Genomic DNA, 72,089 nt, shown 5'->3' on the forward strand with positions numbered 1-72,089 from the left:
GGGTATCCTCCCTTACGTGGCAGACCCATTGTTTCAGGCATTAACAATTTAACTCAAAATGTGAGTACTTATGTTGATCAGGTGTTGCGCCCCTTTGTCTTAAGTCTTACATCATATGTACGTGACACCATGGATGTCTTGAAACAGATTGATGGTATTTCTCTGGAGAAAGATACAATCCTGGCTAGTTTGGATGTTGAGGCCTTGTATTCATCCATACCTCACAAATGTGGCTATAAAGCGATTGAGTACTATTTGGGATCAAGAGGTACACAGTTTGCTGCTCATAACCAATTTGTTTTGCAGTTATTACAGTTTGTTCTTGAAAAAAATATATTTATATTTGAAGATAAGATCTTTCATCAGCAATGTGGAACTGCAATGGGGAGTCCCGCTGCTCCCACCTATGCAAATCTATTTCTTGGCTGGTGGGAGGAGACAATTGTTTTTGGTGACAAATTTGTAAATTGGACTTCATCCGTTGGACTGTGGATTAGATATATTGATGACGTGCTTATTCTCTGGAACTCTTCAGTAGACGAGTTCCATAAGTTCGTAGCAGCCCTCAATAAAAATGATGTAGGACTTAGGTTTACATGTGAGATCAGTGAGAATGAACTGTCCTTTCTAGACTTGAAAATCATAAAAACGGAAGGAGGTACAATTCGCACAAAGGTACATCGGAAAGAGACAGCAACAAATAGTTTTTTGCAATGGAATAGCTGTCATCCTTATTCCCTCAAACGTGGCATTCCGAAGGGCCAATTTATGAGAGTACGTAGGAACTGTAGCTCTATGGGTGATTTTGAGTGCCAGGCCCAGGAACTCAAAACAAGATTGAAGGATAGAGGTTTCCCCAAGAGTGTTATTAGAAAGGCCTATGAGGGAGCTAGGGATGCAGATAGGCAATGTCTTCTGGTCCCTAAAAAACGGAAAGAGGAACAAGTTACCAGACTCATAGGCACCTATGACTCAAAACAGAATGACATTATGCAGATACTGAATAGGTATTGGCGTATTCTCAGTTCTGATATAGATCTAGCAGATCAGATCACACAGAGGCCTTCTGTCACGTATCGGAGAGGGAAAAATATAAGGGACAGAGTCATGCACAGCTGTTTTGACCCCATTTCACCTAGGGGTACATGGCTGGATAGACAAACACCAGGCACTTTTAGATGCGGTGGTTGTAAAGCCTGTGATTTCATTCTTAAAGGAAATAGCTTTACCAGTGTTGTCACCCAAAAACAATACAATATTCGGGACTATGTCAATTGCAAGACAGCTGGAGTAGTCTACCTTATTACATGCCCATGCCCCCTAAATTATGTGGGTAAAACAGCACGACAACTTCGTCGTCGTATTAGGGAGCATGTTGGAGACATTATTCATGGTAGGGACACTCCAATATCCAAGCACGTGCATGCAAAACACCAAGGCCAGGCAGCAGTGTTAAAATTTCAAGCAATTGAACTTGTCAGACCCCCCAAGAGAGGAGGGGACTGGGATAACCTGATTCTACGGAAGGAAGCGCAGTGGATCCATAGACTGGAATGCATACAACCACTAGGTCTAAATGAGCAGACTAACTATACATGTTTTATTTAAAATGTGTGATACCATCCCCCTATAGGTGTTTTACCTTGGGGTGGGTGAGTGTTTATCTGCATTTGTGCATTACTTATTTGAGATGGCTATACTTGTTAGCCAACATACAAAGAGATCGTTTTGTCAGTTTTTCTAAGGAATAGGGACCTCAGCAATTTCTTCCACCTCATATGTGTCTTTTTCTCTTGAGTTGCTTTGTGAGGTTGCCCACTTGCGGTGGTACACTGTGCCGCAAGATATACTTACAATATATTATCTTTTATCGCTTACCTCCTCGTGTTTGGCAGTCCGGGCGACACGTCCTTGGCTTCCACTGCGCCTGCGCGTTCGGCTTGATGCGGCCGATGATGACCCCTGGCTGTCAGCTGACGGCGGGGGGTCACATGGGCAGGTGTCACGAATCGAGAGGGTGTTGTGATTGGTCAATTCATGTTTTGCCGCCGTACACGATGGGTGGAGTTTAGCGTTTATAGTAACCTAGCGCCTGCTATGGAGTATGCCGTTGACATCGATACGTGCATCTTCCCGTGACGCACAGCGGAATTTCCGCTGTTGAAATACTAATATCGCTGGTGATGAGGCCAGAGTTACCAAGATACGGACCCCTGAGGATGAGTATCTGAAACGCGTAGGGTCGTTTAATGTTTAAGGAATGTGTGCATTGGGGACAATATATTGTGTGAAACCCAGCGTTAGGAGATCCGTAATTGTCGGACACCTATGCTATAATTAGGGCTTGTACTACTGTTGTGCCCTGGGTATATGCTGATTCCTACAAATATCGTTTATACACAGAGATATAGGTATCATAATAACTCAGTGTTTCCTTGTTTAATACATTTTTTAAATTTTCACGGTGGGGCTTATGTCACAGTGGTGTGTTACCCCTGTTTTTAAACTAGTTACTATTAAAGATATCTTTTTACTCAGTTGTCAATTCAGTGAACCTTACAATTAAAATTCTTTACATTGTGGGAGCACAATTAGATTCTATCTAACTATACAGTGAAACTATATTTAATCTATACAGTCAATAATTTTGTTATATCTGGGTATGGCAGCCTTTGCACTCTCAGACTTAAACACAGAAGGGTGGATGAGTGAGGCTAAAAGTGTTTTCTCTGAATGTGAACTGGTGTATACAGTTCAGGGTGCGTCTCTTAAATCTACCTTTAAAAACCTTAATAGATTGCATAAAGATTATACGAGAAGTTGGTGGGAGATCCAGAGTCTGGAAAATTATTTAAAGAACAAGATAGTTCCCAGAGGCCTCAGGGTCCCCATTGTCCCAGCATTAAGATTAAAAACTGCTAATATAAAAGAAAGGTGGGAACAGGAGATTACAGGGAGTTCACTTAGGCTTATGCAGATTTTGGTAGAGGAGGAAAAAATTCAGTTCGACTTTATTAGTGCTGAGCTTAAAAAAGAGATTGAGGCAGTTAAATCCCTGGTAGATACCCCTGGTTTTGATAAACGGGATAAAATCCTTCAACAAACTTTAGAGAGATTTACCAATCATCTTAAGGAACGCAAACACTTCCAATTCCAGAGAGATCTACAGGAATTTAGGGAGAAAAAAGCGTATGATTTTGTCCATACACAACAACAACAATATCAACAGACCAATAGGGGGCCGAGGGAATCTGACCCTTCCACATCAGAGAGTGAAACCACAGACTCTGAAAGAGTGGGCCCATTTTTCGGTGGTAGCGGTGGGAAACAAAAGTTTAGGGGAGGAGCTAGAGGTAGAAATAGAGGCCGTGGTAGAGCCTCTTCTAATAGTGGCAATAATTTTTTAGCCAACAATCCTCCCATTTCCCGCTATATGCTGAGGGGACAAAAGGATTAATGAAGGGAAAAAATATGGATAGACTACAAATCATTAACCTATCTGAATACAATTTGAGCGCATCAGAGAACACATTATTAGAGAAGGGACTTTCCTTTGTCCCCACAGTTAAATTTGACTCTTTCTCGTGGATAAAAGATCTTAATTTATTTGCTCGCAAACTCAAATGGATTAAATTTTTCAAACATCATAATAGAAAAAAATGTATGGAACTAGGGTTGGAAGAGTCTGATATGGAAGGCCTTGTAGCCTTGGAGGGGTTATTAGAGGAATCTGGAAGAGCTCCAGGTCTAGGTCCCTTTACCAACCTAAAAATGAAGAGTAGAAAGCTGCCACCTATAGGAGATTTTACCAATGTGGATTTATTTGTGGATATGGTGGGAGATGAGATCAAAAATCTTAGTCAGGATAGTAGGGGCATGGATAACAATTTGTCCTGGTCCGAACGATTAGCTCTGACCACTCTAGAGAAAAAACAGAACATCGTGTTAAAAGCATCTGATAAGGGTGGTAACATTGTGGTCATGAGTAGGGATGATTATAAAAAAATGTGTGAGGACATATTGTTTAACCATAATTGTTACACCATTTTAAAGGATAACCCCACAGCACTATTCAAGAAGGAGTTGCTGAGCATTCTGAGTGATGCAAAGAGCAGATCCTTGATTAGTGCAGGAGAGTTTGGGTTCCTGTACCCACAATTTCCTGTTATGGCGTGTTTCTATAGCCTGCCCAAAATCCACAAAGGGTATCCTCCCTTACGTGGCAGACCCATTGTTTCAGGCATTAACAATTTAACTCAAAATGTGAGTACTTATGTTGATCAGGTGTTGCGCCCCTTTGTCTTAAGTCTTACATCATATGTACGTGACACCATGGATGTCTTGAAACAGATTGATGGTATTTCTCTGGAGAAAGATACAATCCTGGCTAGTTTGGATGTTGAGGCCTTGTATTCATCCATACCTCACAAATGTGGCTATAAAGCGATTGAGTACTATTTGGGATCAAGAGGTACACAGTTTGCTGCTCATAACCAATTTGTTTTGCAGTTATTACAGTTTGTTCTTGAAAAAAATATATTTATATTTGAAGATAAGATCTTTCATCAGCAATGTGGAACTGCAATGGGGAGTCCCGCTGCTCCCACCTATGCAAATCTATTTCTTGGCTGGTGGGAGGAGACAATTGTTTTTGGTGACAAATTTGTAAATTGGACTTCATCCGTTGGACTGTGGATTAGATATATTGATGACGTGCTTATTCTCTGGAACTCTTCAGTAGACGAGTTCCATAAGTTCGTAGCAGCCCTCAATAAAAATGATGTAGGACTTAGGTTTACATGTGAGATCAGTGAGAATGAACTGTCCTTTCTAGACTTGAAAATCATAAAAACGGAAGGAGGTACAATTCGCACAAAGGTACATCGGAAAGAGACAGCAACAAATAGTTTTTTGCAATGGAATAGCTGTCATCCTTATTCCCTCAAACGTGGCATTCCGAAGGGCCAATTTATGAGAGTACGTAGGAACTGTAGCTCTATGGGTGATTTTGAGTGCCAGGCCCAGGAACTCAAAACAAGATTGAAGGATAGAGGTTTCCCCAAGAGTGTTATTAGAAAGGCCTATGAGGGAGCTAGGGATGCAGATAGGCAATGTCTTCTGGTCCCTAAAAAACGGAAAGAGGAACAAGTTACCAGACTCATAGGCACCTATGACTCAAAACAGAATGACATTATGCAGATACTGAATAGGTATTGGCGTATTCTCAGTTCTGATATAGATCTAGCAGATCAGATCACACAGAGGCCTTCTGTCACGTATCGGAGAGGGAAAAATATAAGGGACAGAGTCATGCACAGCTGTTTTGACCCCATTTCACCTAGGGGTACATGGCTGGATAGACAAACACCAGGCACTTTTAGATGCGGTGGTTGTAAAGCCTGTGATTTCATTCTTAAAGGAAATAGCTTTACCAGTGTTGTCACCCAAAAACAATACAATATTCGGGACTATGTCAATTGCAAGACAGCTGGAGTAGTCTACCTTATTACATGCCCATGCCCCCTAAATTATGTGGGTAAAACAGCACGACAACTTCGTCGTCGTATTAGGGAGCATGTTGGAGACATTATTCATGGTAGGGACACTCCAATATCCAAGCACGTGCATGCAAAACACCAAGGCCAGGCAGCAGTGTTAAAATTTCAAGCAATTGAACTTGTCAGACCCCCCAAGAGAGGAGGGGACTGGGATAACCTGATTCTACGGAAGGAAGCGCAGTGGATCCATAGACTGGAATGCATACAACCACTAGGTCTAAATGAGCAGACTAACTATACATGTTTTATTTAAAATGTGTGATACCATCCCCCTATAGGTGTTTTACCTTGGGGTGGGTGAGTGTTTATCTGCATTTGTGCATTACTTATTTGAGATGGCTATACTTGTTAGCCAACATACAAAGAGATCGTTTTGTCAGTTTTTCTAAGGAATAGGGACCTCAGCAATTTCTTCCACCTCATATGTGTCTTTTTCTCTTGAGTTGCTTTGTGAGGTTGCCCACTTGCGGTGGTACACTGTGCCGCAAGATATACTTACAATATATTATCTTTTAGCGCTTACCTCCTCGTGTTTGGCAGTCCGGGCGACACGTCCTTGGCTTCCACTGCGCCTGCGCGTTCGGCTTGATGCGGCCGATGATGACCCCTGGCTGTCAGCTGACGGCGGGGGGTCACATGGGCAGGTGTCACGAATCGAGAGGGTGTTGTGATTGGTCAATTCATGTTTTGCCGCCGTACACGATGGGTGGAGTTTAGCGTTTATAGTAACCTAGCGCCTGCTATGGAGTATGCCGTTGACATCGATACGTGCATCTTCCCGTGACGCACAGCGGAATTTCCGCTGTTGAAATACTAATATCGCTGGTGATGAGGCCAGAGTTACCAAGATACGGACCCCTGAGGATGAGTATCTGAAACGCGTAGGGTCGTTTAATGTTTAAGGAATGTGTGCATTGGGGACAATATATTGTGTGAAACCCAGCGTTAGGAGATCCGTAATTGTCGGACACCTATGCTATAATTAGGGCTTGTACTACTGTTGTGCCCTGGGTATATGCTGATTCCTACAAATATCGTTTATACACAGAGATATAGGTATCATAATAACTCAGTGTTTCCTTGTTTAATACATTTTTTAAATTTTCACGGTGGGGCTTATGTCACAGTGGTGTGTTACCCCTGTTTTTAAACTAGTTACTATTAAAGATATCTTTTTACTCAGTTGTCAATTCAGTGAAGCTTCCCTAGGAGCAGAATCCCCAGTCAGAGCGTTGCTAACGTCAGGGCCTTTCCGAGCCTAGTGCTTAAAGTAACGCTGTGCCCGGGGAGTTCAGGTGATATATCCCACTCTATGCCTATACAGCCTTCCGTTGGAGGTATACGTAGAGACTTCTCCCGACGCATACCTCTGACAAAAAGAAAAAATTGAATGTGAACATACTCCAAGAAGCCCACAGCTCTGAATAAATATGGCGCAACTTGGGTTGTCAGTGCTCCACAAACTGACATCTACACCAGTTAGCATAGATGTCAGCTATAATATCCGCAGGTGTAAATTAAATATGTCATGCAGGAGATCTGCTCTCCCGCTGGTCCCGACTTACTATTTGAAAAGACGCAAAAACAGCATAAAGTCTCAAAAAGCTAACATTTTACTCAAAACGGGCATGCGACAAAATTTCCCATTACATTACTTTACAATATCATGTATTATAAAGACATTTACTTTTGAGCTACTTTGACTAAATCGTTAGCAAATGGAAAAAAAAAACACCAAGGAAAAAAATTTCATTAAAAAACTACGGCCTCCTCCATTTCCCCTCTAGCCGTCCTTTCCATCTCCAAAATGGTGTGTTTTCTGCCATTTTAGGTAGAAAAAAATTCTATTTGCTCACCATTTAGGCAAAGTAGCAGGAGGGTATATTATGCAACTTCTCAAACTCTACCTTGAAGAGCTGTGTGGTTTGTATTTTAATAGCAACTTTTTAATCTAAATTTACTTTTTACTCTGCCTGACTTGGTATTTATTTGTTCAGAGTTTCAAGCTCACATTGACTTGGTCCTCCCCTATAGGACCTCTCTATCTGTTGAACTAAGTATCATTACTAAAACTTATCTGAATCTGATTCTTAAACATCTAGTTACTACTTCTGATCATACAGTACAGTCAGCCAAGCATACCAAGTTACCAAGTTCTATCACACATTATTAAAATGAGTAAGGAGCATGGATACATATCAGCATTAGATACACATGGGTAGAACTTATCATTGTCAAACCTTGTTCTTAAAGCTTAAAAAAATGGTTTCAATTTATTAAAGATCATATCCGACTACTACCATAACAATTGACAGACATCAGGGGCTCCTTCCAGGAGAGTAATCACTAACCAGAGCATTGCCGACGCTCTGGCCATGGATTCCTGGGTTTTTAAACTCCTAACATCACTGTCCATATAGTGAAAGTGACATCAAGGGCTTTCCCAAGTCAGGAGTTCAAGGCCAGTGAGTGCTTGCGATGCTCTGGCCGGGGACTCCAGAGTTTAAAGCCAAATATGGATATTTAAAGCCATATACTGTATGCACAGTAAAGTGAGAGGCTTTCTCTACAAGCGTAATTCCCGGCCACAGCGCTGCCAACGCTCCGACTTGGAATTCTCACATTACAAAGCCCCTAATGTCACTGTCTATGTACAGACAGTAACATCAAGGGATCCTCCAGGAGCAGAATCCATATATGGACAGTGATGTCAGGGGCTCCCTCCAGGTGTGGAATCCCCAGCCAGTGCAATGCCAGTGTTCTGGCCTAGGATTTTGGCATCTTAAAGCTCCTAAAGTCAATGTCCATTTATGGACAGTGTTGTCAGGGGCTTCCCTAGGAGCAGAATCCCCAGTCAGAGCGTTGCTAACGTCAGGGCCTTTCCGAGCCTAGTGCTTAAAGTAACGCTGTGCCCGGGGAGTTCAGGTGATATATCCCACTCTATGCCTATACAGCCTTCCGTTGGAGGTATACGTAGAGACTTCTCCCGACGCATACCTCTGACGAAAACAAAAAATTTAATGTGAACATACACCAAGAAGCCCACAGCTCTGAATAAATATGGCGCAACTTGGGTTGTCAGTGCTCCACAAACTGACATCTACACCAGTTAGCATAGATGTCAGCTATAATATCCGCAGGTGTAAATTAAATATGTCATGCAGGAGATCTGCTCTCCCGCTGGTCCCGACTTACTATTTGAAAAGACGCGAAAACAGCATAAAGTCTCAAAAAGCTAACATTTTACTCAAAACGGGCATGCGACAAAATTTCCCATTACATTACTTTACAATATCATGTATTATAAAGACATTTACTTTTGAGCTACTTTGACTAAATCGTTAGCAAATGGAAAAAAAAAACACCAAGGAAAAAAATTTCATTAAAAAACTACGGCCTCCTCCATTTCCCCTCTAGCCGTCCTTTCCATCTCCAAAATGATGTGTTTTCTGCCATTTTAGGTAGAAAAAATTCTATTTGCTCACCATTTAGGCAAAGTAGCAGGAGGGTATATTATGCAACTACTCAAACTCTACCTTCAAGAGCTGTGTGGTTTGTATTTTAATAGTAACTTTTTAATCTAAATTTACTTTTTACTCTGCCTGACTTGGTATTTATTTGTTCAGAGTTTCAAGCTTACATTGACTTGGTCCTCCCCTATAGGACCTCTCTATCTGTTGAACTAAGTATCATTACTAAAACTTATCTGAATCTGATTCTTAAACATCTAGTTACTACTTCTGATCATACAGTACAGTCAGCCAAGCATACCAAGTTACCAAGTTCTATCACACATTATTAAAATGAGTAAGGAGAATGGATACATATCAGCATTAGATACACATGGGTAGAACTTATCATTGTCAAACCTTGTTCTTAAAGCTTAAAAAAATGGTTTCAATTTATTAAAGATCATATCCGACTACTACCATAACAATTGACAGACATCAGGGGCTCCTTCCAGGAGAGTAATCACTAACCAGAGCATTGCCCACGCTCTGGCCATGGATTCCTGGGTTTTTAAACTCCTAAAAGCACTGTCCATATAGTGAAAGTGACATCAAGGGCTTTCCCAAATCAGGAGTTCCCGGCCAGTGAGTGCTTGCGATGCTCTGGCCGGGGACTCCAGAGTTTAAAGCCAAATATGGATATTTAAAGCCACATACTGTATGCACAGTAAAGTGAGAGGCTTTCTCTACAAGCATAATTCCCGGCCACAGCGCTGCCAACGCTCCGACTTGGAATTCTCACATTACAAAGCCCCTAATGTCACTGTCTATGTACAGACAGTAACATCAAGGGATCCTCCAGGAGCAGAATCCATATATGGACAGTGACGTCAGGGGCTCCCTCCAGGTGTGGAATCCCCAGCCAGTGCAATGCCAGTGTTCTGGCCTAGGATTTTGGCATCTTAAAGCTCCTAACGTCAGTGTCCATTTATGGACAGTGTTGTCAGGGGCTTCCCTAGGAGCAGAATCCCCAGTCAGAGCGTTGCTAACGTCAGGGCCTTTCCGAGCCTAGTGCTTAAAGTATCGCTGTGCCCGGGGAGTTCAGGTGATATATCCCACTCTATGCCTATACAGCCTTCCGTTGGAGGTATACGTAGAGACTTCTCCCGACGCATACCTCTGACAAAAAGAAAAAATTGAATGTGAACATACTCCAAGAAGCCCACAGCTCTGAATAAATATGGCGCAACTTGGGTTGTCAGTGCTCCACAAACTGACATCTACACCAGTTAGCATAGATGTCAGCTATAATATCCGCAGGTGTAAATTAAATATGTCATGCAGGAGATCTGCTCTCCCGCTGGTCCCGACTTACTATTTGAAAAGACGCAAAAACAGCATAAAGTCTCAAAAAGCTAACATTTTACTCAAAATGGGCATGCGACAAAATTTCCCATTACATTACTTTACAATATCATGTATTATAAAGACATTTACTTTTGAGCTACTTTGACTAAATCGTTAGCAAATGGAAAAAAAAAACACCAAGGAAAAAATTTCATTAAAAAACTACGGCCTCCTCCATTTCCCCTCTAGCCGTCCTTTCCATCTCCAAAATGGTGTGTTTTCTGCCATTTTAGGTAGAAAAAATTCTATTTGCTCACCATTTAGGCAAAGTAGCAGGAGGGTATATTATGCAAATTCTCAAACTCTACCTTGAAGAGCTGTGTGGTTTGTATTTTAATAGTAACTTTTTAATCTAAATTTACTTTTTACTCTGCCTGACTTGGTATTTATTTGTTCAGAGTTTCAAGCTCACATTGACTTGGTCCTCCCCTATAGGACCTCTCTATCTGTTGAACTAAGTATCATTACTAAAACTTATCTGAATCTGATTCTTAAACATCTAGTTACTACTTCTGATCATACAGTACAGTCAGCCAAGCATACCAAGTTACCAAGTTCTATCACACATTATTAAAATGAGTAAGGAGCATGGATACATATCAGCATTAGATACACATGGGTAGAACTTATCATTGTCAAACCTTGTTCTTAAAGCTTAAAAAAATGGTTTCAATTTATTAAAGATCATATCCGACTACTACCATAACAATTGACAGACATCAGGGGCTCCTTCCAGGAGCGTAATCACTAACCAGAGCATTGCCGACGCTCTGGCCATGGATTCCTGGGTTTTTAAACTCCTAACATCACTGTCCATATAGTGAAAGTGACATCAAGGGCTTTCCCAAGTCAGGAGTTCCCGGCCAGTGAGTGCTTGCGATGCTCTGGCCGGGGACTCCAGAGTTTAAAGCCAAATATGGATATTTAAAGCCATATACTGTATGCACAGTAAAGTGAGAGGCTTTCTCTACAAGCGTAATTCCCGGCCACAGCGCTGTCAACGCTCCGACTTGGAATTCTCACATTACAAAGCCCCTAATGTCACTGTCTATGTACAGACAGTAACATCAAGGGATCCTCCAGGAGCAGAATCCATATATGGACAGTGACGTCAGGGGCTCCCTCCAGGTGTGGAATCCCCAGCCAGTGCAATGCCAGTGTTCTGGCCTAGGATTTTGGCATCTTAAAGCTCCTAACGTCAGTGTCCATTTATGGACAGTGTTGTCAGGGGCTTCCCTAGGAGCAGAATCCCCAGTCAGAGCGTTGCTAACGTCAGGGCCTTTCCGAGCCTAGTGCTTAAAGTAACGCTGTGCCCGGGGAGTTCAGGTGATATATCCCACTCTATGCCTATACAGCCTTCCGTTGGAGGTATACGTAGAGACTTCTCCCGACGCATACCTCTGACAAAAAGAAAAAATTGAATGTGAACATACTCCAAGAAGCCCACAGCTCTGAATAAATATGGCGCAACTTGGGTTGTCAGTGCTCCACAAACTGACATCTACACCAGTTAGCATAGATGTCAGCTATAATATCCGCAGGTGTAAATTAAATATGTCATGCAGGAGATCTGCTCTCCCGCTGGTCCCGACTTACTATTTGAAAAGACGCAAAAACAGCATAAAGTCTCAAAAAGCTAACATTTTACTCAAAACGGGCATGCGACAAAATTTCCCATTACATTACTTTACAATATCATGTATTATAAAGACATTTACTTTTGAGCTACTTTGACTAAATCGTTAGCAAATGGAAAAAAAAAACACCAAGGAAAAAAATTTCATTAAAAAACTACGGCCTCCTCCATTTCCCCTCTAGCCGTCCTTTCCATCTCCAAAATGGTGTGTTTTCTGCCATTTTAGGTAGAAAAAAATTCTATTTGCTCACCATTTAGGCAAAGTAGCAGGAGGGTATATTATGCAACTTCTCAAACTCTACCTTGAAGAGCTGTGTGGTTTGTATTTTAATAGCAACTTTTTAATCTAAATTTACTTTTTACTCTGCCTGACTTGGTATTTATTTGTTCAGAGTTTCAAGCTCACATTGACTTGGTCCTCCCCTATAGGACCTCTCTATCTGTTGAACTAAGTATCATTACTAAAACTTATCTGAATCTGATTCTTAAACATCTAGTTACTACTTCTGATCATACAGTACAGTCAGCCAAGCATACCAAGTTACCAAGTTCTATCACACATTATTAAAATGAGTAAGGAGCATGGATACATATCAGCATTAGATACACATGGGTAGAACTTATCATTGTCAAACCTTGTTCTTAAAGCTTAAAAAAATGGTTTCAATTTATTAAAGATCATATCCGACTACTACCATAACAATTGACAGACATCAGGGGCTCCTTCCAGGAGAGTAATCACTAACCAGAGCATTGCCGACGCTCTGGCCATGGATTCCTGGGTTTTTAAACTCCTAACATCACTGTCCATATAGTGAAAGTGACATCAAGGGCTTTCCCAAGTCAGGAGTTCAAGGCCAGTGAGTGCTTGCGATGCTCTGGCCGGGGACTCCAGAGTTTAAAGCCAAATATGGATATTTAAAGCCATATACTGTATGCACAGTAAAGTGAGAGGCTTTCTCTACAAGCGTAATTCCCGGCCACAGCGCTGCCAACGCTCCGACTTGGAATTCTCACATTACAAAGCCCCTAATGTCACTGTCTATGTACAGACAGTAACATCAAGGGATCCTCCAGGAGCAGAATCCATATATGGACAGTGATGTCAGGGGCTCCCTCCAGGTGTGGAATCCCCAGCCAGTGCAATGCCAGTGTTCTGGCCTAGGATTTTGGCATCTTAAAGCTCCTAAAGTCAATGTCCATTTATGGACAGTGTTGTCAGGGGCTTCCCTAGGAGCAGAATCCCCAGTCAGAGCGTTGCTAACGTCAGGGCCTTTCCGAGCCTAGTGCTTAAAGTAACGCTGTGCCCGGGGAGTTCAGGTGATATATCCCACTCTATGCCTATACAGCCTTCCGTTGGAGGTATACGTAGAGACTTCTCCCGACGCATACCTCTGACGAAAACAAAAAATTTAATGTGAACATACACCAAGAAGCCCACAGCTCTGAATAAATATGGCGCAACTTGGGTTGTCAGTGCTCCACAAACTGACATCTACACCAGTTAGCATAGATGTCAGCTATAATATCCGCAGGTGTAAATTAAATATGTCATGCAGGAGATCTGCTCTCCCGCTGGTCCCGACTTACTATTTGAAAAGACGCGAAAACAGCATAAAGTCTCAAAAAGCTAACATTTTACTCAAAACGGGCATGCGACAAAATTTCCCATTACATTACTTTACAATATCATGTATTATAAAGACATTTACTTTTGAGCTACTTTGACTAAATCGTTAGCAAATGGAAAAAAAAAACACCAAGGAAAAAAATTTCATTAAAAAACTACGGCCTCCTCCATTTCCCCTCTAGCCGTCCTTTCCATCTCCAAAATGATGTGTTTTCTGCCATTTTAGGTAGAAAAAATTCTATTTGCTCACCATTTAGGCAAAGTAGCAGGAGGGTATATTATGCAACTACTCAAACTCTACCTTCAAGAGCTGTGTGGTTTGTATTTTAATAGTAACTTTTTAATCTAAATTTACTTTTTACTCTGCCTGACTTGGTATTTATTTGTTCAGAGTTTCAAGCTTACATTGACTTGGTCCTCCCCTATAGGACCTCTCTATCTGTTGAACTAAGTATCATTACTAAAACTTATCTGAATCTGATTCTTAAACATCTAGTTACTACTTCTGATCATACAGTACAGTCAGCCAAGCATACCAAGTTACCAAGTTCTATCACACATTATTAAAATGAGTAAGGAGAATGGATACATATCAGCATTAGATACACATGGGTAGAACTTATCATTGTCAAACCTTGTTCTTAAAGCTTAAAAAAATGGTTTCAATTTATTAAAGATCATATCCGACTACTACCATAACAATTGACAGACATCAGGGGCTCCTTCCAGGAGAGTAATCACTAACCAGAGCATTGCCCACGCTCTGGCCATGGATTCCTGGGTTTTTAAACTCCTAAAAGCACTGTCCATATAGTGAAAGTGACATCAAGGGCTTTCCCAAATCAGGAGTTCCCGGCCAGTGAGTGCTTGCGATGCTCTGGCCGGGGACTCCAGAGTTTAAAGCCAAATATGGATATTTAAAGCCACATACTGTATGCACAGTAAAGTGAGAGGCTTTCTCTACAAGCATAATTCCCGGCCACAGCGCTGCCAACGCTCCGACTTGGAATTCTCACATTACAAAGCTCCTAATGTCACTGTCTATGTACAGACAGTAACATCAAGGGATCCTCCAGGAGCAGAATCCATATATGGACAGTGACGTCAGGGGCTCCCTCCAGGTGTGGAATCCCCAGCCAGTGCAATGCCAGTGTTCTGGCCTAGGATTTTGGCATCTTAAAGCTCCTAACGTCAGTGTCCATTTATGGACAGTGTTGTCAGGGGCTTCCCTAGGAGCAGAATCCCCAGTCAGAGCGTTGCTAACGTCAGGGCCTTTCCGAGCCTAGTGCTTAAAGTATCGCTGTGCCCGGGGAGTTCAGGTGATATATCCCACTCTATGCCTATACAGCCTTCCGTTGGAGGTATACGTAGAGACTTCTCCCGACGCATACCTCTGACAAAAAGAAAAAATTGAATGTGAACATACTCCAAGAAGCCCACAGCTCTGAATAAATATGGCGCAACTTGGGTTGTCAGTGCTCCACAAACTGACATCTACACCAGTTAGCATAGATGTCAGCTATAATATCCGCAGGTGTAAATTAAATATGTCATGCAGGAGATCTGCTCTCCCGCTGGTCCCGACTTACTATTTGAAAAGACGCGAAAACAGCATAAAGTCTCAAAAAGCTAACATTTTACTCAAAACGGGCATGCGACAAAATTTCCCATTACATTACTTTACAATATCATGTATTATAAAGACATTTACTTTTGAGCTACTTTGACTAAATCGTTAGCAAATGGAAAAAAAAAACACCAAGGAAAAAAATTTCATTAAAAAACTACGGCCTCCTCCATTTCCCCTCTAGCCGTCCTTTCCATCTCCAAAATGGTGTGTTTTCTGCCATTTTAGGTAGAAAAAATTCTATTTGCTCACCATTTAGGCAAAGTAGCAGGAGGGTATATTATGCAACTTCTCAAACTCTACCTTGAAGAGCTGTGTGGTTTGTATTTTAATAGTAACTTTTTAATCTAAATTTACTTTTTACTCTGCCTGACTTGGTATTTATTTGTTCAGAGTTTCAAGCTCACATTGACTTGGTCCTCCCCTATAGGACCTCTCGATCTGTTGAACTAAGTATCATTACTAAAACTTATCTGAATCTGATTCTTAAACATCTAGTTACTACTTCTGATCATACAGTACAGTCAGCCAAGCATACCAAGTTACCAAGTTCTATCACACATTATTAAAATGAGTAAGGAGCATGGATACATATCAGCATTAGATACACATGAGTAGAACTTATCATTGTCAAGCCTTGTTCTTAAAGCTTAAAAAAATGGTTTCAATTTATGAAAGATCATATCCGACTACTACCATAACAATTGACAGACATCAGGGGCTCCTTCCAGGAGAGTAATCACTAACCAGAGCATTGCCGACACTCTGGCCATGGATTCCTGGGTTTTTAAACTCCTAACATCACTGTTCATATAGTGAAAGTGACATCAAGGGCTTTCCCAAGTCAGGAGTTCCCGGCCAGTGAGTGCTTGCGATGCTCTGGCCGGGGACTCCAGAGTTTAAAGAGGCTCTGTCACCAGATATTGCAACCCCTATCTGCTATTGCAGCAGATCGGCGCTGCAATGTAGATAAGAGTAACATTTTTATTTTAAAAAAACGAGCATTTTTGGCCAAGTTATTACCATTTTTGTATTTATGCAAATGAGGTTTGCAAAAGAACAACTGGGCGTGTTGAAAAGTAAAAGTACAACTGGGCGTGTATTATGTGCGTACATCGGGCATTTTTACTTCTTTTACTAGCTGGGCGTTCTGACGAGAAGTATCATCCGCTTCTCTTCAAAACGCCCAGCTTCTGGCAGTACAGACAGCGTGTTCTCGAGAGATCACGCTGTGACGTCACTCACAGGTCTTGCATCGTGTCGGACGAGCGAGGACACATCGGCACCAGAGGCTACAGATGATTCTGCAGCAGCATCGGCGTTTGCAGGTAAGTCGATGTAGCTACTTACCTGCAAACGCTGATGCTGCTGCAGAATCAACTGTAGCCTCTGGTGCCGATGTGTCCTCGCTCGTCTGACACGATGCAGGACCTGGGGAAGTGACGTCACAGATCTGCACTGCCAGAAGCTGGGCGTTCTGAAGAGATGTGGATGATACTTCTCGTTAGAACGCCCGGCTAGTAAAAGAAGTAAAAACGCCCCGATGTACGCACATAATACACGCCCAGTTTTACTTTTACTTTTCAACACGCCCAGTTGTACTTTTGCAAGCCTCATTTGCATAAATACAAAAATGGTCATAACTTGGCCAAAAATGCTCGTTTTTTAAAAATAAAAACGTTACTCTTATCTACATTGCAGCGCCTATCTGCTGCAATAGCAGATAGGGGTTGCAAAATCTGGTGACAGATCCTCTTTAAAGCCAAATATGGATATTTAAAGCCATATACTGTATGCACAGTAAAGTGAGAGGCTTTCTCTACAAGCGTAATTCCTGGACACAGCGCTGCCAACGCTCCGACTTGGAATTCTCACATTACAAAGCCCCTAATTTCACTGTCTATGTACAGACAGTAAAATTAAGGGATCCTCCAGGAGCAGAATTCATATATGGACAGTGACGTCAGGGGCTCCCTCCAGGTGTGGAATCCCCAGCCAGTGCAATGCCAGTGTTCTGGCCTAGGATTTTGGCATCTTAAAGCTCCTAACGTCAGTCTCCATTTATGGACAGTGTTGTCAGGGGCTTCCCTAGGAGCAGAATCCCCAGTCAGAGCGTTGCTAACGTCAGGGCCTTTCCGAGCCTAGTGCTTAAAGTAGCGCTGTGTCCGGGGAGTTCAGGTGATATATCCCACTCTATGCCTATACAGCCTTCCGTTGGAGGTATACGTAGAGACTTCTCCCGACGCATACCTCTGACGAAAAGAAAAAATTGAATGTGAACATACTCCAAGAAGCCCACAGCTCTGAATAAATATGGCGCAACTTGGGTTGTCAGTGCTCCATAAACTGACATCTACACCAGTTAGCATAGATGTCAGCTATAATATCCGCAGGTGTAAATTAAATATGTCATGCAGGAGATCTGCTCTCCCGCTGGTCCCGACTTACTATTTGAAAAGACGCGAAAACAGCATAAAGTCTCAAAAAGCTAACATTTTACTCAAAACGGGCATGCGACAAAATTTCCCATTACATTACTTTACAATATCATGTATTATAAAGACATTTACTTTTGAGCTACTTTGACTAAATCGTTAGCAAATGGAAAAAAAAAACACCAAGGAAAAAAATTTCATTGAAAAACTACGGCCTCCTCCATTTCCCCTCTAGCCGTCCTTTCCATCTCCAAAATGTTGTGTTTTCTGCCATTTTAGGTAGAAAAAATTCTATTTGCTCACCATTTAGGCAAAGTAGCAGGAGGGTATATTATGCAACTTCTCAAACTCTACCTTGAAGAGCTGTGTGGTTTGTATTTTAATAGTAACTTTTTAATCTAAATTTACTTTTTACTCTGCCTGACTTGGTATTTATTTGTTCAGAGTTTCAAGCTCACATTGACTTGGTCCTCCCCTATAGGACCTCTCGATCTGTTGAACTAAGTATCATTACTAAAACTTATCTGAATCTGATTCTTAAACATCTAGTTACTACTTCTGATCATACAGTACAGTCAGCCAAGCATACCAAGTTACCAAGTTCTATCACACATTATTAAAATGAGTAAGGAGCATGGATACATATCAGAATTAGATACACATGGGTAGAACTTATCATTGTCAAACCTTGTTCTTAAAGCTTAAAAAAATGGTTTCAATTTATTAAAGATCATATCTGACTACTACCATAACAATTGACAGACATCAGGGGCTCCTTCCAGGAGAGTAATCACTAACTAGAGCATTGCCGACACTCTGGCCATGGATTCCTGGGTTTTTAAACTCCTAACATCACTGTCCATATAGTGAAAGTGACATCAAGGGCTTTCCCAAGTCAGGAGTTCCCGGCCAGTGAGTGCTTGCGATGCTCTGGCCGGGGACTCCAGAGTTTAAAGCCAAATATGGATATTTAAAGCCATATACTGTATGCACAGTAAAGTGAGAGGCTTTCTCTACAAGCGTAATTCCCGGCCACAGCGCTGCCAACGCTCCGACTTGGAATTCTCACATTACAAAGCCCCTAATGTCACTGTCTATGTACAGACAGTAACATCAAGGGATCCTCCAGGAGCAGAATCCATATATGGACAGTGATGTCAGGGTCTCCCTCCAGGTGTGGAATCCCCAGCCAGGTCAATGCCAGTAAATTCTGGCCTAGGATTTTGGTATCTTAAAGCTCCTAACGTCAGTGTCCATTTATGGACAGTGTTGTCAGGGGCTTCCCTAGGAGCAGAATCCCCAGTCAGAGCGTTGCTAACGTCAGGGCCTTTCCGAGCCTAGTGCTTAAAGTAACGTTGTGCCCGGGGAGTTCAGGTGATATATCCTACTCTATGCCTATACAGCCTTCCGTTGGAGGTATACGTAGAGACTTCTCCCGACGCATACCTCTGACGAAAAGAAAAAATTGATTGTGAACATACTCCAAGAAGCCCACAGCTCTGAATAAATATGGCGCAACTTGGGTTGTCAGTGCTCCACAAACTGACATCTACATCAGTTAGCATAGATGTCAGCTATAATATCCGCAGGTGTAAATTAAATATGTCATGCAGGAGATCTGCTCTCCCGCTGGTCCCGACTTACTATTTGAAAAGACGCGAAAACAGCATAAAGTCTCAAAAAGCTAAAATTTTACTCAAAACGGGCATGCGACAAAATTTCCCATTACATTACTTTACAATATCATGTATTATAAAGACATTTACTTTTGAGCTACTTTGACTAAATCGTTAGCAAATGGAAAAAAAAAACACCAAGGAAAAAAATTTCATTTAAAAACTACGGCCTCCTCCATTTCCCCTCTAGCCGTCCTTTCCATCTCCAAAATGGTGTGTTTTCTGCCATTTTAGGTAGAAAAAATTCTATTTGCTCACTATTTAGGCAAAGTAGCAGGAGAGTATATTATGCAACTTCTCAAACTCTACCTTGAAGAGCTGTGTGGTTTGTATTTTAATAGTAACTTTTTAATCTAAATTTACTTTTTACTCTGCCTGACTTGGTATTTATTTGTTCAGAGTTTCAAGCTCACATTGACTTGGTCCTCCCCTATAGGACCTCTCTATCTGTTGAACTAAGTATCATTACTAAAACTTACCTGAATCTGATTCTTAAACATCTAGTTACTACTTCTGATCATACAGTACAGTCAGCCAAGCATACCAAGTTACCAAGTTCTATCACACATTATTAAAATGAGTAAGGAGCATGGATACACATCAGCATTAGATACACATGGGTAGAACTTATCATTGTCAAACCTTGTTCTTAAAGCTTAAAAAAATGGTTTCAATTTATTAAAGATCATATCTGACTACTACCATAACAATTGACAGACATCAGGGGCTCCTTCCAGGAGAGTAATCACTAACCAGAGCATTGCCGACGCTCTGGCCATGGATTCCTGGGTTTTTCAAACTCCTAACATCACTGTCCATATAGTGAAAGTGACATCAAGTGCTTTCCCAAGTCAGGAGTTCCCGGCCAGTGAGTGCTTGCGATGCTCTGGCCGGGGACTCCAGAGTTTAAAGCCAAATATGGATATTTAAAGCCATATACTGTATGCACACTAAAGTGAGAGGCTTTCTCTACAGGCGTAATTCCCGGCCACAGCGCTGCCAACGCTCCGACTTGGAATTCTCACATTACAAAGCCCCTAATGTCACTGTCTTTGTACAGACAGTAACATCAAGGGATCCTCCAGGAGCAGAATCCATATATGGACAGTGACGTCAGGGGCTCCCTCCAGGTGTGGAATCCCCAGCCAGTGCAATGCCAGTGTTCTGGCCTAGGATTTTGGCATCTTAAAGCTCCTAACGTCAGTGTCCATTTATGGACAGTGTTGTCAGGGGCTTCCCTAGGAGCAGAATCCCCAGTCAGAGCGTTGCTAACGTCAGGGCCTTTCCGAGCCTAGTGCTTAAAGCATCGCTGTGCCCGGGGAGTTCAGGTGATATATCCCACTCTATGCCTATACAGCCTTCCATTGGAGGTATACGTAGAGACTTCTCCCGACGCGTACCTCTGACAAAAAGAAAAAATAGAATGTGAACATACTCCAAGAAGCCCACAGCTCTGAATAAATATGGCGCAACTTGGGTTGTCAGTGCTCCACAAACTGACATCTACACCAGTTAGCATAGATGTCAGCTATAATATCCGCAGGTGTAAATTAAATATGTCATGCAGGAGATCTGCTCTCCCGCTGGTCCCGACTTACTATTTGAAAAGACGCGAAAACAGCATAAAGTCTCAAAAAGCTAACATTTTACTCAAAACGGGCGTGCGACAAAATTTCCCATTACATTACTTTACAATATCATGTATTATAAAGACATTTACTTTTGAGCTACGTTGACTAAATCGTTAGCAAATGGAAAAAAAAAACACCAAGGAAAAAAATTTCATTAAAAAACTACGGCCTCCTCCATTTCCCCTCTAGCCGTCCTTTCCATCTCCAAAATGGTGTGTTTTCTGCCATTTTAGGTAGAAAAAATTCTATTTGCTCACCATTTAGGCAAAGTAGTAGGAGGGTATATTATGCAACTTCTCAAACTCTACCTTGAAGAGCTGTGTGGTTTGTATTTTAATAGTAACTTTTTAATCTAAATTTACTTTTTACTCTGCCTGACTTGGTATTTATTTGTTCAGAGTTTCAAGCTCACATTGACTTGGTCCTCCCCTATAGGACCTCTCTATCTGTTGAACTAAGTATCATTACTAAAACTTATCTGAATCTGATTCTTAAACATCTAGTTACTACTTCTGATCATACAGTACAGTCAGCCAAGCATACCAAGTTACCAAGTTCTATCACACATTATTAAAATGAGTAAGGAGCATGGATACATATCAGCATTAGATACACATGGGTAGAACTTATCATTGTCAAACCTTGTTCTTAAAGCTTAAAAAAATGGTTTCAATTTATTAAAGATCATATCCGACTACTACCATAACAATTGGCAGACATCAGGGGCTCCTTCCAGGAGAGTAATCACTAACCAGAGCATTGCCGACGCTCTGGCCATGGATTCCTGGGTTTTTAAACTCCTAACATCACTGTCCATATAGTGAAAGTGACATCAAGGGCTTTCCCAAGTCAGGAGTTCCCGGCCTGTGAGTGCTTGCGATGCTCTGGCCGGGGACTCCAAAGTTTAAAGCCAAATATGGATATTTAAAGCCATATACTGTATGCACAGTAAAGTGAGAGGCTTTCTCTACAAGCGTAATTCCCGGCCACAGCGCTGCCAACGCTCCGACTTGGAATTCTCACATTACAAAGCCCCTAATGTCACTGTCTATGTACAGACAGTAACATCAAGGGATCCTCCAGGAGCAGAATCCATATATGGACAGTGACGTCAGGGGCTCCCTCCAGGTGTGGAATCCCCAGCCAGTGCAATGCCAGTGTTCTGGCCTAGGATTTTGGCATCTTAAAGCTCCTAACGTCAGTGTCCATTTATGGACAGTGTTGTCAGGGGCTTCCCTAGGAGCAGAATCCCCAGTCAGAGCGTTGCTAACGTCAGGGCCTTTCCGAGCCTAGTGCTTAAAGTAACGCTGTGCCCGGGGAGTTCAGGTGATATATCCCACTCTATGCCTATACAGCCTTCCGTTGGAGGTATACCTAGAGACTTCTCCCAACGCATACCTCTGACAAAAAGAAAACATTGAATGTGAACATACTCCAAGAAGCCCACAGCTCTGAATAAATATGGCGCAACTTGGGTTGTCAGTGCTCCACAAACTGACATCTACACCAGTTAGCATAGATGTCAGCTATAATATCCGCAGGTGTAAATTAAATATGTCATGCAGGAGATCTGCTCTCCCGCTGGTCCCGACTTACTATTTGAAAAGACGCGAAAACAGCATAAAGTCTCAAAAAGCTAACATTTTACTCAAAACGGGCATGCGACAAAATTTCCCATTACATTACTTCACAATATCATGTATTATAAAGACATTTACTTTTGAGCTACTTTGACTAAATCGTTAGCAAATGGAAAAAAAAAACACCAAGGAAAAAAATTTCATTAAAAAACTACGGCCTCGGGGGCGTGGCCAGCTACTGATGTGAGAGGACGTGTGTGGCGATAGCTCCGGGCTGGCATCCTGCATTATATCCTCCTGACGGTACTGTAATCCGTGAAAGTTGCCAAAATTCCTTACCAGCTACGTCGGAAGGGAAGGACATCTTCCAAAAAAAAGATGAGCCCGCCTAAAGCGATGAATGCGGCGGAAAAACTGAAATCCTATGCCCGCGTGGTAATCCAAGATGGCGCCGGCGAGTGTTCTGCTGGGCAGGCCGCGGCAATGGCAGGGACATCCACATCAGCTCCCTCTGAACGGGATGCGGGACTCACGTTGCAGGAGGCATCGGATAAGCTGCTGACAGCCATCCTTGAGACACGGACGACACTCACGGCGAAGATAGATGAGGTGAGAGTGGACGTGGGCCTATTGAGGCAGGACCTGCAAAATGTGCGGGAAAGAGTGACGGAGACAGAGGGCAGGATTTCGGCCTTGGAAGATCTCACTGCTAACATGCCGGCGGCTATACAGGATCTGCACCGTAAAGTGGATTTGTGGCGCCAGAAAGCCGACGATCTGGAAAATAGATCGCGCCGTAATAATCTCCGCATTGTGGGGCTGCCGGAGAGGGCAGAGGGGCAGAGATCGGGAGAGTTTGTGGAAAAATGGCTGAAGGAGATCTTCCCGGATGCACCATTCTCGCTGGCGTATGCGGTAGAAAGGGCGCACAGGGTCCCGGCACGATTACCACCTCCGGGTGCTCCCCCAAGACCTCTGCTTGCTCGGATGCTGAACTGTAAAGATCGGGATACGGTGCTGATGGAAGCGCGGAAGGCCGGAGGGATTCGATTTGGAAATGCTTCTGTGTCCATATATCCGGATTTTTCTCCTGATTTGCAGAGACAGAGGGCATCCTATGTCCCTATCAAGCGCCGACTACGAGACTTGCAGATTCCTTATTCGATGGCATATCCGGCTAGATTGCGGGTTGTGGATGGAGACAGAGCCATATTTTTTACGAATCCAAATGAGGCGGAAGAATGGATTACGAGAAAGCATAGGCAATCTCCCCGAAGATGAGTGCTGTGGCTGTGCAGGATGGAAGTTATGTCTGATATATGGAACTCATGGATACCCCATATTGCTTATAGTACAGACGTTCCAGCTGAAAGTATCCTTCTAAGATAATGATGTGATGATGTACTATATTATCTGCAAATTGTTATGGGGGGCATGAGGCCCATGTTATAAGGTTGGCAGTTCAAGCCCCATAGTAACATCCGTATATGTTCTAATTGGAAGATATGGGGGACTGATATTATACGTCAGGTATTAAGAATGTGTCTATAAGTACCTGGGGATGCTGGCTCGGGGGGGCGCTACACTCATACAGATAGTGTATTTGCGGCAGAAACACGCTAGCCGTAGAAACTACCCCCTAGAGTATAGGCTACAAAGGTTAGCTCCTGTTGAGCAATGTTTGTTTATGAAAATGTTATGGAGGATATTGAGTCAACTCACATTACTACAGAACAAGGCTTTGATATTGCACACATACGAGACATGGAGGGGAGTGCATACGGGAATGGGATAATTGTTACTCAGGGGTTGGTTGATAGAATCAAGGACAATGGGGCTTCAATGAGTGTTAACAACATGAAATGGCAGGATTACGGTTAATGTCCTGGAATGTCCGGGGAATGGGGTCTGCTGAAAAGAGGCATATGATATTTGCTGCTGTTCGGGGACAACGTCCACATATAATGTGTCTACAGGAAACACACATGACACCGGACACTGTGGCGCAGTTGAATAAGCCCTGGGTACAATGGGCGGGTCATGCTTCGCACACTTCGTACTCCAGAGGGGTGGCCATCTTAGTACATGCAGAGCTTCGATGGAAATTGCTGCAATCCAATGTAGACCCGGAGGGGCGGTACATTTTTCTACATGCGGTTATGGATGAATGCCCATATGTGATTCTGGGGGTGTATAATCCTCCACCAGCCTCATTGGCAGTAATTCAGGAGGCAGTCCGATTTGTAGCAGCATACCCGGGGGTTCGAGTGATCATGATGGGGGACCTCAACTTGGTTATGGACCCAGATATGGATAGACTGCAGGGGAATGGGAGTAGAGGCCCGTGTAGACCCACTCAGTTGAGCATGTTGGCAAAAGAAATGGGATGGATAGACCTATGGAGGGCGACACATGAAGGGATTAGAGAATTTACATGTCACACCCTGCAGTACAATGCGTTGTCCAGAATCGACTATATATTTGGATCACATGCGGTTTTCCTGGAGATAGAAACAGTGGATCATTTACCGAGGGGGATCTCGGATCATAGTCCGATCTTATTGACATTAAAAAGGCCGCAGGTGGGCAGAAGGGGAATGGGTAAGATACACCCGTTTTGGCTTCAGCTCATCCAACAGAATGATCGCATACCGGATCAGTTATCAATATTTATAGAAGCACATGCTCAGATGGAGAATCGGTCATTGGTGTGGGATACTCTTAAGGCCTATTTAAGGGGGTGTCTCCGATCCTCCATATCCTATGTAAAACGGGCAGCCGCCATGCAGGAGGAGAATATGGCATATCAATGTTCACAGGCGGAAAGGGTATTTGTTCAGGATCCCACGCCGGTTAACCGAAATGCTTGGCTGAATCTGGGTAGGCAATATTTACAGATCCTGAGGGATAAGACATCGCGTAGCTTATTTTTTAGCAAACAATCACATTTTGAATTGGGCAACCAGTCGGGTAAAATCCTGGCACAAATGGTACGGAACAGTTCTAGATCCCCCCCGGTGATGGGCATTGCGGGGCCTGGAGATGAGATGTACACCTCCCCGGGAGAGATTCTCGAGCAATTTACACAGTTTTATGATCAGCTGTATGCATCAAAAGTTGATTATAGAATGGAGGAGATGGAGAGATACTTGGATGGAACGAGGTTCCCCACATTGACAACGGAGGGGATGGCATCGCTTGAGGCTCCATTTACGTTAGATGAGATTATGGAAGGAATGGCTTCGTTGGCCAAGGGGAAGGCTTCAGGGCCGGATGGTATTCCTCTGGAGGTATATTTACAATATGGAGAGCTGCTGGCCCCCCAATTGCTGGCCCTGCTTGAACACAGCTATAGGAATTCCGCTCTCCCGGAATCCATGTGTGACGCCACCATAATAGTGTTGCTAAAACCAGACAAAAAGCCGGAAGAATGTGGTTCATATAGACCGATCTCGCTGCTGACAGTAGATTACAAAATCTTGACTAAGATGTTAGCTAGTAGACTATGCAGAGTGATAAAAGAGATCATCCATTCAGACCAGTGCGGTTTTATACCTGGCAAGTCCACCTCAGAAAATATTAGGCGGGTACAGGTGGTGACGCAGATTGGATGGGAGGAGCAGCAGGACTGGGCGGTGGCATCTCTGGATGCGGCGAAAGCATTTGACTCGGTAGAATGGCCTTATCTGCTGGCAGTGTTGCGAAGATTTGGGTTTGGGGAGAGATTTATTAAATGGGTCTCCTTGTTGTATAAAGCTCCTCGAGCGCAGGTGTTGGTGAATGGGGCCCTGTCCCCTTCCTTTGGCCTCCATAGGGGCACGAGGCAGGGGTGCCCACTTTCACCACTTCTCTTCGCTTTGGCCATTGAGCCATTGGCTATTAACATCAGGAAGGATCCTGCATATATGGGAATTAGAATAGGAGACAGAGAGGACCGGATAGGATTATATGCGGACGATATGGCGTTGTTCATGGCGAACCCCAATGCAACCCTCCCCAGGGCTATTTCCCTCATTAACGATTTTGGAAGGTACTCAGGGCTACTAATTAACTGGTCTAAATCGTATCTGATGCCATTAAGACAGGATAATTGTGGATGGGGTACCCAGTTTGGCGGACTGCCGGTAAGATCAGAGTTCAAATACCTAGGGATTAATATTGCTAGAGATAGCTCTAAATCGTATGGGTTAAATGTAGTACCCTTGGTCACGTATCTAAGGGACAAACTACAGGTGTGGAAGGGCCTGCCTTTATCAGTAGCAGGGCGCGTTAATTTAATAAAAATGATAGTAATGCCAAAGTTCTTGTATGTGTTGGAGCACATGGATGTGTTGGTGCCTAAAAAGCTCTTTAAACTAATAAATTCAATGTTCGCGCCGTTTGTGTGGGGGGGGGGGAGATCTAAGCTCAAGCTGTCGATTTTACAAAGACCTAAAGACGAGGCTGGGGCTGCGTTACCGGATGTTTTTCTATATTATTTGGCGGGGCAGCTCAGATACTTGATTTCATGGGTCTCCCCCCCCCTAGAGACTAATGCGGAGAATCATCTCGCTCGGGTACTGGGTTTGAAAAATCTGTGGCCGATACTGGAGCCGCATGATTTTAGACACCGCTCCCTGTTACCCTTACATAAGCTGGCGAGACGAGTCTGGCAACAGGCTAAAGATATACTGGGAGGTGTGGGGGTGGTGGCGGAGAGCCCGCTATGGGATAATCCGAGCTTTTCCCATTTGCACGGATTGGTAGGGAAGAGTTACTGGTCAGCTAGAGAGGTAGTCGCTCTATCACAATTGCTAACGGAAGAAGGGGTGGTAATGACGGTGAGTGAGATTCGGGCGGCATTTAATATACCGCCAGGGGATGAATTATACTGCATACAGCTGTACCATGCTCTATTAGCACAATTCCCAGTGAACTCCGTGACTCATTCCAGCTGTGGCCTAGTGGTGAGGCTGAGCACGCCGTTTACAAGGGGTGTTGTCTCCCAAATTTATTCTTATCTAATGGAGGCTAAGATGCGAATGGAGCCCCTGGGGGTGGAGGATAAGTGGCGTGCGTTAATTCCACAACTCACAGCAGAGGAATGGAGGGAAGCGCAGGGCTCCCATCTGCTGGTTTCACCAGCTGCAAATAATAAACTAGTGCAACTGTACATCATACACCAATGTTATTTAACACCTGTAAAGCTGCATCGTATGGGAAGAATGGAGTCCTCACAATGTCATAGGTGTGGAGAGATGAGGGCAGACTTTATACACTTAATGTGGGGTTGTCATCGGATTCGTTGCTTTTGGGAGGAGGTGGTTACATTATTAATGGCAGTGATGGGGAGGACGATAACTTGCAGGCCTGAGGTGTGTTTACTGGGACTGTTAAATGAGGAGCAATGGTCATTATATGAGAAGATTTTCCTCAGAGAAACACTGTTTATGGCAAGAAAGGCGGTGGCCATGAGATGGATGGCGGATAGATCCCCGACAGTAGCGCAATGGCGCAAAATGGTTAATGACATGCTTCCATTTGAGAAAATAGTGTACAAACATCGGGGCAAGGCGGCCAAATTTAATTTGATCTGGGATGGTTGGTGCTCATCGAGTCTCACTCACTGCACAGTCCAAGGGCTGACAGCTGATCTGGCACAAGCGGGGGGTGGGAGAGGGTAAAAGACTAGGAAGGATGACATGTCCAGGTGCTCCAGGGTAGGAAATATAAGAAGATTGGAGCGAGGTGATAGAATATTGAAGTGTGGGAGTATTTCTATTCTCATGATGTAATGTAATAAAAGCCGGGTTGGTTGGAATTGAGAATCCTGTAGTATGTGTGAGTGGTCTGCGAACCATGGGTTATTATGATGAATACCTGCGAGTATTCCCTTTGTATAAATTGATTCTTCTGACATATGTACTATTGAATGTGTAATGTTCTACTGATGTATGTGATGGTTTGACTCTGACAGTTACTTTTAATAAAACGAGTTTAAAAAAAAAAAAACTACGGCCTCCTCCATTTCCCCTCTAGCCGTCCTTTCCATCTCCAAAATGGTGTGTTTTCTGCCATTTTAGGTAGAAAAAAATTCTATTTGCTCACCATTTAGGCAAAGTAGAAGGAAGGTATATTATGCAGCTTCTCAAACTCTACCTTGAAGAGCTTGTATTTTAGGTTTGTATTTTACAGTACTGTCAGGCAAGCATATCAAATTCAATCACACAATATTAAAATAAGTAAGGAGCATGGATACATATCAGCATTACATACACATGGGAAGAACTTTTTATTGTCAAACCTTGCTCTAAAGAGCTTAAAAAAAATACTTTCAATTCATTAAAGCTCATATCCGACTACCTTAATTCATTTACCCTACCTTAACAACTAACAATGTCACTTGTTGTGATAATTGACTTTTAAGTCCTAAAGCTGGTTACATGAATGCAATGGGGGAATTTATTAGGACTGGCATTTCATATACCGGTTTTAAACAGAAACCTTTAGAAGTAAGTTGCCATAAATTTACTAAGAAGCGGACGGCTCTTAATAAATCTGCCGCAACATGGGCTGTCAGGGCTCCACAAACTCAAAGCTACGCCAGATACAAGCTTGCATAGATTTCCGCTATGATTTACACTAATTTCTGTGGTGTTTATATTGAATCTGTCGTGCAGCAGAACCCCCTACCGCTGGGACCCACTTTCTGTTTGGAAAGAGGCGAAAGCAGCATAATTTTCCCAAAAAACATAATTTTTTTTTTAAAACAGGCGTGCAACATAATTTGCAACTTTTCTTCTGTCAGATAACTACCGCAAGATATTTAATAAGTCTCCCTCAATGTCTTTATTTTGACCCATTACATTGCTTTACAAAATCAAGTATTATAAACACATCTACTTTTGAGTTACTTTGCCAAAATTGTCAGCAAATAGAATAAAAAACACCTAGGAAAAAAAATGCAATTTAAAAACACCGGCCTCCTCCATTTCCCCTCTAGCCGTCCTTTCCATCTCCAATATAGGTGTGTTTTCTGCCATTTTAGGTAGAAAAAGAAAATAATCAATTTTCTTACCATTTAGGCAAAGTAGCAGGAGAGTATAGTATGCAGCTTCTCAAACTCTAACTTGGTAGGGAGCTGTCTGGTTTTCTTCTTTTAATAGTAACTTTTTATCTAGTCTAGAACAACATATTCAATCACACAATATTAAAACACACGTAAGAAGCATGATTATATATCAGCATGGCTCTTATTAAATTTGATACAACTTTGGCTGTCAAGGCTCCACAAACTGAAATCGACGCCAGAAACAATCTGCCATGGATTTCCGCTATAATTTACGCCAATGCCTGATGTAACTTATAGTAAATCTGTCGAGCAAGAGGACCTCACCTCCCGTTTTGCATATAACCAATGGGTGGAATTAAAAAAGACTGGCATTTTTATACGCCAATATTAAACCGAAGCCTACTGAAATAAGCTTTGAACTATTCGGACCCCGGCCTAGAGCATCGGTAGCACTCTGGCCGGGGATTCCAGTACTAGTGGGGCCCCTGACGTTACCGCCTTTTTATGTACAATGACGTCAGGGGTTCCCTCTAGAAGTCGAGTCCCCAGCATTGGCAACGCTCTGGCCTGAAATTCTCGCATTACAAAGCCCTTAATATTACTATCTATGTAACGTCAAGGTTTCCTCCAGGAGCAGAATCCCTGGCCAGAGCATTGCCAATGCTCTGGTCGGGGATTCCAACATCTCAAAGCCTCTAACGTCATTGTCCATATTTTGACCCTGGCATCAGAATCTCCCTCCAGGAGCGGAATCCCCAGCTAGAGCAATGCCGAGGTTCTGGCCTAGGATTTCGGCATCTTAAAGCTCCTGAACTCACAGTCCATTTATGGATAGTGTTGTCAGGGTCTCCTCAAGGAGCGGAATTCCCAGCCAGTGCGTTGCCATTGTTCTGCCTGTGGATTCTGAGTTTTTAAGCTCCTAACATCACTGTTCATATATGGACAGTGATGTCAAGGGCCTTCCCAAGACAGGGGCCCCCAGCCAGAGGGCTTTCGATGCTCTGGCTGGGGACTCCATAGTTGAAAGCCCCTGACATCACTGTCCATATATGGAAAGTGACATCACAGGCTCCCTCAAGAACCGGTTTTCCCTGCCACAACATTGTCGATGCTCTGGCTAGGGATTCCAGCATCTCAAATCCTCTGACGTCACTGTCCATATATACACAGTGACGTTAGGGGCTTCCTCCAGGAGCAGAAACCTTGTCCAGAGTGTTGCCGATGTTCTAGCCTAGGATTCCGGCATCTTAAAACCCCTGTAGTCACTGTCCATATATGGACAGTAACGTCAGGGGCTCCTCCAGGGGCCGAATCCCAGGCCAGAGCAATGCTAACGCTCTGGGTGTGGATTCTTGATTTTTTTTAAGCCCCTAACATCACTGTCCATATATGGACAGTAACGTCAGGGGCTTTCCCAAGCCTAGTGCTTAAAGTAGCTCTGTGCCCGAGAAATTCAGGTGACATATCCCACTGTATGCGTATACAATGGGATACGTCGAGGCCTTCCGTTGGAGGTATACGTACAGTCCTCTCCCGACGTATACCTCAGACGAAAAGAAAAAACTTAATGTGAACATACTCTAAGAAGCCCACAGCTCTGAACAAATTTGGCGCACCTTGGGTGTTCAGTGCTCCACAAACAGATACCTACGCCAGCTAGCATAGATTTCAGCTATAATATCCGCTGGTGTAAATTATATTAAATCTGTCATGCAGGAGGTCCCCTCTCCCGCTGGTACCAACTTACTATTTAAAAGATGCGAAAACAGCATAAAGTCTCAAAAAGCTAACAATGTTACTCAAAACAGGCGTGCGTGAAAATTTCCCATTACATTACTTCACAATATCATGTATTATAAAGACATTTACTTTTGAGCTACTTTGACTAAATCGTTAGCAAATGGAAAACAAAAACACCAAGGAAAAACATTTCATTAAAAAACTACGGCCTCCTCCATTTCCCCTCTAGCCGTCCTTTCCATCTCCAAAATGGTGTGTTTTCTGCCATTTTAGGTAGAAAAAATTCTATTTGCTCACCATTTAGGCAAAGTAGCAGGAGGGTATATTATGCAGCTTCTCAAACGCTACCTTGAAGAGCTGTGTGGTTTGTATTTTAATAGTAACTTTTTAATCTAAAGTTACTTTTTACTCTGCCTGACTTGGTATTTATTTGTTCAGAGTTTCAAGCTCACATTGACTTGGTCCTCCCCTATAGGACCTCTCTATCTGTTGAACTAAGTATCATTACTAAAACTTATCTGAATCTGATTCTTAAACATCTAGTTACTACTTCTGATCATACAGTACAGTCAGCCAAGCATACCAAGTTACCAAGTTCTATCACACATTATTAAAATGAGTAAGGAGCATGGATATACATATCAGCATTAGATACACATGGGAAGAACCTTTTTATTGTCATACCTTGCTCTAAAGAGCTTAAAAATATATACTTTCAATTCATTAAAGCTCATATCCGACTACCTTAATTCATTTACCCTACCTTAACAACTAACAATGTCACTTGTTGTGATAATTGACTTTTAAGTCCTAAAGCTGGTTACATGAATGCGATGGGGGAATTTATTAGGACTGGCATTTCATATACCGGTTTTAAACAGAAACCTTCAGAAGTAAGTTGCCATAAATTTACTAAGAAGCGGACGGCTCTTAATAAATTTGCCGCAACATGGGCTGTCAGGGTTCCACAAACTCAAAGCTACGCCAGATCTTGATAAAAAAAAAATAACTCATAGCGGATACCTGAACTTTTAAGGTGCTAGGTTTTAGTCCTTTTTCCAGGCCTGATTGCAGAAAGTCCAATATCTGTGCAATATTAGGATGATGAACATCGGGAAAGGAGTCGCCACACCAGGATAAGAATTTCTTCCAGACCTTCCCATAGATGGCGTTAGTGACATTTTTACTACTTTTTTGTAGGGTTTTTATGACTGCCTCTGACAATCCTTCGGCTTTCAGTATCAGGCCCTCAGAAGTCGACTGCACTATTTATTCTGTCAAAACAACGGCGGAACCTTTTCACAACGGTGACAAACGGAAACCATTAGCAACGTTTCCGTCACTATTGAGATCAATGGTGATGCAAACGGAAACTAAGGTTTCCGCTTGCCTTTCCATTGAGGGGTTTCCCCGATGGAAACCCTCAAAGGAAAGACAACGCTGATGTGAACACAGCCTTAGAGGGCATCTCAACCCATAAAATGCTGTATTTGGTATTCTTCCATAGTCTAAATTTTTCTTTTTGTCATGCATGTAGCCATATAACTACAATCAGGGGTGCACCAGGCTGTTAAGTAAGTTCTTATGACCTCCAGGTAATGCTGGAGGTTTCTGACCTATAGCAGCATTCATGGAAAGAAATCAACATTAGCTTATTGTATATTGAAAGCTGCTGCAGCGCTCAGGAGGAAGGACGTTACAGCAGCTTGAGTGGCCATACAATAATTAGATATGAAAAGGGGGACATGGTTTTGAAATCTGCTGTAACTCTTGAAACATGTAAGAAACATGTAAAATGGCCTAGAGAAAGTCTGAATGTGACCCCCTGCCCTGGCATACAAAACTGGAATGGTCTTTACCTGTTTCCCTGCGGTGAACTTTCCTGCAGAGCCTGTGATTATGATGTGAAGATCTTGTAGCATGAAGAAAGTGGTGGTCTTGTCTGAGAACTGAACAGGTCTGATGGGACGAAGACTGATCTACACATAAGAGCTGCTGCATCAGGTGCTTGTCTGTAAAAAAGACACATCACAATGCCTTAGTATTCCATCAGCTGTGATGTCATCAACTGAAGGGAGAAGACTATGATGTCAACTGTAGGGAGAAGCCTGTGAGTGCTATAGATGAATATCCATGAAGAATTCATCATTTGTAGAGCACTGAAAGCAGATCATTATGCTTTATAAACAAATGTACATTTTGAGGCAACTCTGTTAGTAGAAAAAAAAAACACATCGTATACCATTTTACACGTTGGCAATAGAGTTCAGAATCACTACTGTAGGATTATACTGGAACAATTGTGAACTTATTAAGGTTGCAGCATGCTTGGCCATTTTTATTTTTTTGCCTTCTGGCCATAATCTTTTTTTTATTTTAATGTCTACGTTTCTATTTGAGGCGTTGATTTATTTTTTCAGGACAAGGTGTAACTTTTTTATGCATCACGTTTACGCTAGAAGACTTTCACTTTTGATTAGCACTTTAGAGCTTTACATGTGTATTATTTTTATAATATTTTTTGTGCTGTATTAACATAATAGCCCAGCGGATCTCTACCTATAATATGCTGCCCTTCAGGAGTATTCCCAGGAACAATCCTCACTTCCTCATGTCTCATGTTAAAAGTGACACAAAGGCCTCGTTTACACAAGCGTGATATACGTGCGTGCGACGCGCGTGCTTTTCACGCGCGTCGTACGCACCTACATTAGTCTATGGGGGCATGCAGACAGTCCGTGAGTTTTGCTCAGTGTGAGTCCGCTGAAAAAAACTCACGACATGTCCTATCTTTGTGCGCTGTTCGGGCATCACGCACCCATTGAAGTCAATGGGTGCGTGAAAACCACGCATGCCGCACGGAAGCACTTCTGTGCGAACTGTGTGATTCGCGCAACAGCTGTCAAACTCTGAATGTAAACAGAAAAGCACCACGTGCTTTTATGTTTACAAACATCCAAATGGAGTGTCATAAAGATGGTGGCTGCGAGAAAATCTCGCAGTCGCGCATCATACGCTGATGACACACGGAGCTGTTAAGTGCCTTTTGTGCACGCAAAACGCAGCGTTTTTTGCGTGCGCAAAACGCACACGCTCGTGTAAATCAGGCCTAAGGGTATGTTCACACGGCTTATTTTCAGCTGTTTTTCGGGCTGTAAACGCATTGAGGAAAATGAGGAAAATGAGGAAAACCCGCAACAAAATAGCAACAAATCCGCAGCATAAATTGACATGCCATTGATAGGTCAATTTATTAAATTTTTTGCTGCGGAATTGAAACCTAGATCAAATAGCAAATGTTGCCACTTTTGTGGCGGAAACGCTGCGATTCTGCTTCAAAATTCACAAAAAAGCTAATGCTTACCTCCAGCCTTTGTCATAGTGACGCGTTTCTCTGTTCTGAGTGACACCTGGCCTCCTGGGATGACGTTTCAACCCATGTGACTGCTGCAGCCAATCACAAGCTGTGGCGGTCAATTGGGCTGCAGCATCATTCCAGGGGGCCAGGCTGCACTGAAACAGAAGAAGGTGTTGCTATGACAACAGCCAGGGGTAACTATCAGCTTCTTTTATTTTTTTTCAAGCAGTGTTTCTGCAGCGGAGATTCCGACTGAAAATCGGCACCATGTGCACTTTTTCAGGCGGAATTCCCTGCAGGTTCAAGGTTGGATATGTTGTGTAGCCTAAAGCTGGGTTCTCACTGTGCAGATTTTGCAAGTATTTTTTAACCCAAAACTAGGAACGGAACCTAAACAGAAGAAATATATAAGGGAAGGCCTTATAGGTCCGCTCTCCTTGATCCAATTCTGGCTTTGGCTTACAAAATGCTGACAAAATCTGCAGCAAATCTGCACTGTGGAAACCCAGTCTTAGGCCTTATTCACACGAACGTGTCCGTTTTATGAGCGCAAAAGTTCAGTGTGGCATCTGTATATGGTGTGTGGCTGCGAGATTTTCGCTCAGCCGGCATCATTATGACACTCTGTTTTTATGTTTACAAGCATAAAAGCAGGAGGTGCTTTTCTGTTTTCATTCATTTCTTTTACTACTTTAGCGCGCATAACGCGCGGCACCCGGAAGTGCTTCCGTGTGCCGAGCGCGATTTGCACGGACCCATTGACTTCAATGGGTGCGTGCTGCGCGAAACACGGGCAAGTATAGGACATGTCGTGAGTTTTACGCAGCGGACACACGCCGTGAAAATCATGACATGTCAGAACGGCCCCATTGACTTACATAAGTCCGTGCGACGCGCGTGATTTCCACGCGCGTGATTTCCACGCGCGTAGGACGGACGTAATACACGTTCGTGTGAATAAGGCCTAAGGGTGTGTCCGGATGTGGCAGTTTTTCTGCCGATTTGCGGCGTGGGTTCTGCATCGCAAATCCGCAGCAGTTTACAGTACATCAAAAGAGGATGGGGTTTTCAAAACCCCATCCACATGTAGCAGAAGACGACCGCAATAACAGCGGAGCATTCTGCTTATTTCAAATCTGCAGCGTGCTCATTCTGTTGCGGAGAAGCCACGGATTTTCACTGCGGATTCCAGCCTTTGCAATGCATAGGCTGAAACCTACATCAAATCTGCTTCTAAATCCGCAACTAAATCTGTATGTAACATATGTGGATTTTCCAAGAATTTGCATCAAAATCTGCGGGGAAATTGTCCGCTAAGTCCCCCTATGGAATACAGGTTGCCCAGGTTCCTGAAAGACAAATCTGCCTAGATATAGTGCAGTTTGGTAGCGACGAGGGGCATTTATTTAGGGGGATTAAGTATTAAGTATAAAGCAGATCTCTATTACAGTTTCACATGGTTTGTTACCCAGCTTTTCTGAAACCCTCAAAGGCAAATCTGCCTAAATATGACACAATTTGAGAGATAAGAGGGGGATATATTTAGTTTGGTTTAATGTTTAGCAGTATCTACTACAGATTCTCATGGTTTGTTACCCAGCTGTCCCAGCACCCTGAAAAGCTTTGCCTTATCTATGGCACAATTTGGTAGCGAGGAGGGGCATTTATTTAGGGGGATTTAGTATTCTACAGTCTCTATTACAACTTCACATGGTTTGTTACCCAGCTTTCCTGGGATCCTGAAAGACATATCTGGCTAGCTAAGCTACAGTATGCAAAATGTATCACTGCATAAAAAGGCAGGTGTGTTAATCGCAGCTTCACAGCGATTCTTGGCTCCTGATTAGGAAATCTGACTAGTAATGCTACGATATAGGAGATGTAGATTTATCAATGCAGGACTAGGCAGATCTGGCAGTCTGGCGCCTGGGAAAGATTGGTAACAAACTCTGTGGGGCAGTGATGGATGACATATCGGTCATATAAAACACACACAATACTGCTCTGATACGTTGAGTGTATCTATCAGATAGTATCAGGGCAATATGGCTTGTGGTCACCATTGCAGATCCACAGTGTTGCTGTTCTATGAGAGCTGAGTGACTAGTCGTTCTAGCTGTGTATAAATATATATATGTATATATATATATATATGTATATACAGGCCATGCTCCAGGTTTATGTGGGCCCTTGGGCGACAGGGCGACACAGACTTAGTAAGCCCCTTTGCGGGGGAACTCACAGCGGCAGTAAAATGTCAGAAAACGTCATTTTTTTTTGTCCCCATATAGACATTAGGCCCTGTTTATGCCCTCATATAGAATTTATGCCCTCAGTTTGTACCCCCATAAATTTAGTGCCCTCTGTAGATAGTGCCACACAGCCCCCCTCCCAGGTAGTGCCAAATAGCCCTCTCCTCCCAGGTAGTGCCACACAGCCCCCCCTCCCTGGTAGTGCCACACAGCCCCCTCCCAGGTAGTGCCACACAGCCCCCTCCCTGGTAGTGCCACACAGCCCCCATCCCAGGTAGTGCCATGCAGCCCCCCTCCCAGGTAGGGCCACAAAGCCCACTCTCCCAGGTAGTGCCACACAGCCCCCCTCCCTGTAGGTAGTGCCGTTGGGGTTCCCTCTAGGAGTAGAATACCCAGCCAGAGCATTGCCGACGCTCTGGCTGGGGATTCCACTTCAGGAGAAGCCCCTGACATCACTGTACATATATGGACATTGTTGTCAGGGGCAACCCCTGTGCCATAGTCCCGGGCAGAGCACTACTAGCACTCTGCCTGAGACATTTGACAGGGCTCAGGAGTGAAAGAGTACCATGTAAAATTGAGGCCTAATTTGAAGATTTACAAAGTATTGGTTCACAATTGCAGGGCTCTGATGTGAAATAATAAAGGAAACCCCTGACAAGTGACCCCATTTTGGAAACTGCACACCTCACGTCATTTATTAAGGGGTGTAGTGAGTATTTTCACCCTACAGGACTTTTCCATAAATGATTGCGCTGCGGATTGTTGCAGAGTAAAATTTTTAATTTTTCCCTAGATATGCTATTTCAGTGGCAAATATTGTTAAAAGGGTTGTCCCGGGTATGAAAATGCCTTATATGTGGAAGTAAACAGCTATTTAGGCACTGTCACGGCGCGGGGTGTGGACCCACTGAGCCGTATCGCGTAGTGGGATAGCAGCTGGCCAACTAGGTGCAATACAATGTCTATAGTCCAGAAAGGGTACCTGAGGCAATGTAGACAGTAGCGGTGACACAACTTGACATTCACTGTAGATGGCACAGTAGATGCAGCGGAAGACACGACTTGACTCTCACTGTAGATGGCACAGAGGAACGGTAGCACAGGTAGTGCTCGTGCGGGCGCGCGCGCCCTGCAGGAAACAGTCTCAGAACCCGGAAGTGAGTGCCGGCATCTCCCTGGAGGGAGATGCCGCCGAGAACACAGACGTCCATGGCCGCGGCCGTCAGAGGGTAAGTCTGAACTAGGGTCCGCGGCCATAGACGTTGTAGGGTTCAGAGGGGAGGGAGCGCCATTTGTCTTTTGGAGAGTGGATTTGCTTGGTAGTAGTTTTGTTTGAGTATTGCTGGTATTTCCGTTTACAATGTGAGGGTACATGTAAGCTGGGCAGAGTACATCAGGGACATAGTCAGGTGGTATAATAATCGGGTTAAAAAACCCAGTAAAATAATCCATAGATGTGTGTTACGCTGTGAAGCAGAAAATCAAAAAGCACGGCGCCACATAGTGCAGGTCAATGAGGTTAAAATGGAATATTGGACATGGTCTATTGTGCTCACCACGATAATGCTTGGAAAAGGCAATGAAAAAGTCCACAGGTGCTGCTGCCAGGATCCAAACCGGTAAACCAAGTGGTCACCGCTAGTTAGAACGTGAAGAGGTAGTGGAAAAAGGGAGGATCCTGTGAGGCGCTGCTGCGTGGCTGTTGAAGGAACTCAGCGGTGGTAGACAAAATGATATAAATAAATATATGTTTATTGAAAAACATTAATAATAATGGCTACGCATTTCAACGCTGTACTAGCGTCTTCTTCAGGCCGTTAAAATAACGGCCTGAGGAAGACGCTAGTACAGCGTTGAAATGCGTAGCCATTATTATTAATGTTTTTCAATAAACATATATTTATTTATATCATTTTGTCTACCACCGCTGAGTTCCTTCAACAGCCACGCAGCAGCACCTCACAGGATCCTCCCTTTTTCCACTACCTCCTCACGCTTTGAAGCAATCCTTTCTGCACAGGCCAGTGTCGCACTGATAAATAGTCCTTACTTATTCCCTTTTGTTCCATACTCCGCACCTTTGCAGTTTGGGGAATTTTGATGGGAAAGTGTTGTCCTGGTATAATACGGGCACCCTCGCTTCCAGCAGATATGTTTGGGGCCCCTCCTTGCGGGACGAGCTATAGTTTTTATTTTTACCATTTTGGGGTACATGCGACTTTTTGATCACTTTTTATCCTATTTTTTGGGAGGCAAGGTGACCAAAAAACTGCAATTCTGGCATTGTTTTTCAGGTTTTTTTATACAGCGTTCACCATGCGTTATAAATTACATGTTAACTTTATTCTGCGGGTCAGTCCGATTCCGGCGATAACTAATTTATAGCACTTTTTTATGTTTTACAACATTTTGCACAAGAAAATTACTTTTGTAAAAAGAATGTATTTTTTCTGTCGCCAAGTTGTGAAAACCATAACGTTTTCATTTTTTCGTCGATGGAGCTATATGAGGGATTGTTTTTTGCGAGACGAGCTGTAGTTTATATAGGTACCATTTTTGGATACATGCGACTTTTTGATCACTTTTTATTCCAATATTTGTAGGGCAAAGTGACCTAAAAAACGATATTCTGTTTTTTTTATGTTTTTTTTTTTTACACCATTCACCGCGTGGAATTAATAAAATAATATTTTTATAGTTTAGGCCGTTAGGGTATGTTCACAAGGCCTATTTTCAGACGTAATTCGGGTGTTTTACGCCTCGAATTATGCCTGAAAAGACGGCTCCATTACGCCTACAAACATCTGCCCATTGCTTTCAATGGGTTTTACGATATTCTGTTCCCACGAGGTGTCATTTTACGCGTCGCTGTCAAAAGACAGCGCGTAAAAAGACGCCCACGTCAAAGAAGTGCATGTCACTTCTTGGGACGTTTTTGGAGCCGTTTTTCATTGACTCCATTGAAAAACAGCTCCAATAACGTATGTAAAATACACAGCGAAAAACGCGAGTAGTTACAAAAAACGTCTGAAAATCAGGAGCTGTTTTCAGGCGAAAACAGCGCCGTAATTTCAGATGTATTTTGCTACTGTGTGAACATACCCTTACGGACGCAGCGATACCAAATATGTATGGTAAATTTTATTTTTCAATAATAATGGAAGTTTTCCGTGCTAGGCAGACTAGCCAGTATTAGGCCTCCGGTTGTCATTGCAGCCACCGGAACCCCTGCAATTTCATTGCTGGGGTTCCGATGAGCTGCAAACAACTTAAAGAGGCTCTGTCACCAGATTATAAGTGCCCTATCTCCTACATAATCTGATTGGCGCTGTAATGTAAATAACAGCAGTGGTTTTTATTTTGAAAAGCGATCATTTTTGAGCAAGTTATGAGCTAGTTTAGATTTATGCTAATGAGTTTCTCAATGGACAACTGGGCGTGTTTTTACTTTTTACCAACTGGGTGTTGCACAGAGGAGTGTATGAGGCTGACCAATCAGTGACTAATCAGCGTCATACACTTCTCATTGTTCCAGCCTAGCATGATCCACAGCACAGTGTGATTGTGCAGTGAAAGAAGTAAACACGCCCAGTTGCTAAAAACACAATACACGCCCAGTTGGAAATAAGAGAAAACACGCCCAGTTGTCCATTAGAAAGGCTCATTTGCATAAATATAAAATTGCTCATAACTTAGCCAAAAATGATCGTTTTTCAAAAAAAATTTTTTTTACTGTTATCTACATTGCAGCGCCGATCACATGCAATAGGAGATAGGGATTTGACAATCTGGTAACACAGCCTCTCTAAATGCAGCGATAGTTTTTGACCGCTGCATTTAAGGGGTTAATAGCGGGGATCGAAGCTAATTTCGGTCCCCACCATTACAGCCGGATGTCAGCTGTAATACACCACTGACATCCGGTGATGATGGCGCCGACTCAGGACTAGCACTAGCACTAGCTTTCCATGACGTATCCATACAGCAAATGTCGGGAAGGGGTTAAATAGAGAAATATTTACATAATAAAGCTGTGGCCACTTCCACTTTACCACACAAGGTGTCTTTGGTTTGATTTAAGGTAAAATAATGGTGTAATAGGCCCATGGCAAGTTGGTTTTAACCCCTTAAGGACACGGCCAATTTTAGCCTTGAGGACAGAGCAATTTTTTTTACATTTCCCTCTTTGCATCCCGACGCTCATAACGCTTTTATTTTTTGTACGACATAGTTGTATGAGACTTTGTTTTTTGCGGGACGAGTTGTACTTTATGTACGTACCATTTTTTGGTACAAATACATTATCGTTTAATTTCTATAAATTTTTAATTAGATTAAAATGCAGAAAAAAAGCAGTTGCGCAGCAGTTTTAATATTTATTTTTTTACACCATACACCGATCATCATAAATAATGTTATACATTTGTTGTACACGTTGTTACGGTCGTGGCGATACCAAATATGTCTATATTATTTCATGTTTTGGGACTTATATTTTAAAAAGTTTATTTATTATAAAAAATGTGTGTTTCTGTGTATTTTATTTACTTTTTATTTATTTATTTACCATTATTTTTTTTTTACATTCATTTAACTTTTTTTGTTAATCCCATAAAGGGATTTATCATTTTGATTTTTATTTTGTAAATGTAATGTACTGGCATAGATCTATATGCCAGTACATTAGCCTGTTACTGATTGTACACAGGCAGTTGTTAGGGCATACCTCAGAATGCCCTAACAACAGGAAATATGTTCAGACAGCCCTGGGGTCCTTCACTGGACCCTGGGCTGTCTGGCCATACGAGTTGTGGGCTTTGATCGCGTCACAGTTATTTTCTGTGACGCGATCAATGTGCAGTCCCCTCTCTTTGAACGCCACGATCAGCTGTCATCGCGGCGTTCAAAGGGTTAACAGCGGAGAGAAGATGTTTCTCTCCTCTCCGCTGTCAGAGCGGGGCTGTGGCTGTGTATTACAGCCGTTGCCCCACTCTCGATCGCACACACAGAGACGGCACAGACAGCTGTCACACAGGACGAGTATGCTCGTCCTAATGCGCGAAGTGCTCGCCGCTCAGGACGAGCATACTCGTCCTGTGTCGGCAACCAGTTAAGTTGGTGAATGTCCTTGCAGTCTCACAGCAGAATGGTAGAGCCACAGATCCTATGTAATGTATCCACGGGCTAACTGAATATGACTAAACATGGTGGCAGTCATGTGACCCTCCTCTCTACATACACACACATACATCATGTGACACCTAGCATTAACATGACATACATGTGTTGGAACCGCATAGAGGACACATCCATGGGCTAAGTGAATAGAACTAATGGTAGAATAATGATGACCAACCACATCACTGTTCGTGTATTTACTAAAATGGCCGCCTCTCTCTAGGTGATATTTAAAATGTCTGCCTGTCTCTAGGTAATGTTATCATGTTGTTAATAAAGTTAGCTGTTTTAAAAAATAAAAAAAAACACATAGAGGAGACATATAGTATTATGTAAGAGCTGCTTCTACACAGACACTGACAGACATGATGAGAGGCTGCTGGTAGAGGGAATATTTATAAAGTCTCATGCACACGGCCGTAGCCATGTGCACGGTCCGTAATTACGGGCACGGATGGCCACGGACTGTCACCCATGTTTGCGGGACGTGCTGCCATTATAAAGTATAGGAGCACGGTCCGTAAATTCAAAAAATAGTCCTATATTTTGCGGTTCATTTCTACGGCCCATACACCTTCTTGTAAATATACGGGAAGGTGTCCGTGGGCCATAGAAATTAATGTGTCAGTATTTTTATCTGCAATTATGGATCCGTAATTGGGGATAAAAATGATGGTCGTGTGCATGAGGCCTAACTTCTGTTCCTCAGTAAAATGCTAATCACGGGTTAGATACCTGGACAGTGTTACCTGAATGCTAGGGGTCACATGGAGTGTGTGCGCGTGCGTGAATGTATCACATGACTCTCCCCGTATTTAGTCAATTCAGTTAGCCCATGGATGCATTACTATGGACTATACTTTTATTATTATTTATTTATTTTTACAGTGGCAACTGCACTGATATGAGAAAGGTATGTGAGCAGAATTTCTAATACATGTATATTAGAAAACTGTATGATTTCCTATTCTATAAATAAATGAATCAAATAAAAACTGGACAACCCCTTTAATAAATTTGTTGCATCTTCGGCTGGCCATGTCCCACAGAGTAAAATCCAGTTTGTGACGTAAATTGTAGTAAATCTTTAGCACCGTGGGTGGCCGTCCCTCCTGCCAAGCCGCTCCCATTTTTTTTAAAGTGGCAAGAGCATTTCAAAACAACAAATAAATCGCAAATAATTCCGCAATAGGGCGTGCGCCATAATTTTTTACTTTTTAATGCCAGAAAACTGGGGTGATGCCCTTCATAAGTTGCAAGGTCTGAAGATCAAAACTAAAATCGAAAGTAGTCCAATGTTTACATCACAAACAAACACTTCATAAATTATTGTAAAAAATAGATTATCTACTTTATTACATATACATAGGATGTGGTTTTAGCATACAAAGTGACTGCAAGACGTCCTCAAATACAGTAGTAACCACAGTATATACAAATCCAATGACAGCCAGTGTCTTCCACTGCAGTGACAGCCACAGTGCACCCCCGATCAGCCAGTGTCCCCAAATACAGTAACAGCCACAGTGTCCCCAAATACAGTGAAAGCCAGTGTCTCCAAATATACTAACAGTCACAGTGCCCTAAATACACTGACAATCACAGTGCTCCAAATATAGTGACAGCCCCCCAGCATAATTTACCTTGTCTATTGGTGAATCCTGTCTAAGGCCTCATGCACACAACCGTAAAAACACCTGTTATTGCGGGTCGTAATTACGACCCGCAATAACGGGCTCATAGACTTTTGTTAGCCACGGGTACCTTCTCGTTTTCTCACGAGAAGGTGCCCGTGCCGTTAAAAAAATAGAACATGTTCTATTTTTCTATTTTACGGGCCGTGCTGCTATACTTTATAATGACAGCACGGTCGTATACAGCACGGTCGTGTGCATGAAGCCTAAGAGGAAGCATCACTTCCAGAGCAGACTCTTTGTTGGAGATGCTGCCACCTGCTGGCTATACTTGTTCTATGTCTTCTATATAACAAGTAAATCTTTCACAACTTGCCCAAAGACCACCTGCCGAACTAGGTTTCGGCAGGTTTATAAGATGAAAAACTGCCAGGCTGCAAAGAAAGCAGCCCAATTTGCCAAGTTGGCAACCCTGCTTAGGACCCTAAATAAATGGCAGATCTGTGAAAAATGTATTTTATTAGATATTCTGACCACATAGTGGAGCATACATTAACCCCTTTCCGTCGTAAACAACTTTCAGATTTTAATTTTAGTTTTTTTCTCCCCACCTTCCGAAAGCCATAACTTTTTTTTTTTCCGTCTATATTGTCCTATGAGGGCTTGATTTTTGCGGAACGAGTTGTAGTTTTTCGTAGCACCATTAAATGTAATGTACTAGGAAACGGGAAAAAAATTATTTGTGGGGTAGTAAATTAAAAAAACAGAGATTCCTCCATGTTTTTTTGCGCATCGTTTTTACGGAATTCACTGTGTTAAAACAACATGTTAACTTTATTCTGCAGGCCAATACGATTACGGCGATACCAAATATATATAGTTTTTTCTAGATTTTACTACTTTTACAAGTAAAAACCTAAGTGTAAAAAATAAAATTTATTTTGTATCGCCAAATTCCGAGAGCCACAACTTTTTTATTTTTCCGTCGATTAAGTGGTATGAGGGCTTATTAAACACCTTATTAAACACCTGCATTAACCCTTACTTCACCACCTGCCCGGGGCCACTTCCTTACAGTGGGACTCTGTGAGGAAAGGGGGCACGAAAGATGGCCACAGGCTCTGTAGGGTAGCGGGGTAGCACAGGGTGACAAGCAGGCACTGCCTACTCTTCAGCTTCTTCTGCTGGCTGGGCTGGCACTGCTGTACAGGGCTGGCTTCAGACTGGTGGCAGGCACTCAAGACTCCTGCCTCAATCAAAGCTCTACGTCCTCAAACATACAGAGACACCCTTGTCACTGTAAGGCTTTATTCAGACGAATGTGTAAAAGGTCCGTGCAACGTGTGTGATTTGCACGCGCGTTGCACGGCCCTATATGTGTCTATGGGGCCGTGCAGACATGTCCGTGATTTTTGCTCAGCGTGAATCCGCTGAAAAAAAGTCACAACTTGTCCGTTCTTTGGGCGTTTTGCACGCATCACGCACCCATTGAAGTCAATGGGTGCGTGAAAACCACGCATGCCGCACGGAAGCACTTCCGTGCGAACTGCGTGATTCGCGCAAGAGCTGTCAAAAGGATGAATGTAAACAGAAAAGCACCACGTGCTTTTCTATTTACAAACATCCAAACGGAGTGACTTTGAGAAGAGCGAACCCAGACAACCGAACCGAACTTCACCGGGTTCGGCCGAACTCGTTTTGGCCGAACCCGGCCAAAAAATTTCCGGTACGTGACGTCCGGATATAGTCACTGTCCAGGGTGCAGAAAGAGTTCAACTGTTTCAGCACCCTGGACAGTGACTTCCGATCCCAATATACATGAACGAGTAAAAAAAAAAAAGTTCTGACTTACCGATAACTCCCGGCTTCTTCCTCCAGTCTGACCTCCCGGGATGACAATTCAGTCCAAGTGACAGCTGCAGCCAATCACAGGCCAAGCACAGGCTGCAGCGGTCACATGGACTGCCGCGTCATCCAGGGAGGTGGGGCCAGATGTCAAGAGAGGCGCGTCACCAAGGACGCGTCACCAAGGACAAGTCACCAAGGCAACGGCCGGGAAGTTCTCGGTAAGTACGAACCTCTTTTTTTTTTTTAACAGGTTGCTAGATATGGTGATCGGAATTCACTGTCGAGGGTGCTGAAAGAGTTACTGCCGATCAGTTAACTCTTTCAGCACCTTGGACAGTGACTGACGTCGGCTAGAATCATCTCTATGATGGCGGCTGCGCGAAAATCACGCAGCCGCGCATCATACACGGATGATACACGGAGCTGGCAAGTGATTTTTGCGCGCGCAAAATGCCGCGTTTTTGCGTCCGCAAAAACGCCACGTTCGTGTGAATCCAGCCTAAGGGTAATAGCAGGCATTTACGTGTGAAAAGACAGACTGTTTTCAAGAGAAAACAGCTGCCTCGTTTCAGACGTAAATGCTCCTCCTCGTATTATGCAAGGCGTCTGTGACGCTCGTAAATCTTGAGCTGCTCTTCATTGAGTTCAATGAAGAACGGCTCAAATTACGTTGCAAAGAAGTGCCCTGCAATTCTTTGCCGAGGCAGTCAATTTACACGTCGTCGTTTGACAGCTGTCAAACGACGACGCGTAAATGACAGGTTGTCTGCCCAGTACGTCGGCAAACCCATTCAAATGAATGGGCAGATGTATTGTAGCCCTATTTTCAGACGTAAAACGAGGCATAATACGCCTCGTTTACGTCTGAAAATAGGTCGTGTGAACCCAGCCTAAGGAGGGAAAAGACAGAGTGGGAGGGGCTAGTATGAGTGGGGGCGGGCAGGGCCGCCATCACTTTCACTTTCCATTGCGGGGTTCACCCGACAGAAACCTCAGACGGAACCCCGGAACGGAAGCGAACGGTGATGTGAACCGGCCCTAACACAAAAGTTTTGTATTTTTTTAAGCTGGTTCACAAAAACAAAAAAAATCTAAATTCTACTGGACCAACTGCCTATTTAGAGACAGGCAGCAGCTCCAGGAGCGCATCATAAGGGACACACTAGGCGGATATGCTGAGTAAAACTACACAACTTATCCGCCCTGGTAGCCGCAGGGAATTCTGCCAGCAAAACCGCACCAAATAGTGGCGCAGGTTTGGTGAGGCATGTCCGCTGCGGGAATCCTGCAGGGAAAAAAAAGTTTAGACTTGCCCCGGCCGTATTTTAGGTGACGCATCTCTCTCTTCTGAACGTAGCCCCGCCTCCTGGGATGACGCTGTAGACCATGTGACCGCTGCAGCAGTCACATGGGATGAAACGTCATGACAGGAGGCCGGGCTGTGCTAAGAATAGAGGATCGCGTCGCCTAAACTACGGGCGGGGTAAGTATAAACTTTTTTATAAATTTAAAAAAGTACCTTTTTTTTTTCCTCATTTATGATTTTTGCGGCAGAACCGCAGCATTTCCGCAACAGAGGAGCAGCGATTCCACAGAATACATTGACACGCTGCGGCTTAAAAAGCCAAAAGCCACACTGCAGGTCAAATTTTTTTTGCAGCGTGTGGATGAGATTTGTTTAAATCTCATCCACTCTGCTGCGACTGTAATACGCTGCAGATTTTCCACAATAAAATGTGTTGCATAAAATCCGCAGTGTTCATGCCTAGTGTGTTCCTACCCTAAGACCGGATTTACACGAGCGTGTGCTTTTTGCGCATGCAAAAAAAGTGGCATTTTGCCCATGCAAAAGGTCCATAACAGCTCCGTGTGGCAGCAGCGTATGATGCGTGGCTGCGTGATTTTCGTGCAGCCGCCATCATTATGACACTCTGTTTGTAGCACGTGGTGCTTTTCTGTTTTCATTCATAGTTTATACTGCTGCGGAAGCGCTGGGCGTGATTTTCACCCACCCATTGACTTCAATGGGTGCGTGATGCGCCAACCACGCACAAATATAGGACATGTCGTGAGTTTTACGCAGCGGACACACGCTGCGTGAAAATCACTGACAGTCCGCAGGGCCCCATAGAGTAACATAGGTCCGTGCGAGGCGCGTGAAAATCACGCACGTTGCACGGATGTATTACACGTTCGTCTGAATAAGCCCTAACAATAAGGCCCAGTTCACAGAGTTTTTGGGCCTTGATATTGACTCGGACACTGCGTCAGAATCAGCACCAAACAACTTCCAAAACCGCCTCCCATTGATTTAATCTGAAATCAATGGGAGCCAGTCGCGGAAAAAAGAAAAAGCAGCACGTCCTTTCTTGCCGTGGTTCTGCCTCTGACCTACCATCGAAATCAATGGGAGGCAGAAAATGCATTTTTTTGTCTGCTGTCCTCAATCGCCGCGGGCAAAAAACGCGGCAAGATAGTGTGGGCAGGTCAAAATCTGCCTCAAAATTCGGTGCGCGGTTCCAGGCGGTCGCGGGTGCGCGGGCGGGCGGTCACGGGTACGTGCGGTCGCTGGTGCGCGCTGGTGAACGCATGCGCGGGCGGTCGCGGGTGCGCGCTTGCGGACGCGCGGGAGTTTGCGGATGCGCGCGATCGGTCACGCGGGCGGTGTTTGACGGCCCCCATGACGAGAGGGGGGCCCCGCAGCTCACGACATTCCTTTGGTGAAAAAAACGAGCCCCATTGCAGGGGCCTGTTTTTTTTCTACCAAAGGCAAGTCGCGGCAGTTGCCGGTCCCCTCACATCAGTACCCCTAATACCCCCCTGATGGCGGCCCTGGGTAGCATGATATAGTGCTGGACGGAGTACCCTTAACAGGCGGTGCCACGGTAGGGGGGCCCAGAAAATCTAGCTGTATGGGGCCCTCAAATTCCTGATGGCGGCCCTGGGGGCGGGCATTGGCTGTTGCTTGGAATCCGTTTAGTTTCAACGTATAGGTCAACGGAACAGGGCTCTGCGATGCTATAGTGCCTGTTCCATTCACCTAAATGCAGCTATATGGGCCCTATAGTGTTAGGATATCGGTGGACACCTTTATGAGTTTTACATGTTAGCGGTTTCCTGGAGTTATAAAACTTGCACTAAGTTTCAGGCTGTAAATTTCATTCAGAAGTATTGCAATGTATTATGTTAGCAATCAGCATATTGTATGTTACAATCCCGCAGTAGGACTAAAATAAAAACGTAAAAACAAAGTTTAATGGACTTTATAGAAAAATTTAAAAAGAAACTAGTTTCCCTTACAAAATGCCTCACAGTACAAAAAAAATGTAAAAACTACAAGATTGGTATCGTCGCATCTGTAGCGACCTGTACTATAAAAATAAAACATTATTTATCCTGCACAGGGAATGACGTAAAAAACAATGTCAGAATTTCTGTAATCTCGCCTCCCAAAACAGCAAAAACAACTAATCAAAAAACAATGGTGAAAAAAAAGTTTCATTCTCAGAATGCAGTGTTTTTAAAAGTTTTTATTGTGCAAAACTAATAAAACAGAAAATAACTCTATATGTTTGCTATCGCCATAATTGTAACGACCTCCAGAACAGTTATGTAATTTGTACTGCACATTGAATTCTATAAAAACAAGACTAAAAGTTGTTCAATACTTTTATGTACCCCAAAAAGGTAAGATTAAAAAATACAACTCATCCTGCACCAAATAGGCATTTACAAGGCTGTATCGATGAAAAAAAACCAAAAAACTATGGAAATGTGGAGATGAAAAAAATCATTATGTGTACCCCAACATGGTACTGTTAAAACATACAATGATTACACTTTCTAATATGCATGCTGTTTGCTTTTGCACAGGTCAATTTAAATAGAGGGGGAAGCAAATATTTGTAAATCTGTCATTAACAAGAATACATAAAAACATGGGATTTATTTTGTTATTAAGACATTTATCATTGTCAAAGAAGTGTTATCCATGTCATGTACAGATAAAGTACAAAGCTGCCTGTACACGCTGCGGCCAAACAGCAGTAGATGTCGCATAGCCAAGAACTGCTTAGTAAATCCGCAAATAAAACTGCGTGGGTTTTGCCACCCGGCAGCTGCCATTGTTCAGCTGCAGGGTGCATGGGCACCATAACTGTCAGTTAGTCACATGGCTGCTTAACATTAAAGCAACAACTGAACAGTTCAGCCCCATCTGTTGTGCTGCACTGCATAGTGTGAATATATTGACCTGTGTGTAGTGTGTTAGGAGTAGCGCTTACCGATAGATGTACAAGAGATCTGTGCAGTCAAAACCAGGTACATATGAAAGGAGATAATGTGCAGGACATTGCTCCTCAGAAATCACGAGTCACTGGAAGAGCCGTTACAACTCAATTGATCGCGGCAGTTGGCCAACGGTCTTACCAACCAGTCCAAATCATAACAGGGCGTACAACCAATCACTGCCAGACATGTCTGTCACATGACCTCTTCACTGCAGCCAATTGTCTTTCAGGAATTATCTTTAAAACTGGACAAATATAATTTTTATCAATAATGTTTTTGGACAGTAATTTCATCCAAATCAAACAAAGCAGATATTATAATGTGTAAGGAAGGGAAATCCCATAATGAAAATGTTCCCAGTGTATTCATTTTCAACAACTGTATGTGGCAGTTTTTAATGCCAAATTCCCAGTGATCTGGACCACGACTTCTCAATCTTTTACTACTGGGTCCTGAACCAGCCAGAACATGGCGATGCCTGGGCCTAAGAAATGGTCGCTGTCCATGCCAAGATGTTTAAAAATATTTATTTCTCAATTTGTCATAATGTGTCATTGTTGTGCAGCAACAGATGGCATACAGTAGATTAGAATATTCCTTTCTATGATTTTTCTTCTTTGTTCAGAAAAACTATGTTCACGCGGGGGTGTATTTGTTCCAGATTTTCTGCATGTATTCTTTATCAACAATCTGCAGCAACCTGCATTGCAAGTTTTCCAAACCTCATTCACACATTGCAGAAAAAATCAGCAGGGTTGTTCGGGCTTGCAGATTTGAAAACCCACAGCATGTTCTATTCTGTTGTGGAAAGGTGGAAGAATTTGTATTTGACCCTTGCCATAACAAATCCATGGTTAAATCCAAGTAAAAATCAGCTTCAAAATCCTCAGGGGTGTGATGCAGATTTGTGTTGCTGAATTTAAGGCAGAAAATACTCCCTGTGTGAACATAGACTATGGCTGATGTTGGGGCTTCTCTTTGCTGCATGACAGATCATATAGATTGTATTTTGCATGTTTACAATGTGTTCCTTCCCAAACCAGAACAGGTCACTTTCACAGCAGTTTCAGACAAGGTGGATCACATAATGCTGGCTATACTATAGTGTGTTTAACCCCTTAGTGAGCAGCCTATTTTAGGCCTTAATCACCAAGCAGTTTTTTACGTTTTACCATTGTGGTATTCAAAGAGCTATAACTTTTTTATCTTTGCATCGACATAGCAAACATAGGGACTTGTTTTTTGCGGGACAAGTTGTATTTTTTAATAGCACTATTTTGGGGTACGTATAATTTATTGATTAGCTGTTATTAACTTTTTTTGGGGGGGAATAGAAAAAAAAGTTTTCTTATGATTTACTACTTTTAGGCCCGCTGCACACAGCTGTAGCTGTAATCCCAGTCCGTGATTACGGCTACGGCCGGCCACGGACAGTCGTCCTCATTTGCGGGCCATGCTCCCATTATAAAGTATGGGAGCATGGTCTGTAAAATCAAAAAATTAGACATGTCCTATTTTTTACGGAGCTTTCTATGGCCCGAGCACCTTCCCATAAATATACGGGACGGTGACCGTTGGCAAAATAAATGAATGGGTCTGTAATTACAGTGCTTAATTACGGATGAAATGTACGGTCGTGTGCATGGGGCCTTACACAGTAAAAACACTTTTTTTTAAAAAAATTATTTGTTTTTGTGTCGCCATATTTTTAGAGCCATAACTTTTTATATTTTCCAGCCGATGCATTTGTATGAGGGATTTTTTTTTGCGGGATCACTTGTAGTTTTTATTTGTACCATTGTGGAGTACATGCTACTTTTTGATCACTTTGTATCAAACTTTTTTGAAGGCAGGATGAACAGAAAACAGCAATTCTAGCAAATAGTTTTTTACTTTATTTTTTATAGTGCTGGCCGTAGAGGGTTAAATAATATAATAGATTTATAGTTGGGGTCGTTATAAACGCGTCATTTTGTAAGGGGAAGAAGTGGGTTTTTAATTGTTTTTTAATTGAGGTTTTTATTTATTTATTAACTTTATTAAGCTTTTTTAAAACTTTTTTTTAGTCCCACTAGGGGACTTTACTATGCGATCATTTGATTGCTTTCATAATACATTGCAATACTTCTGTACTGTAGTGTATTATTGCCTGTCAGTTTTACACTGACAGGCATCTGTTAGGCCATGTCTCTGGCATTCATTAGAGGCAGACCTGGGGGCCTCTTTTATCCACCGATCGCATCGTGGGTGTGCTGGTGGGGTGAGAGAGGGAGCCCCCTCCCTCTAAAACCACTCAGATGTGGTGATCGCCACATCTGAGGGGTTAAAAGGACGGGATCGATGATGATTTCGATCCCGCCCGCTCAAGCTTGTCTGCTCCCAGCCCTCAGATACCTACGGTAGCTGAGAGCAAAGCGATTTAACTGCTCCCGGCTACTCAGATTTATTCTGATGTAGTGCCATAGAAAGGCACATGAATCAGAATAAAGCCTGTTAGTGGCCGCATATTGGCGGTCACTAACGAGTTAACGATACAATGTTAGTACCCTATCTGAAGACTAACGAAACATGCGCATATGTTCTGAACACAGATCAGGGCAAGCAGCGTCAATTGTTTATATAAAAAAAACAGAAACAGCAGCAGTGCTGGGGTCCTGGATTCAAATGTGAGCTTGTATGTTCTTCCTGTATTTGTGTGGATATTCTTCCGGGTACTCCGGTTTCCTCCCGCACTTTAAAAACATATAAAACTGGCCCCAGTGTGTGTGTCTGAGATAGGATGAGCTCCAATGAGACTGTGAGCTCCATTGGGGACAGGGAATTATGTAAATGGTGACAATCTCTGTACTGCACTGAAGAATATGTTAGTGCTATTTAAGCAACAATAGAAAATAGAAAATGTAAAACAAAAAAAAGATCAAAATTAAACTACTTACAATAAATTTAACTTCCATCCCCTAATTTTACAATGTATTAGTTCCTTACAATGAGTATCAATCCATTAGTTACCTTATTGGCACTGTAGTTGTCTAAAAAGAACATTCTTGTATGGGATTACCAAACTGTAACCTTACCTTTGACTGATGACTTCCAAGAGGCCACAAGTTCTTTATATTGTATATGTTGCTTAGTCAATAACATTGCTAAAGGGGTTGTGTGATGACAGACATTTATGGCATATCCACAGGATATGCCATAAATGTCTGATAGATGCGGCTCCCAGCTCTGACATCAGGGGCTTCTCCTGGAGTGGAATCCCCGGCCAGAGCGTTGGCTGTGAGAATAGCCCCATTTGGGGTGAATTGTATTTACTGCTTCCGTGTGACGGCCATTATAAAGAACGTCCTTCACATGGTCGGAGAACCCTGCTGTGTGAATAGGGCCTAATAGATTGTCTGTCAGTTTTACACTGAGAGGCAATAATACGATCAGAAGATCGCATTGTAAAGTCCCCTAGCGAGACTAAAAAAATTCATAAAAAAATAGATACAGTAAAATTTTATTACATTTTTTCATAAAAATTGGTTTTATTTACTAGGAGTATAAAAACTAAATACACATATATGGTATTGCTGCGATCATAATAACAAAAATCTATACATATTTGGTATCGCCGCAATCGTACTGACCCATAGAATAAATATAATATGTTATTTACACCGCATAGAGAACTGCGTAAATTAGAAGCGTGAAAATCAATGTTGAAATTGCTGTTTTGTTTTTTCCAGAGACACGCAGGACCCGCTGTCACTGAACACGTCAGTCCCGCTGACCTGACGGATACAGGTTTCAGTGCTAGATACAGCTGCTCTGTATACAGGATACAAAGTAGCTGTGTATCAAAATATTTGGGGATTTAAGTGTGCCATCAAAGGACAGCATTGAGGGAACTACAAGCAATTGACGATATTGTCATTAAATCTGCGGACAAGGGGGGAAATGTTGTAATTTGGCCAACAATTAAATATGAGAAAGAGGCATTTAGACAGCTAAGGGATAAGCAGACCTATATGAAACTGTCATACAATCCATTAGTCCCTTTCTCACAGGAACTCCTCAAGATCCTCAACATAGCCTATGAAAAGGGTATCATCCCTAAAAAAATATACGATGGGCTGGTGACTTTAGATCCAAAAATACCGACGCTATATTTTCTGCCTAAAATACATAAGAATCCTACCGACCCCCCGGGACGTCCGATCGTCTCCGGCATTGATGGACTCTGTGACCCGATATGTAAATTTATCGATTATTACTTTAAATCATTGGTCGCAGAGTTACCTTCATATGTCAAGGATACGACGGACGTCCTGAGGAGGATCGATGGGATTCAAATCGAACAAGATATGTATCTCGTGACTGCTGACATAGAATCGCTATACACCAGCATTAAACATCATGATGGGCTGGGGGCAGTCGGCTTCTTCCTGGGGACCAGCAACCGGGATGGCCAATTATGTGATTTGGTTATGGAATTATTACAATTTATTTTAAGTCACAATTTCTTTGTGTTTAAAGATTCTTTTTATTTACAGAAACAGGGTACTGCAATGGGGGCGGCGTGCGCTCCGTCCTATGCGAACCTGTTTCTCGGATTCTGGGAGAGGCAGGTTTTCCATGGGGACGGGGCCTGCGCCGCTGACCATGTGCTCTCCTGGACACGATACATTGACGATATTTTCTTTATTTGGCAAGGATCGGAGTCTGGGCTGATGAATTTCATGCAGCATCTGAACAATAATGCATTCAATATTAAACTGACATATAAACATCATTCACATCGAGTAGAATTTCTAGATATACAGATCTTTACAGATACTCTGGGTTTTCTACATACAGATGTTTTTCGCAAGACCACATCGGTCAATGCTTTGCTGCATGCTTCATCAGCCCACACCCCATCCACCATTAAAGCCATCCCGGTTGGTCAGTTTCTCAGGATGAGGCGGATCTGTTCCTCAGAGACATTATTTGAGCAACAGTCGATTGATCTCACCAATAGATTTAGAGAAAGAGGATATAGTAATAGGAACATCAAGCTAGGATACAGGAGAGCAAGATCTACCCCTCGTACCGACCTCTTTAAATCTAAACAACGAAGTACTGGTGAGCAACATGTACGGTTTATATCAACTTTTAATGGGCAATGGGATGCAATGAGAACTATCCTAACTAGACACTGGCCTATTTTGAGATCTGAACCACAGTTAGCACAGGGCCTACCTGAAAGACCCCTAATGACAGCAAGACAAGCAAGAAATCTTAAGGATTTTCTTGTCAATAGCCACTATATACCTAAACAAAATTGTCCATTCGGCTCACGAGGACCCAGAAAGGGCTGCTTCCCATGTGGAGATTGTAAATCCTGTGCCAATATTTGCCGTGCAACTGATTTCTCAACGGCTGATGGCAAAAGGCGTTTTGAAATTAGGGAGTATATCTCATGTAGTACCACCCATGTGGTGTATTACGCCACATGTGGATGCTCCAAGATCTACATAGGACTCACCTCCAGAGAACTGCGGGTCCGTACGAGGGAGCACGTACGTGACATTATGGGGGCAAGAGAGAGTGATGACCTAACACAACTAAAGACACTGCCGAGACACTTTAAAATATATCATGACTGTAGCCCCAAAACACTCCAAATACGGGGGATTGAGAGAGTACATTGTGGCATCAGGGGGGGGAATGTGAAGAAAACACTTGCACAAAAAGAGTGCAAGTGGATTGTCCTATTGGGATCAATGAAACCCGATGGACTGAATGAGACATTAAGCTTTGCCCCTTTCCTCTAATTTCTATTGCTGAGTTTATCTGCTATTAATTTTATGTTTTTATATTGTAATTTCACTTTTTAGATATCCTTCTACTTCTCCCATGTGTTTGGTTTCCCTGTATGGTGGAGGTATGACGCGACCCATCTAATGTCTAGGAGAACAAAAGACCATGAACAATGAAGATACAGTGATTCTCCTTGATATAACCATTGCTATGTAGCGATGTAGTATTATCTGCAGATGGCGCTAGTGTGTCTTATTATCTAGGTAATATCCCTTGTATAATGGATCTAATGGCTTGTTAGGATGATAATCCGCCTTCGATTACAATAGGTCCAAAAGGTATGCGAAGTCTGTCATGTGATAATCCCAATTTTTTAACTATTTGGATACATTAGTATATGCAATATTATATATTTCACTATTTACTTTGGTATAGTGGGGAAAGAAACTTTCTTCATTTCTTTATATAATCACATTTATTTTTAGGTATACAAAATTATACTTTCGTTTTTTGACCCTACACTTTATTTGGATCTATATGTCATGTTCACCTGTATATATATATATATATATATATATATATATATATATATATATATATATATATATATATAAAAATCCTTCTAATATTGTTACTAATTCTGGCATTATTAGGGGCATCACATTATATGTTTTTCATTCACTCAACTTATGTCAACGCAATACTGTGTATGTGCGCTGCCATATCATAATTATTTTTCACTTATAATACACTTATTTTATTTATTATTATTTATTTATATTATGCTATATATATATATCTTCTCTGGATATATAATTTACACTATTATTATTTATTTATATTGTTCTATTGTTTGTGTATCCTTGTATATTATCATTTTTAGTAATTGATGATGTATATTTTATATAATTTATCCGGGTTTAGGGTCACATCAAATTACAGACAGAACTACCAAAAATAATGGACATGATTATACATTATGTCTGGGACTTTGATCTTTTTACATTTGAGTCCACTCACCCCCTAGATGATGTGCGCTTGCGTGCTGCTTCGGCTTGCGGCGATGCCCGGCCCCCTCCGGCTCCAATACATGCACTGCGCATGTCCGGAGTTCCCGTTACGCGTCGGGACTCCGGATATGCGCTCCAGCATGTGGGGCCGGATGTGGGGACTGCCTCGCTTCCGGTCGCGTCAGCGGGAAGGCGCCGCTCCTTGTCTCGGCGATGACGTGAACTCAATTTAGACACACACATACACTATATAGGGACCACACACATGTTGGGTTTTATGTACCCCCTGAGGAAGCAACAGCGAAACGCGCGTTGGGGTTCCCTGTGGTCGATTCTGCACGGATGTGCATAGACAACCTTCACTCTTTCTAAAATGGGTAAGATTGCATCTCTATATTGCTCACTATAAAAAGCGTTTAGTTCCCCTGGGATCCTCCTCTATATCTGGCATTAGCCTTCAAATTTATAATACTACGAGGACAATGTGGGTCATCAATACACAATCCACTTGGATGTGACATTGTAGTATTTATATGGGCAGTGTATATAGTCTGCACTTTATGCCATTATACCGCTACATCTAGTATGTCTCCGTGCTTAACCATGTACCACAGAGTTAGTACTAGAGTCTTCATTATTATGTGTTTTTAAATGTGTGTTATTTTTGTATAATAAAATTTGTATATTCCTATATTTTCTGACTACAAGCTCTATTTTTTCGTTGGTATGGTCTAAATAATTATGGAGCAGTCGATCCGATAAATTATGGGGGGAAGTTGGTTTCTTAAACTTTACCCAGCCTGTAACAAATATGCGATTAGAGTCTATTTATCTATACAGGATACAAAGTAGCTGTGTATCAACATTCGATAAAATATTTGGGGATTTAAGTGTGCCATACTTAAGACACGCTATACAAATTGAATTACCCCTCCTAATACAAAAAAATACAACAGGAATTGACCAGATGGCATAATTTTTATCCTTACTGGGAAGAAATCATCTTTAACCCCTTCCCGATATTTGACGTATCCATATGTCATAGCCGGGTAGGGGATGTATGGAACAGGCTCACGGAGTAAACCCGCTCCATACGATGTGGGTGTCGGCTGTATGTTACAGCCGACACCTCACAGTAACGACCGCGACATTTAAATCGTTAGAAAGAGGGGACGACCCCCTCTAGTAGCTCATCGCGCCCCCCGCAATGCAATCGCGGAGTGGCGATGGTTACTATGGCTGCCTGGGGGCCTAATAAAAGCCCCCAGGTCCACCATCTTTGTGCTCCTATTAAGCCCTGCCTCTGGCAGGGCTTAATAGAAGCCTCTCAGAAAGACAATATACTGCAATACATTAGTATTGCAGTATATTGTGCAAGCGATCCAATGATCGCTGGTTGAAGTCCGCTTGGGGGACTAATAAAAAAAAGTAAAAATGTGTAAAATAAAGTTGTTTTTTTTATGTAAAAAAAAATTAAAAGTTAAAATAAAAACCATTTCCCATTTTCCCCCTAGAGCATAGTAAAAAAATAAATAAATAAACATAATTGGTATCGCCGCATCCGTAAAAGTCTGAACTATTACAATATATCATTATTTAACCAGCACAGTGTACGCCGTAAAAAAAACAAAATTGTAAACGCCTGAATCGCTATTTTTTGGTCACCTCATCTCCCACAAAAGATGGAATAAAAAGTGATAAAAATGTCACATGTACTCCAAAATTGTATCATTAAAAACTACGGCTTATCCCGCAAAAAATAAGCCCTCATACCACTTAATCGACTGAACAATAAAAAAGTTAGGGCTCTCAGAATTTGGCGACACAAAATAAATTTTATTTTTACACTTAGTTTTTTACCTGTAAAAGTAGTAAAATATAGAACAAACGATTTAACATTTGGTACAATAAATGGCACTATGAAAAATATAGATGGAAAAATAAAAAAGTTATGGCTTTTTGAATGTGGGGAGGAAAAAACGAATATTAACAGGTTCCCGACCGCTGGCTGTATTTTTACGGCCAGCGGTCAGGGTCTCTGAAGTCCGCCGTATAGACTAATTACGGCGGCACTTCAGAGACTGTGCACGCGCGATCGCGTGCACACAGCTCTGTGCCCTGGCTGTTGCTAACAGCCATGGGCACTGGGCAGAATGTCAGGGGCCAATCTTTTGGCCCCTGAACATGTGATCGCTGTGACAACCAATCACAGCGATCACATGCATTTCTACGTATAATACAGTGTGCACGCAATCGCGTGCACACAGCCCTGTGCCCACGCTGTTACCAACAGCTCTGGGCACTGGGCAGAGTATCAGGGACCAATCTGATGGTCCCTGAACATGTGGTCGCTGTGAAAACCTATCACAGCGACCACATTTGTTTTATTTTGACTTTTCTGGCAGCAAATCTCCTGCCTCTTTTCTTCACCTCAAACATTGTTTCAGTGTGAGGAGAACAAGAGACTCGAGAGAATTGCTGCCAGAAGAATACAGTTACAGTTACAAAAAAATACAGTTACACTCTAAAACATTCTCTGTATAGATAGATTTTTATCTATCTATACAATCTATCCATCTATCTTTTTTTCTATCTATCTATCTACCTTTCTTTCTTTTATTCTATTAGAATAGGCAGGTAGGGAGTATATAATTATATATATATCCACATATACAGTGAAGGAAATAAGTATTTGATCCCTTGCTGATTTTGTACGTTTTCCCACTGTCAAAGACATGAACAGTCTAGAATTTTTAGGCTAGGTTAATTTTACCAGTGAGAGATAGATTATATAAAAAAACAACTGAAAATCACATTGTCAAAATTATATATATTTATTTGCATTGTGCACAGAGAAATAAGTATTTGATCCCTTTGGCAAACAAGACTTAATACTTGGTGGCAAAACCCTTGTTGGCAAGCACAGCAGTCAGACGTTTTTTGTAGTTGATGATGAGGTTTGCACACATGTTAGATGGAATTTTGGCCCACTCCTCTTTGCAGATCATCTGTAAATCATTAAGATTTCGAGGCTGTCGCTTGGCAACTCGGATCTTCAGCTCCCTCCATAAGTTTTCGATGGGATTAAGGTCTGGAGACTGTCTAGGCCACTCCATGACCTTAATGTGCTTCTTTTTGAGACACTCCTTTGTTGCCTTGGCTGTATGTTTCGGATCATTGTCGTGCTGGAAGACCCAGCCACGAGCCATTTTTAATGTCCTGGTGGAGGGAAGGACAGTGGGGACGATGTTCTTTGGGTCATAGGCAGCATTTCTCTTCCTCCAAACACGGCGAGTTGAGTTAATGCCAAAGAGCTCAATTTTAGTCTCATCTGACCACAGCACCTTCTCCCAATCACTCTCAGAATCATCCAGATGTTCATTTGCAAACTTCAGATGGGCCTGTACATGTGCCTTCTTGAGCAGGGGGATCTTGCGGGCATTGCAGTATTTTAATCCATTACGGCGTAATGTGTTACCAATGGTTTTCTTGGTGACTGTGGTCCCAGCTGCCTTGAGATCATTAACAAGTTCCCCCTTTGTAGTTTTCGGCTGAGCTCTCACCTTCCTCAGGATCAAGGATACCCCACGAGGTGAGATTTTGCATGGAGCCCCAGATCGATGTCGATTGACAGTCATTTTGTATGTCTTCCATTTTCTTACTATTGCACCAACAGTTGTCTCCTTCTCACCCAGCGTCTTACTTATGGTTTTGTAGCCCATTCCAGCCTTGTGCAGGTGTTAGGGATCTGCCAGGTACTACGTCTAGGTATACTCTTGGGATTAATCAATCCACACCTGAGGCCAGACCTGTTCGACTGACACCATCTCCCACCAACCAGGGTGGCAGGCTCAGGAGTGGGAGAGCCTACATAATTACAAGCTGCTACCTAGTCTACCATTTCTCCTACGCTGACGCTATCATGGACCCCCTTGAGACCCTGACCCAGCAGATGCAGGGCCTCTCCCTACAGGTCCAGGCCCTGGCCCAGAGGGTCAACCAGGGTGACGCTGCCTTAGTAGTACCCCTCACCTCACCTCTAGAACCCGACCTCAAGTTACCTGACCGGTTCTCAGGGGACCGTAAGACGTTTCTCTCCTTCCGGGAGAGTTGCAGACTGTATTTCCGCCTAAAACCCCACTCCTCAGGTTCCGAGAACCAGCGGGTGTGTATCATCATATCCCGACTCCAGGAAGGGCCCCAAGAGTGGGCCTTCTCCTTGGCTCCTGACGCCCCTGAACTTTCCTCTGTTGATCGTTTTTTCTCTGCCCTCGGACTCATTTACGACGAGACTGACAGGACTGCTTTAGCCGAGAGTCAGCTGGTGACCTTACGTCAGGGTAGGAGACCGGTTGAGGAATACTGTACTGATTTTAGAAAGTGGTGCGTAGCTTCTCGGTGGAACGATCCGGCCCTAAGGTGCCAGTTTAGGTTAGGATTATCTGACGCCCTGAAGGATCTGCTGGTTAGCTACCCCTCTTCTGACTCCCTTGACCAGGTTATGGCCCTAGCAGTACGACTTGACCGACGTCTCAGGGAACGTCAGCTTGAGCGCTTCAATGTGCTCCACTCTGACTTTTCTGCGATCCCCCCGATGTCCCGTCTCCTCGCCCCTCCACGGAGGACTCGGAGGTACCTATGCAACTCGGGGCCTCCATGTCCCCTCGACAACGTAGGGAGTTTCGCAGAATGAATGGTCTCTGCTTCTACTGTGGGGACGACAAGCATCTACTGAACACCTGTCCCAGGCGCAAGAATAAGAAGCCGGAAAACTTCCGCGCCTAAGTGATCATCGGGGAGGTCACTTGGGCGCACAGGTATTTCCCGTTAATGTGAAACGCAATAAAATTTTGCTTCCCTTTCAGGTCTCGTTTGCTGGCCGGTCTGCCACGGGCAGTGCTTTCGTGCATTCTGGCTCATCTGCTAATATCATGTCTGTGGAATTTGCTATGTCTCTAAAGATACCTTTTATTGATTTACCTTATCCTATCCCTGTAGTGGGTATCGACTCAACTCCCCTTGCTAATGGTTATTTTACTCAGCATACTCCTGTTTTTGAACTCCTGGTTGGCTCCATGCATTTGGAGCAGTGCTCTGTACTGGTGATGCAGGGATTATCGTCTGATCTGGTATTAGGTCTTCCCTGGTTGCAGTTGCATAATCCCACGTTTGATTGGAATACTGGGGATCTCACCAAATGGGGTAGTGAATGTCTTATGTCATGTCTTTCTGTTAACTCTATTTCTCCCCGGGAGGAGGTAAACACGCTTCCTGAGTTTGTTCAGGACTTCGCCGATGTGTTTTCTAAGGAGGCCTCCGAGGTGTTGCCCCCCCCCCCCATAGAGATTACGATTGCGCCATCGATTTGGTGCCTGGTGCCAAGCTTCCTAAGGGTAGGATATTTAATCTTTCATGTCCTGAACGTGAAGCTATGAGGGTGTATATCCAAGAATGCCTGGCCAAGGGTTTCATTCGCCCCTCGACTTCTCCTGTAGGTGCTGGCTTCTTCTTCATGGGGAAGAAGGATGGTGGTCTTAGGCCGTGCATTGATTATCGTAACCTGAATAAGGTCACCGTAAGGAACCAGTACCCACTTCCTTTGATTCCGGATCTTTTTAATCAGGTTCAGGGAGCCCAATGGTTTTCTAAGTTCGATCTACGGGGGGCATATAACCTTATCCGCATCAAAGAGGGGGATGAGTGGAAAACTGCGTTCAACACACCCGAGGGTCATTTCGAATACCTGGTCATGCCCTTTGGGTTGTGTAATGCCCCTGCTGTCTTCCAGAATTTTATTAATGAAATCCTGAGAGATTACCTGGGTAATTTTCTTGTTGTGTACCTTGATGACATACTGGTGTTTTCCAAGGACTGGTCCTCCCACGTGGAGCATGTCAGGAAGGTGCTCCAGGTCCTTCGGGAGAATAATCTGTTTGCTAAGACTGAAAAATGTGTCTTTGGGGTACAGGTGATACAATTTTTAGGGCAAATCCTCACTCCTCATGAATTCCGCATGGACCCTGCCAAGGTTCAGGCTGTGGCGGAATGGGTCCAACCTGCCTCCCTTAAGGCGTTACAGTGTTTTTTAGGGTTCGCCAACTATTACAGGAGATTTATTGCCAACTTCTCGGTCGTCGCTAAGCCTCTTACGGACCTTACTCGCAAGGGTGCTGATGTCCTCCATTGGCCCTTTGAGGCCGTCCAGGCCTTTGAGACCCTCAAGAAGTGCTTTATCTCGGCCCCCGTGCTGATTCAGCCCAACCAAGAGGAGCCATTTATTGTGGAGGTTGACGCATCTGAGGTGGGAGTGGGGGCCGTCTTGTCCCAGGGTACCAGCTCCCTCACCCATCTCCGCCCCTGTGCTTACTTCTCTAGGAAGTTTTCGCCCACGGAGAGTAACTATGATATTGGCAACCGCGAACTTCTAGCCATTAAATGGGCTTTTGAAGAGTGGCGGCACTTCCTGGAGGGGGCCAGACACCAGGTAACGGTCCTTACGGATCACAAGAATCTGGTTTTCCTAGAATCGGCCCGGAGGCTTAATCCTAGACAAGCTCGGTGGGCACTATTCTTTACCAGATTTAATTTCTTGGTTACCTATAGGGCTGGGTCCAAGAATATTAAGGCTGATGCTCTGTCACGTAGTTTCATGGCCAATCCTCCTTCCGAGAAGTATCCTGCTTGTATTTTACCCCCTGGTATAATCGTTTCTGCCACGGATTCTGATTTAGCTTCTGATATCGCGGCTGATCAGGGTGCAGCTCCCGGGAACGTCCCTGGGGACAAACTGTTTGTTCCCCTGCAATACCGGCTAAGGGTACTCAGGGAAAACCATGACTCCGCTCTATCTGGTCATCCTGGCATCTTGGGCACCAAACACCTCATTACCAGAAACTATTGGTGGCCTGGGTTGCCTAAAGACGTTAGGGCTTACGTCGCCGCTTGTGAGGTTTGCGCTAGGTCCAAAACCCCTAGGTCCCGACCTGCGGGCCTACTACGTTCCTTGCCCATTCCCCAGAGACCTTGGACCCATATCTCCATGGATTTTATCACCGATTTGCCTCCATCTCAGGGCAAGTCGGTGGTGTGGGTGGTAGTAGACCGCTTCAGCAAGATGTGCCACTTTGTGCCCCTTAAGAAGCTACCTAACGCCAAGACATTAGCTTCTTTGTTTGTGAAACACATCCTGCGTCTCCATGGGGCCCCAGTCAATATCGTTTCTGACAGAGGGGTACAATTTGTTTCCTTATTTTGGAGAGCTTTTTGTAAAAAGTTGGAGATTGATCTGTCCTCCTCCGCCTTCCATCCCGAAACTAATGGCCAAACGGAAAGGACGAACCAATCCCTGGAACAATATTTAAGGTGTTTCATCTCTGACTGTCAATTCGATTGGGTCTCATTCCTTCCCCTTGCTGAATTTTCCCTGAATAACCGGGTCAGTAACTCGTCAGGGGTCTCCCCGTTTTTCTGTAATTTTGGGTTTAACCCAAGGTTCTCCTCCGTTTCCCCTGGTTGTTCCAATAATCCTGAGGTAGAGGATGTTCATCGGGAACTGTGCACTGTCTGGGCCCAGGTTCAGAAGAACCTAGAGGCGTCCCAGAGCGCACAAAAGATTCAGGCGGATAGTAGACGTTCTGCTAACCCCCGGTTTGTCGTCAGGGATTTGGTCTGGTTGTCGTCCAGGAACTTGCGCCTTAAGGTCCCGTCAGGAAGTTTGCTCCCTGATTTATTGGACCTTATAAGATCATTGAAGTCCTCAACCCTGTATCCTTCCGTCTGGAGCTGCCCCCATCCTTTCACATACATGACGTCTTCCATGCCTCCCTACTTAAACGCTGCTCCCCGTCCTGGTCCCCCTCGAGGAAACCTCCTGTTCCCGTTCTCACCCCTGAGGGGGTGGAATTCGAGGTGGCCAAGATTATGGACAGTAGGATGGTCCAGGGCTCCCTCCAGTACCTGGTCCATTGGAGAAGATACGGGCCGGAGGAGAGGACTTGGGTACCTGCCCATGATGTTCACGCTGGGGTATTGATCAGGAGGTTCCACCTTCTCTTCCCTACTAAACCGGGTCCTCTTAGTAAGGGTCCGGTGGCCCCTCATAAAAGGGGGAGTACTGTTAGGGATCTGCCAGGTACTACGTCTAGGTATACTCCTGGGATTAATCAATCCACACCTGAGGCCAGACCTGTTCGACTGACACCATCTCCCACCAACCAGGGTGGCAGGCTCAGGAGTGGGAGAGCCTATCGCGGCCTGGTCAGTCGGAGTTAGCTCCGCCCCCTGTCCTTTATTACCTGCCGTGTTCTCTTCCTCAGTGCTTGTAATTCTTCTGGATTCCTGGCCTCACTGCTGCTTGCTCCAGCCTGCTTCTGCCGTGCTTCTGCCTTGCTGCAGTTCCGCTTAACCTGCTTGCTTTGCCCCTGGCTTGCTTCCTTCGCCGTGCTCACTTTGGTATACTCCACTTCATCCTGGTCCTGACTACTCATTCACCGCTCCGTTTCCTCGCGGCGTTCCATGGCTACTGCCCCTTCCCTTGCGTGTTCCCTGTTTGTTCTCCCGTGCACTTAGACAGCGTAGGGACTGCCGCCCAGTTGTACCCCGTCGCCTAGGGCGGGTCGTTGCAAGTAGGCAGGGACAGGGCGGTGGGTAGATTAGGGCTCACTTTCCCTTCACCTCCTTCCTGCCATTACAGCAGGTCTATGATCTTGTCCCTGACATCCTTAGAAAGCTCTTTGGTCTTGCCCATGTTGTAGAGGTTAGAGTCAGACTGATTAATTGAGTCTGTGGACAGGAGTCTTTTATACAGGTGACCATTTAAGACAGCTGTCTTTAATGCAGGCACCAAGTTGATTGGAGCGTGTAACTGGTCTGGAGGAGGCTGAACTCTTAATGGTTGGTAGGGGATCAAATACTTATTTCTCTGTGCACAATGCAAATAAATATATATAATTTTGACTATGTGATCTTCTGTTTTTTTTTTATATAATCTATCTCTCACTGGTAAAATTAACCTAGCCTAAAAATTCTAGACTGTTCATGTCTTTGACAGTGGGCAAACTTACAAAATCAGCAAGGGATCAAATACTTATTTCCTTCACAGTATATAATATATATAGCAATAGCAGTTTATTTTTTTGTTAGCGGTAGTGTAGATATATATACCAGTTAGTTTGTGTGTTTTATATAAAAAAAAAAATTGTTGTGTTAGCGTTAGTGACGTTATGGCGAGGAAGTTGTTTAGCGCCGAGGAAGCATACGCCATGCTGTGGTCTGAGTCGGAGACCGCATCAGAGATGGCGTCAGAGATGGAACCTGTTTTGGGCAGTGACGATGATAGCGTCACTTCAGGTTAATCTTCAGGGGACGTTGTCCCTGATGCAGTTGAAACTGCAGAACATGAAAGCGCAGGGCCAAGTAGCGCTGTAGCATGGGACAGCCTGGTCCCTCCAGTCCAGGCTCTTGTATAGGCACTTGCCCCATCTTTTGGGCCTAGAATCCATGGATTTACTGCCACTCCTGGCATAACCGTGGACAATACAAATTTTGTCCAAATGGATTACTTCCATTTATTTATAACGGACAACATCCTAAATCTGATTGTCCACGAAACTAATTTATATGCCGCTCAATATATAAGGCAGAAACCTTCATCTACCCATGCCAGAGATTGGACGCCCACCAATTTGCAGGAATTAAAAAAAAAATTGGGGTTCACCCTAAATATGGGAATTGTCAAAAAGCCCTCCATTAGGTCTTACTGGTCAACAAGACCCGCCCAAGCCACCCCAGTATATTCTGCAGTAATGCCCAGGTCTCGTTATGAGACAATAATGAGGTTCCTCCACTTCAACGACAACGCACAGGCCCCCCCAAGTACCGATGCAAACTGGGATCGGTTGTTCAAAATAAGACTACTGACAAATTCCCTCAATAATTTATTCCTGCAACTCTACACTCCTGAGCAGAATGTAAGCGTGGACGAATCCCTCCTCAACTTTCATGGAAGGCTTAGCTCCCGCCAATATCTACCTTCCAAAAGGGCAAGTTTTTAGTTAAGCTTTATTATCTGTACGAAAGCGGGTCAGAATATACCACCGCCTTCAGAATTTATGAAGGGCGGGACCGCTCAATAAATGTTCCTGGATGCCCCCCTGATCTTTCCACCAGCAGTAAGATCGTGTGGGAGATAATGCAGCCTCTGCTTCACAAGGGGTACCACCTGTACTGTGATAATTTTTATTCGAGTGTGCCCCTGTTTAGGCATTTGCATGCTGCAAGGACTGGGGCATGTGGTACGATGCGCAAAAACCGAATTGGTTTTCCACAGCAATTAGTGGGGAAGCGCATGGTAAAGGGGGACTCCTGTGCTTATGCATCTGAGGAATTGCTGGCGGTCAAGTACAGGGATCGCAAAGACGTGTATGTGTTAAGCACGATTCATACCGCAGGAACAGTGGCAGTGAGGGAAAGAGGGGCAACATCGGACAAGCACAAACCAGTGAGCGTGTCCGAATATAACAAGTACATGGGGGGGGGGGGTGGATTTAAGCGACCAGGTTTTACAGCCCTATTTAGTGAAGCGAAAAACCAAAACCTGGTACAAAAAAGTGGCCATTTATTTGTTACAGGTTGCAATCCACAACTCATTTGTGCTCTACAAAAAAAACAGAGGCAGAGACACATACCTGGATTTCCAGGAGAAATTATTGAAGGCCTCATTTTTGATGTTCAGGACACTAGAGAATGCCCCCAGTCTGAGGATGTCACGCGACTGACTGAAAGACACTTCATCAGTCGGATTCCCCCAACACCAACTAGAAGCAACCCCCAGAAAAGGTGCCGCGTCTGCAGAAAAGACGGACACCGCAAAGATTCCCGATATTTCTGTCCCTCATGTCCCTCACAACCAGGCCTGTGCATTGAGCCATGTTTTAAAAAAATACCACACTGTTCTGAATTATTAGATTTTAGTTAATTCGTTGAAAATATATTTGCCCTACATTACATTTTTATTTTTCCCCTGATTTTACTCCAAGGGTGAGGGAGGGAATGGGTGGGGGGTGGATGTCATGTTTGCATATTCTCTAAAGTTCATCTGCTGGAGAGCTCCATTTGCATAAACCTGCAATTTCTTATTTTAGAAAACCCCAAAAAATAAATTCCCATTATACCCCTAGATTAATATTTTGGGATTTCTGCTTCAAGAGCAGATATTTTGGAAGTGTTATAGAAACTCTGTTGAGTTTTGTAAAACCAGCTTTGAAAAAAAGCGATTTGTGAAATAAGCTTCTTCTATCGTCCGCCCTCTATGTGATAATAAGGCCCACATATTTGGTATCCCCGTGCACAGGAGAAGTAGCAGAATGTGAAAGGAGATTAATTTTGTCTGTGGTCCATTCTGTGTGTAAAAAATGCTGGTATAAACTGACGCATTTGCTAAAAAAAAGCTAATTTTATTTTGTTCAATCTTATTCAAGAAACTTTCAGAAGAAAACTGGACTGTCTAAAAATATGATAAACCCCTTGAAGAAAACCTTGTGGGGTCTACTTGTGTGAATGAAGTCATTTATGGGGTGATTCTAATCTTTCAGCAGCATTACGCCCCCCAGAAAACAGTATGCTGCTATAAAATCAAATGCAGAATTTCTGGACCGAAGAGGCCAAAAAGCCTCCTTTTATGCCAAGCCCTGGCACATGCCCGTGAATAAAGCACACATATTTGGTATCCCCATGCACAGGAGAAGTGGCAGAATGGGAAATGGGATGAATTTTGTCCGTGGTCCATTCTATGTGTGAAAAATGCTGTCATAAACTGACACATTTGCTAAAAAAAAGCTAATTTTATTTTGTTCAATCTTATTCAAGAAATTTTCAGAAGAAAACTGGACTGTCTAAAAATATGATAAACCCCTTGAAGGAAACCTTGTGGGGTCTACTTGTGTGAATGAAGTCATTTATGGGGTGTTTCTAATGTTTCAGCAGCATTACACCCCCCAGAAAACAGTATGCTGCTATAAAATCAAATGCAGAATTCCTGGACCGAAAAGGCCAAAAAGCCTCATTTTATGCCAAGCCCTGGCACATGCCCGTACAGTGAATAAGGCACACATATATGGTATCCCCATGCACGTGAGAAGTGGAAGAATGTGAAAGGAGATGAATTTTGGCTGTGGTCTATACCGTGTGTGAAACATGCTGGTATAAACTGACGCATTTGCTAAAAAAAAGCTAATTTTATTTTGTTCCATCTTATTCAAGAAACTTTCAGAAGAAAACTGGACTTGCTAAAAATATTATAAACCCCTTGAAGAAAACCTTGTGGGGTCTACTTGTGTGAATGAAGTCATTTATGGGGTGTTTCTAATGTTTCAGCAGCATTAGACCCCCCCCCAGAAAACAGTATGCTGCTATAAAAACAGATGCAAAATTCCTGGACCAAAAAGGCCAAAAAGCCTCCTTTTATGCCAAGCCCTGGCACATGCCCGGACAGTGAATAAGGCACACATATTTGGTATCCCCATGCACGGGAGAAGTGGAAGAATGTGAAATGGGATGAATTTTGTCCGTGGTCCATTCTATGTGTGAAAAATGCTGGCATAAACTGACGCATTTGCCAAAAAAAAAAAGCTAATTTTATTTTGTTCCATCATATTCAAGAAATTTTCAGAAGAAAACTGGACTGTCTAAAAATATGATAAACCCCTTGAAGGAAACCATGTGGGGTCTACTTGTGTGAATGAAGTCATTTATGGGGTGTTTCTAATGTTTCAGCAGCATTACGCCCCCAAGAAAACAGTATGCGGTTATAAAATCAAATGCAGATTTCCTGGACCGAAAAGGCCAAAAAGCCTCATTTTATGCCAAGCCCTGGCACATGCCCGCACAGTGAATAAGGCACACATATTTGGTATCCCCATTCACAGGAGAAGTGGAAGAATGTGAAAGGAGATGAATTTTGTCCGTGGTCTATACCGTGTGTGAAAAATGCTAGCCTAAACTGACGCATTTGCTAAAAAAAAAATGATTTTAGTTTAATCCATCTTATTCAAGAAACTTTCAGAAGAAAACTGGACTTGCTAAAAATATGATAAACCCCTTGAAGGAAACCTTGTGGGGTCTACTTGTGTGAATGAAGTCATTTATGGGGTGTTTCTAATGTTTCAGCAGCATTACGCCCCCCAGAAAACAGTATGCGGCTATAAAATCAAATGCAAAATTCCTGGACCGAAAAGGCCAAAAAGCCTCTTTTATGCCAAGCCCTGGCACATGCCCGCACAGTGAATAAGGCACACATATTTTGTATCCCCATGCATGGGAGAAGTGGAAGAATGTGAAAGGAGATTAATTTTGTCCGTGGTCCATACTGTGTGTGTGAAAAATGCTAGCCTAAACTGACGCAATTGCTAAATTCTTTCATTTTTTTCCAATTTTGCCCACTTTAGAGAAAAAAATAAAAATGATATATACTGACAAATGTCACGAAAACAAAGCCCTATCTGTCCTTTAAAAAGAGTGTAAAATTCAAAGATGAACTTCATTCACCTGCAGAGTTATAGTCATCTAAAGAAGCGCATAGCAAAATTGTGAAATTTGCTCTGGTCATTTAGCTCTAAAACAGCCTTGTCCTTAACCGGTTAAAATCTGAAAGTTGTTTACGACGGGAAGGGGTTAAAAAGGAAGAGCATCTCCCAGCAACTTTATCCCTTGCAGACAATGCACCTATTATTGAATCATCGAGACGTTATGAAACGTAACCAGATAATGACAAACTTTCTGTGGCAGGGAAGATGCCCTCGTACCAATTTCCATAAACTGATGGCAACTAAGAATGATGGAGAAACAGTGGTACCAAACATACGTGGTTACAATTTAGCATGTATTGCAAGACACGTAATTGATTGGGTGCAATACCCTAGTTACTATTCTGACTATGAGTTGGAAAATAAGTTTGCTACTCCTTGGAACCTGTCTGCACTTTTACACACTAAAATCAGACTACAACTACTTAAAATTAAGAAGTCATTGATATGCAGGGACACTATAGTGTTCTGGAGATCTCTCCGTAAATGTCCAAAACTATCAATTCTATTATCAAAACATTTGCCACTATGGTCTTTCCCAGCTTTTCTCCAAGGAAAAGGGAATAAACTATTCAATGAATGGTGTGATAAAGGCATCACGTGAATGGCACATCTTTTACATGATTCAGAACTTAGATGGTACAATAGAGAAGAACTCATAATGAAATATAACCTGAATCCATTTCAAACTGTTACATTTGCTCAAATTAAATAGTTTATTATGGATGAGTTGATAAATGTTAGATGTGGATTTTAGACTAATAAAATGCTTTTCTCTTGTATTTCTTGTTTATCTATATCTATATTATATGTAAGATTAACCCCTTCCCAACATTTGTCGTAAATATACGTCATGGAAACCTGTGCTTCCCACCAAATTTTGCATACTTACGACAAGCAAGTGTCAGGAAAATGCCTGTTCTCTTAAAGGGAATGTGTTGCCAGAAAAACATGTTTTTTTTTAAAAAATTAAACATTTAGTGTGTGGGTGATTAAACACTGTTCAAATTTTTTTTATTTTTTTGCACGAGTCCAGGTAATATTATAAATTATTTCTAATTTATAATACTACCCATTTTTGGTCACTAGATGGAGCTGTTCCCAAAATTGCAGCATTGCAACATTGGGTTAAAAGCCCTCGCACTAGTGAGCTCTCAGCATCCCCCCCTCCTTTATCCTGGCTAGTGCCGGGATAAACGAGGGGTTTGAACGATGTAACCTCCTACACTGTGTGTCGCCATTTTTTGAGCTAACCCACAGTGTAGTAGGTTTACATACAGTAGTAAACACACACAAACACGAACATACATTGAAATCTCTTACCTGCTCCTGCCGCCGCGGCTCCCTCCGGCCCGCCCGCTCCGTTTGCTGCCGCTGGTGCAAGTGCACAAATCCGGAAGCCGCGACCGGAAGTAGTAATATTACTGTCCGGCCGCGACTTCCGGTCCACAGGAAAATGGCGCCGGACGGCGCCAATTTCGAATAGGACTGTGTGGGAGCGGCGCATGCGCAGTTCCCACACAGACGCCGTACACTGCAGTCAATGGGACGGGAGCCGTTCGCAGTCCCTATGGGACTGTGGCTGCCGTATTCCATGTCTGTATGTGTCGTTAATCGACACACACAGAAATGGAACAAAAAATGGCAGCCCCCATAGGGAAGAAAAAGTGTAAAAATAAGAAAAAGTAAAACACAAACACACAAATGAATATAAACGTTTTTAATAAAGCAC

General features: G+C 43.1%; 1 long non-coding RNA gene across 2 annotated transcripts; it reads right to left on the minus strand.

Annotated features, from left to right (window-relative positions):
* Window positions 1-29,452: 29,452 nt before the first annotated feature.
* LOC142741067 (uncharacterized) lies at window positions 29,453-50,075 on the minus strand. Of its 2 annotated transcripts, none has more exons than XR_012880988.1 (3): window positions 49,977-50,075; window positions 33,280-33,432; window positions 29,453-29,790 (listed from the first exon to the last, which is right to left on the minus strand). It is a non-coding gene; the product is annotated as an uncharacterized LOC142741067 (long non-coding RNA). The 2 variants fall into 2 exon arrangements; XR_012880989.1 differs by lacking the exon at window positions 29,453-29,790 and adding an exon at window positions 32,391-32,694.
* Window positions 50,076-72,089: the final 22,014 nt, after the last annotated feature.

The sequence above is a fragment of the Rhinoderma darwinii genome, chromosome 2 (genome assembly GCF_050947455.1).
Source record: "Rhinoderma darwinii isolate aRhiDar2 chromosome 2, aRhiDar2.hap1, whole genome shotgun sequence".
NCBI lineage: Eukaryota > Metazoa > Chordata > Amphibia > Anura > Rhinodermatidae > Rhinoderma > Rhinoderma darwinii.